The sequence below is a fragment of the Somniosus microcephalus genome, chromosome 24, assembly GCF_052327205.1.
Source record: "Somniosus microcephalus isolate GS21.2 chromosome 24, FLI_Smic_1.0, whole genome shotgun sequence".
Classification (NCBI taxonomy): Eukaryota; Metazoa; Chordata; class Chondrichthyes; order Squaliformes; family Somniosidae; genus Somniosus; species Somniosus microcephalus.
The window spans coordinates 36,156,326-36,208,235 of record NC_141010.1 but is presented as its reverse complement, the minus strand read 5'-3'; the positions used below and the strand labels follow the sequence as shown (position 1 = coordinate 36,208,235).

At 44.8% G+C, this 51,910-nt stretch overlaps 1 protein-coding gene across 1 annotated transcript; it reads left to right on the top strand.

Moving 5' to 3' along the window:
- The first annotated feature begins 7,899 nt into the window (after positions 1-7,899).
- Positions 7,900-36,989, top strand: psmd3 (proteasome 26S subunit, non-ATPase 3). The gene is made up of 12 exons (XM_085966506.1): positions 7,900-8,297; positions 17,044-17,234; positions 18,660-18,797; positions 20,514-20,650; positions 22,745-22,935; positions 23,378-23,481; positions 26,479-26,593; positions 28,559-28,678; positions 30,346-30,449; positions 33,062-33,217; positions 34,633-34,683; positions 36,613-36,989. Exons 1-12 carry the CDS (start codon positions 8,120-8,122, stop codon positions 36,688-36,690), a joined length of 1,563 nt encoding a protein of 520 aa, XP_085822632.1. The 5' UTR covers positions 7,900-8,119; the 3' UTR covers positions 36,691-36,989.
- Positions 36,990-51,910: the final 14,921 nt, after the last annotated feature.

Sequence of the window (51,910 nt, the reverse complement as noted above, 5' to 3'; positions counted from 1 at the left end):
AAGACGTGGCCACCAATGGTGGGGCAGAGAGAGAGGGGGGGATGCACAAGGCCAGATTCAGAGGAACAGACTTCTGAGGGTGAAGGGGGTTATAGAGATAGGGAGGGGCAAGGCCATGAAGTTATTTAAATACGAGGATGAGAATTTTAAATTGGAGGCATTAGGAGACTTAGAACCAATGTACGTCAGCAAGGACGGGTGATGGGTGTGTGGAATGTAGTGAGAGTTCAATTCAGTTCAAACTTAACAGCTACAGAACTTTTTCTTAGTCAATTATTAGTGTAAATAAAGTGGAATGCATTTGGAAAGAATTTTTTTTTTAAAGTTTGCAAAATCACAATCTTCTCTCACCAACTCAATTTATTCAGCAGTTTATTCTGTACAATCACCTTTCATCGGTCTGCTTGGCTACATTCCTAATGCTCCTGTAGGTGTTATAACCTAGCTGATCTCTTATGGTGCAGCTCACAGACTCCAAATTAATTGACACTAAATACAAAATAACAACTTTGTGGTTTGATGTAGGCCTGTGTTTAGGGAATAAAGCATAGGCTCTAAATCCACAAAGGAACAGGGGGGCCAGCTGCTGAGGCTGGGAGAAATGGGGAAGCCTGCAGCACTTGGACCCTGGTGGGAGATGGGAAGGGGATGGGGTAAGCAAGGCCGATTGCCTGGAAGGGAGGAGACTAGATCGTAAGTCTGCCTTGGAGCAGACGGGCTGGGACCAGAGTCGACCCAGGGCAGGAGCCGGCACAAATATGGCCGATTTCTTTGCCGTGGTTCTCATAACTAACAAAAACATGCAGCTCCCACGGACAGATTTGTCCATTTAGAAACTACACTAAGCAACATTCACCACTCTAAAAGTCACATTTTAAAAATAAAAATATTTTCTCTCAGCAATTTCATCCTCTTTGATTTTTGTACACTCAAAACAACATATATTTTCTAATTGTGCTTTCCATTTACTTCTTTATATCAAAACTGGTGAATCTCCTGTGACATTGCTCAGGGGTACTCTTAACACTTTGATGTTTAACTGCTAAGATGAATCTGTGTTTAACTTGGCCTGTACCTGTCAGGTCACTGATCAAGGACTCCATGTGAAGAAGTGATCTAAATAGCCAAGTACTGGTCATTTTAGCTGCTTGTTACCTCTTGATGTCAGTAACAGCTGCTTGTAAATTTCTGGCTCAAGGTCAGAAGAACCCAGCATTTTAGAGATGATTTTGCATCTATAACAAAGTGTGACTCTCCTCTCACAGCGTATTCATACGGTATTCAGGATACCATACACTTCATAAAGTATGATGCTGTGCTGGAATAATGGCACTGAACAGTAAGAGTTGTAACCAAATGATATCCAAAATAAAGTTTTTAAAGATATAGTAACAGTTTAAAATGAGGATTTCTCTAAACTGAAAAAATCTGAAAAAGTAATGATATTCTAATGGTTTAATTAGTTTTATATATCGCTTTGCAAAGTAGCACTTGTTGAAAACCATCATCAGAAGAATAAGTGAAACCAGTCCTGACTCACAATGACAGAATCTGTAGGGTCAGAGATGATACGTTGGTTTATAGGAGAATCTGGTGTTTGCTGTTCATGCCAGTGAGTTGGTAAGTAAAAGCTATAAAGGAATTAGGAAAGTTGACATTATTGGGTGTCTCAAAATGAGCCCACACTATTGGTGGGCAGAAAATATTGGCGCAGGACACCGAGGATAACTCCCCTGTTCTTCTTCGAAATAGTGCTGTGGGAATCTTTTAGATCCACCTGAAAGGGAGCAGGCGGGACCTCGGTTTATCTTTCCAGTGTACTCTTTTGTATGGACCATAAACAAATAAACTAACTTAAAAAACCCTTAAATGAAACTTAACAACTTGAATTAAAATGTGGTTGTCGGGGGTGATGAAGCACTCCAGTCCCTGCGGTGCCCACCTGTCGCGGAAGGCCTTGAGCGTGCCGGTGGACACCGCGTGCTCCGTCTCCAGGGCCACCCGGGCACGAAGGTGGCCGTGGGGAAGAGAGGCAGGCAGTCGGGCCGAATGAATGGCCTGCTGCCCGGGCCAGGTGACAGCCACTTTTGGGACCTCAGTTTAACGTCTCATCCGAAAGACGGCGTCTCTGACAGTGCAGCACTCCCTCAGCATGCTCTTCCTTAGGATTGGCTGGTCTTGTATCTGAGGAAGGATGTTCTTGCCATGGAGGGAGTGCAGCGAAGATTCACCAGACTGATACCTGGGATGGCAGGAATGACATATGAGGAGAGATTGGGCTTATACTCGCTGGAGTTTAGAAGAATAAGAGGGGATCTCATTGAAATTTATAAAATTCTAACAGTACTAGACAGACTAGATGCAGGAAGGCTGTCCCCAATGGCCGGGGAATCCAGAACCAGGGGTCACAGTCTAATGATAAGGAGTAAGCCATTTAGGACAGAGATGAGGAGGAATTTCTTCACCCAAAGAGTGGTGAGCCTGTGGAATTCTCTACCACAGAAGGCAGTGGAGGCCAATTCATTAAATATATTCAAGAAGGAGTTTGTAGTGTATGTGCCTTTAAGACAGAACTACTTTTACAGCTCCTGTATACTGTAGTACCAGCAGTGACCACACCTGTATATAAGCCTTGCGCATGCCTCTGTACCCCCAGTCTTGAGACTACCCTCCTCCAGTAAATACCTGTTTATCGTTAAGTTACAGCATACTCTCAGAATCACGGATCTAACAGTGGCGACGAGTGTCGATTCGAATCTACCTGCAACTCTGCATTTCCCTTCGAGGATTCGCTCCGGGAGGGTGGTGTAACAACAAAAAAAAAAAAGTCGAGGCCAGGAACACGGGCGTCGACCACGAGCAACCGCCCAGTCGTCCGGCAGAGAGTGAACATCGCAGGGGAGGCTGTGGAGAGCCGGGCTTGGTTCCCCAGCCACGACGATCAGCAAGAGACTGACGACAGGTCCAGCGCAGACCCTTCCCGGACAGCGGCGGCTGGAGCCGACCAACGGCGGAAAGCCGAGCAGCATCGACGGGGTAAGACGGGGTGAAGCGCTCAGGGCGCAGCCGGGGGTTGAAAACCGAGCGGCGTTGAGAAAAAACAAACAAACCGGAGAGAGAGAGGGTAAAGCAACAGCCGGGTTCAGGACCGAGCGGCATCGAGAAAAAAAAAGAACGCGCAGAGCACAGCCAGGGCTCAAGGGCTGAACAGTGTCCGCGGGGAGAAGAAGGGAGAGCGCGGGAGACGCCATTGAGCCACGGAGAAGGAAGAGCGCGGGAGACGCCATTTTTAGAAGCCACAGCGGAGAAGGGCGAGCGCGGGAAGGAAGGAAAGCGCGGGAGACGCCATTTTGTGCCAGCGGAGAAGAAGGGGAAGCGCGGGAGACGCCATTTTTGACAGTTAAATCACACCCAAGGATGCCGAAGAGTGGCAGTATCTCTACGTTCAACAATGAAGTCGAAGATTGGGCGACATATGTGGAATGTATTGAGGTGTACTGCAGGGCGAATGAAGTGCCAGATGCTAGGAAAGCACTGGTTTTGTTAAATTCCATGGGTGCAAAAACTTATGGGTTACTGCGAAATCTAATAACCCCAGAGAAGCCGGTGAACAAGAATTTCGAAAGCATAGTAGAAATCCTACAGGACCACTTAAACCCCACACCGCTGCTGATAGCAGAACGATTTAAGTTCCATAAAAGGAACCAACACAAAGACGAAAGCAATGCTGAGTACCTAACGGAACTGCGCAAGCTATCGAAACACTGCCAGTTTGGAGCAGGACTAGCAGATACGTTAAGGGACAAGTTTGTGTGTGGGCTACAAAGTGAAGGAACCCAGAAACGGCTTCTATCAGAAAAGGATCTTACGCTGGACAAGGCTTTCAGTATGGCAGTATCACACGAAGCAGCCGCAAGGGGAGCTGCAGAGATACAACGGAGACCGCAAGAATATGGCACCAATGAAATGTCCTATGGAACAGGGAAGTGCTATCGCTGCGGAAGAACAACACATGACCAGAAGGATTGTTGGTTCAAGGACCAAGTGTGCAGACAGTGTGGAAAAGCAGGACACACAGCAAGAGTCTGCAGGTCTGGGAAGAAAACCAACAGCAAGAAATCTCCACAGGAGAAGTACAAAAAGGTACACCAGGTGATGGACAGTGGTTCAGACGAACAGAAAAGTGACACAGACTCCGGAAGCAAGGAGCTGGGTTGTCTGAAACTACATAAGGTAACCAAAATGGAGGATCACCAGACTATCTGGGTTACACTCAAAATAGACGGAGTCCAAGTGAAAATGGAATTGGGCACAGGATCAGCCCTAACAGTCATAAACCAAAGGGACTACAAGCGGCTATTTTTACATATACCCTTGAAAGCTACAGAGATTGTCTTGAAGACGTATACGGGGCAAAAAGTCTACCCCAAAGGAAAAATAAGGGTGAAAGTGATATATAAAGGCCAGGAAATACCTAAAATGGATATATATGTATTGCCAGATGGAGGACCACCACTGCTAGGACGTGAATGGATCCGGAAGATACAATTAGATTGGCATTCCATACAGGCACTGAAGGTTGATGCCAAAAAGGATGACGACGTCACACCTGGACGACTGTCAAAAATGCTAACTGACGCAAAAGAAGTGTTCCAGGAGGGACTAGGAACACTAAAAGGCATAACAGCAACGATTAAAATAGAGGAAAATGCAAGCCCAAAGTTTCTTAAGGCCAGACCAGTGCCTTATGCGATCAGACCAGCTGTCGAAGCAGAGCTGGAAGGGTTGGAACGTTCAGGAGTACTGTCCAAAGTGGACTGGAGCGAGTGGGCTACACCCATCGTTCCTGTAATGAAGAGGTCGTTGAGTAATACGCCTGGGGAACCAAAGAAGGTCCGCATCTGTGGGGATTTTAAGGTGACAGTGAACCCAGTCCTTCACACGGTACAATATCCGCTTCCACGAATTGAGGATATTTTCGCCTCGCTATCTGGAGGTAAACGCTTCACCAAAATTGATCTAGCCCAGGCGTACTTGCAAATGGAGGTAGAAGAAGCTTCGAAACAATACCTTACGATCAACACTCATAAAGGTCTCTATCAATACAACCGGCTGGTGTTCGGGGTAGCCTCGGCTCCGGCTATCTGGCAAAGGGCAATGGATCAAGTCCTGCAAGGGATTCCAGGGACCCAGTGTTATTTGGACGACATCTTGGTCACGGGCGAAAATGACAGTGATCACCTCGCCAACTTGGAGAAGGTGCTCACCAGATTAAAGGAGTATGGGCTACGAGCTAATCGCCACAAGTGCGAGTTTTTCCAGAAACAGATCTCGTATTGTGGCCACGTCATCGATGAAGAGGGGTTACATAAGTCCCCTGAAAAGATTGAGGCAGTAGTCAAGGCTCCAGCACCGGAAAATGTGTCACAACTGAGGTCGTTCCTCGGGCTGGTAAACTACTGCCACAAGTTCTTACCAAATTTGTCCACGGTATTACACCCACTGAACACCCTACTGCAAACAGGGGTACCATGGAAATGGGATGACGAACGTAGACGAGCTTTCCAGAAGTGTAAAGAATTGATCACATCAAAAGAGGTGTTGGCCCATTTCAACCCAGCGCTACCAATTCATTTGGCATGTGATGCATCACCCTATGGTATTGGAGCGGTGCTGTCGCACAAATTCCCAGACAGGTTGGAGAGGCCAGTAGCCTTTGCGTCTCGGTCACTAACCTCAGCCGAGCGCAACTACGCCCAGATTGACAGGGAGGCCCTCAGCCTAGTATGGGGAGTAAAAAAATTCAACCACTATCTGCATGGGCAGAAGTTCACCTTGCTGACTGACCACCAACCACTTATCTCCATCTTTAATCCTAAGAAGGGCGTTCCAGTGATGACTGCACAACGGTTACAAAGATGGTCCCTGTTTCAAGGGGCGCATCAATATGAAATAGAATATAAAGGCACGAAACAGCATGGGAACGCTGATGGGCTATCGCGCCTGCCACTGCCTACTGTGGAGGAAGCACCAGCAGTGGACCCTATCGAGATATTTTATTCGTCAATAATTGAACGATTGCCAGTAACGAACGCGGATATAGAGAAGGAGACCCGCAATGATCCGACGCTGTCTCGGGTATATGATTTGACGGTGAGGGGATGGCCAACACATGGCAACTCACTGTTGCCAGCATTCTCATCCAGAAGAGAACAGCTGTCAGTATGCCAGGGGACAGTGATGTGTGGATCCAGAGTGGTGATTCCACCCAAGTTAAGGGAGAGAGTGCTAAATGAGCTACATGAAGGTCATCTGGGGGGAGTGAAAATGAAAAGCCTTGCTAGGGCTTATGTGTGGTGGCCGGGAATCGATCAACAAATCGAAGACCTAACTCAGAGCTGCTTAGGATGCCAGAAGGTCCAAAATGCACCACCACATGCCCCTCTACACCCATGGGAGTGTCCCTCCTCTCCATGGCAACAGGTGCATATTGATTTCGCTGGTCCATTCATGGACTCAATGTTCTTAATAGCAGTGGATGCTCATTCGAAGTGGCCTGAGGTGATAAAAAATGTCCTCAACCACTACAGAGAAAACGTTTGCAGTCCTACGGACCATATTTGCCAGAAACGGTTTGCCAGAGCAGATTTGCTCTGATAATGGACCACAGTTTGTGTCCGAAGAGTTTCGGAAATTTATGAGAAGGAATGGGGTAAGGCATTACCCGCCCCGTATCATCCAGCCACAAATGGATTGGCTGAGAGGTTCGTACAAACCTTTAAGAAGGCAATAAAGGCCATGTGCGACGATGAAATTCCACTACAGCATAAGATGGACAATTTCTTATTAGCCTACCGAAACGCGACACATGCAGTTACCAACCAGACCCCGGCCATGATGTTTTTTAACCGAAGGTTGAGATCTCGTCTGGACTTGCTCAGACCAAATGTGTGAAGAAATGTTGAGGACAAACAATTCCAGCACATCAATGAGAAGCCGACAAGGAGCTTCAATGTAGGACAACCAGTCTTGGCCCGTGACTATCGAACAGAGAAATGGCAACCCGGAACGATATGCACAAGGCAGGGCCCATTAATGTACACAGTGGATGTCGGGGAGAACATTGTGAGACGCCACGTCGATCAGATCTTAGCGTCATAGGAACGCGTCAACCCCATGTCTCGAGTACCTGGGGATGAACCCGACATGCCGGTAGCACCTACCTCAGAACCAGTAGCAGTGGAACCCGATGAACTACCCGATGAAAAGGGGTCAGAGTCGCCTGTGCACCAAGAACAAGAACCTCAGGAAAGGCGCTATCCCAAAAGGGTCAGGAAGCCGCCCCAAAGACTGAATCTATAAATGGACTATTGTTGTTTAATGTACAAGTTAAAGTGTTAATTGTTATTTGAATATTAGGGGGTACTACTAATCTAAAAGGGGAGGAATTGTAGTGTATGTGCCTTTAAGACAGAACTACTTTTACAGCTCCTGTATACTGTAGTACCGGCAGTGACCACACCTGTATATAAGCCTTGCGCATGCCTCTGTACCCCCAGTCTTGAGACTACCCTCCTCCAGTAAATACCTGTTTATCGTTAAGTTACAGCATCTGTGTGGTTATTGAAAAACAGCATACTCTCAGAATCACAGATCTAACAGAGTTGGATATATTTCTTAAGGCTAAAGGGATCAAGGGATATGGGGAGAAGGCAGGGACAGGGTACTGAGTTTGGATGATCAGCCATGATTGCACTGAATGGCGGAGCAGGCTGGAGGGGCCGAATGGCCTACTCCTGCTCCTATCTCCTGTGTCCCTCCCCCCTCCCTCCCTCCTGTGATGGAGTGGCGCTGTGCTCGATTGTGCGGGGCTGGCGGTGGATGATGCGCCGATGGATTGCCAGGGCCTGGCGTGTCCCGGCGGGCAGTGCGGTGCGGCGCGGCCTGCTGGCGGTTTGTGCTCAGTCATCGTGTCCGAGCGAGAGAGCGAGTGAGCGGGGGGGAGAGAGACACACACACCCCGGCCCAGAGAGAGACCGCCGCTAAACACAACCCCCTCGAACTCGCTCCGGGCCCCGCGGCCGCTTTGCGATCCCCCCCCCCGCCATCTCACTGCGGCATGAAGGACACGGCGGGGAAGCACAAGCCCAAGGAGCCGGCCTCGGAGAAGGCGAAAGCCCCAGGCGGGCCCCCGGCTCCCGATGTAGAGATGAAAGACGTGTCCGCGGAGCCCGAGAGCGAACCGGCGGAGAGCGGCGAGAAGAGCCAGAAGGAACTGGACCTGATCACCCTGGAGGGTAACATATGACAATCCGTGTAAAGTATCCGAGATACACAGTGGGGTTAGGGGCAGAGAGCTGGGCCTCGTCACCCTGGAAAGAGATCCTATAAAACATAAGCTGAATTAGATCCACACTGGTGTGCTAAAATGTCCAGTAAGAGGGGTTGGGGGCAGAAAGCTGTATGGATCTGATCACCCTGGAAGGTAAACTATTATAATCAATGGAATTTAAACCCACTCCTATAAAGCACAATATACGAGATAAACAGTGGGGTTAGGGGCAGAGATCTAGGTCTGACCGCCCTGGAAATAAAATATAAATCAATCATTATTGTAAAGCATAATCTGCATTATATACTAGTGTAATAAAATGCCTTCTAAGTGGGTTAGTGACAAAAAGCTGGATGGATCTGATCACCTTGGAGGGTAAAATATAATCAGGGTTGTAAAATAATATAAACTAATCTAATATAAAATATCCAATATAAATAATGGAGCCAGAGACAAAGAACTGGATGGATCTGATAAATCTGGTGGGTAAAGATTAATATGTCAAATCAAATCAACTTTTATTGTCATTGTTAGTGCACAAGTGCAGTACAACGAAATGTAGGCTTGCGGCTCCCGAGAGTGTACATTTAGATTAAGACATTTAAACATTCAACATTCATTTGGCTTGTAATACATTAACATAAACATAACCATAATAAAGTGCATTGGCAGATGTGCAGGCTTTAGAGTTTATTTGTGGAGTTCAGTAGGATGACAGCCCTGGGAAAGAAGCTGTTCCTAAATCTGGTCGTACGGGTGCGAATGCATCTGTAGCGTCTCCCAGATGGCAGGAGGGCGAACAGACTGTGGCTGGGGTGGGTAGGGTCTTTGATGATGGACCGTGACCTTTTGATCAATAGTATATAATCAAAATTATTAATTAACATATATAAACATACACTAATATAAAATATACAGTATAAATAGTGGACTTAACGCCAGAGAGCTGGGCCTGATCGCACAGAGTGTAAAGAAAGACTTACATTTATACAGCGTCTTTCACGGCCACCAGACTTCTCAAAGCGCTTTACAGCCAAAGAAGTACATAAGAAGTAGGAGCAGGAGTGGGCCATACGGCCCCTCGGGCCTGCTCCGCCATTCAATAGGATCATGGCTGATCCGAACTTAGACTCACATCCACTTCCCTGCCCTCTCCCCGTAACCCCTTATTCCCTTATCAGCTAGGAAACTGTCTATCTCCATTTTAAATTTATTTAATGTCGCAGCTTCCACAGCTCTGAGGTAGCAAATTCCATAGATTTACTACCCTCTGAGTGAAGAAGTTTCTCCTCATCTCAGTTTTGAAAGGGCAGCCCCTTATTCTAAGATTATGCCCCCTCATTCTAGTCTCACCCATCAGTGGAAACATCCTCACCACATCCACCCGATCAAGCCCCCTCACAATCTTATGTTTCGATAAGATCGCCTCTCATTCTTCTGAATTCCAATGAGTAGAGGCCCAACCTACTCAACCTTTCCTCATAAGTCAACCCCCTCATCTCCGGAATCAACCTATTGAACCTTCTCTGAACTGCCTCGAGAGCAAGTATATCTTTTCTCAAATATGGAAACCAAAACTGTGCGCAGTATTCCAGGTGTGGCCTCACCAGTACCCTGTATAACTGCAGCAAGACTTCCCTGTTTTTATACTCCATCCCCCTTGCAATAAAAGCCAAGATTCCATTGGCCTTCCTGATCACCTGCTGTACCTGCATACTAACCTTCTGTGTTTCATGCACCAGGACCCCCAGATTCCTTTGTACTTTAGAAGTGGAGTCACTGTTGTAATGTGGGAAACGCAACAGCCAATTTGCACACAGCAAGCTCCCACAAAGAGCAATGTAATAATGACCAGATAATCTGTTTTTGTTATGTTGGTTGAGGGATAAATATTGGCCAGGACACTGGGGATAACTCACCTGCTCTTCTTCGAAATAGTGCCATGGGATCTTTTATGTCCACCTGAGAGAGCAGACAGGGCCTCGGTTTAACATCTCATCTGAAAGACGGCACCTCCGACAGTGCAGCACTGGGAGTGTCAGCCTAGATTTATGTAAAATTGTAACTATTACATAATATAAATAAAAATCATACTGTAATCAACATATAAACTAATATAAATATAATAATCTGGGATGTTCTGGATGAAAGTAGTGGGAGTGTCGGCAGAGAGATGGTTCAGATCACCCTGAAGGGTGAAATATATAATAATCCTCTATAAATAGTGGTGTTAAGGGTAGGAAAGTGGAATTGAACACAGTGGAGGGTTAAAAGATATATAAATGGCACAGGATTGTATTGTGTATCTTGCACGTAATAGATCTATGGAGAGAGAGCACAGCTGGACTGCACAGGATTCTTAAATTGCCATAATCAGTGCAATTTTATAATATTTTTATCAGTGGGTAAACATTTAGTAATTACATCAAAATCACACATCAATTGCGTGGAGTACCCCAGATGTTGGTATTTTGCTGTCTGATGTTGGTGATGTCACTGGAACGCTGAGTATGTATAAAATATAATGTGAATAGATTCCACCGTAGTGTAAATAAAAGGGGTTAAGGACAGAAATAAGGACCCAATCACAACAAGAAAGAACAAACTTGCATTTCTGTAGTGCCTTTCATGACCACAGGACGTCCCAAAGCGCTTTACAGCCAATGAAGTACCTTTGACGTGTAGTCCATGTTGTAATGTAGCGAAACACAGCAGCCAATTAACACTCAGCGAGCTCCCACAAACAACACTGAGGTGAATGACCAGATAATTTACTTTTAGTTATGTTGATTGAGCAACACATGTTGGCCAGGGCGCTGGGAGAACTCCCCTGCATAGTGCCAAGAGATCTTTTACATCCACCTGAGAGGGTAGACGTGGCCTCGGATAAACATTTCATCTGAAAGACAACAGGTTAAAACATTTTTTAATGGGTGCTGATTTATTTCCTGACAACCAGTTGAAAATTATCATTTGGGAAACTTGCCCCAATCCTTCAATGTGGTTGTCATCATATTACTTACATGGAGCGACCTGGCTATCATTGCTTTACTGCCAATTCAACTGAATCCTGAGGTTAAGTTACAGCCTTGAAGTTGTTGCAACATGACTGTTGTTTTCTAATGCATATGTGTTAAATTTGATGGAATTTATTCAAATTTTCAGTCCAAGAATTATAGCTATGGTGGCTGTTAGAAGCTCACTGCTGATGTGCCCTGTATGGCTGTAAGGGCATGTTCACCCTGAAGGATTAGCATTTGTAACAATTTAATGCCAGTTTAAAATCTAAATACAAGAACGTGCAAGTGCCCCCCTTCCCCTTCTCTTCCCCCCCCCCCTTCCCCAGTCAATGTACACTGTTATGCATTGTGCACTGATGAGGAAAAGGGTGGGCATTTAGGAAAAAGGCATTGACACAGAGGGGAAATAGTCCTTAAAGGAGCTGTATGATTTATTTGTTAATGTAAATTTAACAATTCCTTATACTTTAAAAAATAAGTTTTTTCTGTTGTAGGATTTTTAATTTGGCAGATTATTGGTAGCTGAATCAAATGCTGGGACAGAAATACATGACACAAAGCTGGGTGGGCATGTGTGCTGTGAGGAGGATGCCGAGAAACTCCAGTATGATTTGGACAGATTGGGTGATTGGGCAGAAGCATGGCAGATGCAATATAACGTGGATAAATGCGAGGTTATCCACTTTGGTGGCAAAAACAGGAAGGCAGATTATTATCTGAATGGCAATAGATTGGGAGAAGGGGAAGTGCAACGAGACCTGGGCGTCCTTGTGCACCAGTCGCTGAAAGTAAGCATGCAGGTGCAGCAGGCGGTTAAGAAGGCAAATGGTATGTTGGCCTTCGTAGCGAGAGGGCTTGAGTACAGGAACAAGGATGTCTTGCTGCAGTTGTACAGGGCCTTGGTGAGGCCACATCTTGAGTATTGTGTGCAGTTTTGGTCGCCTTATCTGAGGAAGGATGTTCTTGCCATGGAGGGAGTGCAGCGAAGATTCACCAGGCTGATACCTGGGATGGCAGGAATGACGTATGAGGAGAGATTGGGTCGATTGGGCTTGTACTCGCTGGAGTTTAGAAGAATGAGAGGGGATCTCATCGAAACTTATAAAATTCTAACAGGACTGGACAGACTGGATGCAGGGAGGATGTTCCCGATGGTCGGGGAGTCCAGAACCAGGGGTCACAGTCTAAAGGATAAGGGGTAAGCCATTTAAGACAGAGATAAGGAGGAATTCCTTCCCCCAGAGAGTGGTGAACCTGTGGAATTCTCTACCACAGAAGGCAGTAGAGGCCAATTCATTAAATATATTCAAGAAGGAGTTGGATATATTTCTTAAGGCTAAAGGGATATGGAGAGAAGGCAGGAACAGGGTACTGAATTTGGATGATCAGCCATGATCTCATTGAATGGCGGAGCAGGCTCAAGGGGCCGAATGGCCTACTCCTGCTCCTATCTTCTATGTTTTCTATGATGAGAGGCGGATATTTTATTTGTTATGTGGGCGATGCTGACAAGGCCAGATTTATTGCCTTTTGCTAGTTGCCCCGAGAAGGTGATGGGTCACCGCCCTGAATCATGGCAATCCTTGCATTGATTGTGCTCCCCTGAGAGCTTTAGATAAGAGATCCTAGGATAGCGACCCAGCAATGTGCTAAAATCGCAGCAGCATCAACCTGCGGCGCTATTACTGCTTGGTATGTCTGCCAGCTACTATTTGTTTTTGAGTTGCTTCTTGCTGCCTTCCATTATGTTGGCTGTATAATTGTTCAGCGGCCAAGGAGTGAATGTTGAAAATGATGGAAGTGATAAATGTGCTGTGAAGCCTGCAGCCTTTTGTGACTGGTACCATCATCCTGTGATTTTTGTATGATAGCAGAATATAGCAATTTTAAAAATTTGTTCTCGGATGTGGGCAACACTGGCAAGACCACTGGTATTGCCAAGTGTCAGTGGGTAGGACACTTCAGATCTACCCACTCAGTCGGTCAAATTACAGGAAACTCTCGATTTACCGGCACCTAAATAACCGGAAATCTCTGTTAACCGGCAAAATTCAGGAGTAGGTTCAGGTAAGTTTTACTTCATATTAGTGGCCTTCCTGGATCTGTGGTTGTGTAATCGGGGTTCCTGCACTTGTTGCTAAGCAACAGGGATGCTTGGTCTGTGGCCGGAGTTCCTGCAGATGTTGCTAAGCAACAGGGAAGCCTGGATTTGTTGCTGTGTACGGAGCTCTCATACCTTTAACTATACCTCTCTGTAATCCGGACTTTTTGATAAACCAGCACCACGCCGGTCCCGTCGGTGCCGGATAATAAAGAGTTTCCTGTAGATGGATTTCTTTCTGAAAATAACATTTTGGGATACAGTATATGAGTAACTTGAGACATGACGTGGTAAGTGTAGCGTGCTTGGGAGGAACGGTTGACTTTGGACCTGTGATTCCCAAAGTTCTCCCCCACTGGGGTTTCCTTTACGTCATGTCTGGGCCTGTTGTAGACTAGTTGATAGAGATTGCTTGCTGTGATTCGTCAACAACTCCATTACCATTGTATCACGCGACTAGAAGGCGAATTGGATGGACCGTGGCCTTTTTTCATCTAGCAATTCCGATGTTCAGAGGCCATTTAGAATCAGTCACGATGGGACTGGTGTTGCTTGTAGGCCAGACCAGCTTCTCTTTGTGAGCCAGTTGGGGTTTTATGACAATCCAGCAACTTTTCTTGGCCACAGTCTCGTGTGATTGCAGTAAATGCCTCACCATCTTTGCAGGTTACAATAACCTACAAATGCCAAGATTTGGTGACTTCAATTTTACGCTTGCCATGGTGGGATTTGAACTTGCGACCTCTGGGTTGCCAGTCTAATGCCATAACCATTACACTATATCTGTCTAATTTATATTAGTACTTTATTACTTCTTTAATAATATCACCAGTGATGATGGCCTCTTCAGCAGCAGCAAAGTACAGGAGATATTTCTCCCCTCATTTTATGTTTGTGCAAGGCGTGTGGAGAAAGAGCCGTGGAAATAATCTGGTTCCCATCAATAACAGCTTGCATTTATATAGCGCCTTTAGTGTAGAAAAATGCCCCAAGGTGCTTCAGAGGTATAATCAAGAAAATGGACACCAAGCCCAAGAAGGAGATATTAGGAGGGTTGATCAAAAACTTGGCCACACAGATCGGTTTTAAAGGGTTTGTGGAGACAGAGAAGCTGAGGGGCTTTGGAAAGGAATTCCCGAGTTTGGAACTCGGGCAGCTGAATGCACAGACACCAATGGTGGGACAAAGGGGGTGTGAGTAAGAGGAAAGGGCAGTGTAGGGCCAGTTGTAGGACTGGAAGGCGTTATAGCGCTTGGTGGATGGGGGTGAGGCCACAAATGGATTTAAACTTGAGGATGAGAAATTTTAGTTCGGTATATGTTTTAATGGCAGTGAAATCACAAGGTAGTTTCTTTTAACTTCCTGTGATTTCTAGAAAACTAGTTCAATTCAAAAGTCTTGTTTGCAGTCATTACAAATGTTTCGGAATACAAATATTTGTGTATTAGTAATCACAAAGTGTTTACCGCCAATCTTCTGAAGAATGCCTTCATAGTGCTGTGCCTCTGTTACACATAGCATTCAGAAGCACGTCAGATGGTCAGCTATTGATGTGCCTCCAGAATGATCAAGTATCATTTTTCAGTCCTAGGATGGGCTTGTAATAAAAAGTGCAAGAACCTGCCCTAGAAATGGATCCTATCAGAGCGATTTCCTTATTGGGGATGTAATCGGTTGGAATTGATAGAATTGGCTGCTTTTTGGAGCGTACAGAGGGAAGAGATTATTGTGCATTCTAGAGAACAGTGACTACTAGGGCTGTTGCCTCTAAGTCCTCTGGACATGAGAAAAATGTGAATTTTGATCCATAGATGATCTCTGGAAATATATCCTAGCATGGAGCTGACGACTGCAGGAAAGGAGGAGGGAAGAACATTGGTTTTCTGTAGTGTTCCAAGTGTCTCGCAAACCACCGTAGGCAATCTGTGTAATGTGTTAGACCTCCAGTGGCATTATTCATGGTGCGTCGGATGATGCACTGTTTTACAACAATAGGGATGTTATCAACAAAGTGTGATGGGGAAAATGTTACAGGAAGTTGTAAGATTCTATCTCCCATTGAAATATATGGAGAATGGAACCTTGTAAGGTGCACCCAGGAGTGGGTGGGAAATTTTCAATGATGTCACTTCGTGCACTGGAACTGTGGTTGGCAAAATGTTGGAGTCCATTATTAAGGAAACAGTAACAGAGCATTTGGATAAACATAATTTAATACGTCAGAGTCAGCATGGTTTTATGAAGGGGAAGTCATGTTTGACAAATTTGCTCGAATTCTTTGAGGACGTAACATACAGGGTAGATAAAGGGGAACCAGTGGATGTAATGTATTTGGACTTCCAAAAGGCATTTGACAAGGTTCCACACAAAAGATTACTGATCAAGATAAAAAATCACGGGATTGGGGGTAATATACTGGCATGGGTGGAAGATTGGCTATCTAACAGAAAACAAAGAGTTGGGATAAATGGTTCGTTCTCGGGCTGGCAATCAGTAACTAGTGATGTTCCGCAGGGGTCAGTGCTGGGACCCCAACTCTTTACAATATATATATTAACGATTTGGAGGAAGGGACCGAGTGCAACATATCCAAGTTTGCCGACAATACAAAGATGGGAGGGAAAGCAGTGAGTGAGGAGGACATAAAAAACCTGCAAAAGGACATAGACAGGCTAAGTGAGTGGGCAGAGATTTGGCAGATGGAATATAATATGGAAAGTGTGAGGTTATGCACTTTGGCAGAAAAAAAATCAAAGAGCAAGTTATTATCTAAATGGAGAGAAACTGCAAAGTGCTACAGTACAAAGGGATCTGGGGGTCCTGGTGCATGAAACACAAAAGGTTAGTATGCAGGTGCAGCAGGTGATCAGGAAGGCCAATGGAACCTTGGCTTTTATTGCAAAGGGGATGGAGTATAAAAACAGGGAAGTCTTGCTGCAGTTATACAGGGTACTGGTGAGGCCACACCTGGAATACTGCGTGCAGTTTTGGTTTCCATATTTAAGAAAAGATATACTTGCTCTCGAGGCGGTTCAGAGAAGGTTCACTCGGTTGATTCCGGAGATGTGGGGGTTGACGTATGAGGAAAGGTTGAGTAGGTTGGAGTTCAGAAGAATGAGAGGCGATCTTATCGAAACATATAAGATTGTGAGGGGGCTTGATCGGGTGGATGCAGTGAGGATGTTTCCACTGATGGGTGAGACTAGAACTAGGGGGCATAATCTTAGAATAAGGGGCTGCCCTTTCAAAACTGAGATGAGGAGAAACTTCTTCACTCAGAGGGTAGTAAATCTATGGAATTTGCTACCCCAGAGAGCTGTGGAAGCTGCGACATTAAATAAATTTAAAACGGAGATAGACAGTTTCCTAGCAGATAAGGGAATTAGGGGTTATGGGGAGAGGGCAGGGAAGTGGGCGTGAGTCTAGATTCGGATCAGCCATGATCCTATTGAATGGCGGAGCAGGCCCGAGGGGCCGTATGGCCTACTCCTGCTCCTACTTCTTATGTTCTTCTGAATCAACAGAGAGACTGATGCAATTTAAGGTAGTCTAAAACAGATCATCTTCAAAACATTCATTATTTTTTTCAGATATCAAAGAACATGTGAAGCAGATTGAGAAAGCTGTATCCAGTAAAGAACCACGGTTTGTTCTGCGGGCTCTGCGAGCACTTCCTTCAACCTGCCGCAGATTGAACCCCACTGTCCTTTACAAGGCCATCAATGGCTTCTTTGTGTCAAACACTTCGACGCGGGATCTCCTGCTGGCTTTTCTCGAGGAGGTTAGTGTGGAGCACTAAATGTTACATGAATGCTTTTAACTGGGTATTAATGTGTGAATCAGAGGTGATTATTCAGTTTAATGAGAAATTCATCAAGGGCACCAGACGAATCATAAGAACATAAGAAATAGGAGCAGGAGTCGGCCATTCAGCCTCTCGAGCCTGCTCCGCCATTCAATAAGATCGTGGTTGATCTTCTACTTTCACTCCACTTTCCTGCCCTATCCCCATATCCTTGATTCCCTTAGTGCCCAAAAAGGGAATCCTTAACCTGTTCACCTTGGCTCCTTGTCAAGGAATCATCTGGGATTTGCCATCCAGTCTATGTCTAGGAGTTAATGATGCCAAATTTTGACTTGCCAAACTGTCTTGCATCAACCGGTTTGGATTATATTAACATTTACACCAGCAACCTCCTGTCAGGATCTGCACAAGCTGCTGGGTGAATGACTTAAACCTTTCTTGCCAATTATCAAAGCCAGACAACAAAGCCATGAGTTAACAATTGCTCATTAACTTTAAAGTCATAGACGTAAACATTGAAAGTACCGAAATAACTAGTACAGGAAACTTTGGTTTATCCGGAGGTTAAAAGTCCGGAAAGTTCTATCTACCGGCAAAATTCAGGAGCCGTTTCCTATAAGTTTTTTTTACTTCTCGTTGCTTTTTTTTTCCAGTCAGGCTCTGCAAGGTCTGTAGCTAAGCAACAGCTTTAGCTAGAGACACTTTTAAGCTGCAGCCGACTGTTTTGAAGCTGTTGCTAAGCAACAGGGTTTGTTGATTCACACGGAGCTGAAAATCCCCGTATGTTTCAACATTAGCGCTGGTTTGTCTGGCAGTTTTGATGGGACGGCAACAGCTCGGTCCCGTCGGTGCCGGATAGCACAAAGTTTCCTGTAGTTAGGGTTAGTTGACAAAATAAATAAAGGGTTACAAAGGGAATTCAGTTATGTCGCAGTAATTTAGCACTAACTGCTGAATTTACAGTTGAGATCAGTGTCTGAGATTGATATAAATGAATAAGATTCATTTAGGATTTAACGTCTTAGATAGTTAACATGCATTAGATAGCCAATCTATTGAATAAAATCTACATGCTTATAATTAGCAATGTTTTCAGAACTTATACGACCTCGTCCTTGTGAGCCAGTTGCCTCACCTTCCTCTGGAAGGTTGGTGTTAGTATTCTGACATGATAGAGTGTTGAGCTATGCATTGTTAGGTTTACCTGCATGTCTTTGTTGGTGTACGGTACAGAAAAGCAGTACCACACAGAGCCTTAAACCACCGAAAGAGATTTGGGAGGCTTGCATAGCCTGTATATTTTAACTGGTCAAATAAAAATGACTGCCCTGAAGAATGCATAGTGCACCCACCATGTGACAAAAGCAACAATTCTATTTTTAAATATCATTCTTTTTTTAGCCCATGGACACCGAGGGAGATGTGCAGTTTCGTCCTCGAACAGGGAAGGCAGCCTCTGTACCTCTTCTACCTGAGGCAGAGGCCTACCTGCAGCTTTTACTGGTCATTTACTTGACAAACAACAAACGATACACTGAGGTGAGTGAGTTTCAACTGCAGGGATAGTCATCCAGTAGAAACTTTTATGCTATAAAACCTTAGGTGAGCAGTAGTGCGAGTCCCACTTATTTGCAAATTGCTTAAAAATTAGTTAAATTGCATTTTTTTTGTACCAGTTAAAGAGAGCACTTGCATTTATATAGCACCTTTCATTTCCTCTGGATGACCAAAGTTGCTTCACAGCCAATGAATTGCAGCTGAAGTGTAGTTACTTGTTTTGTCGGGAAATGTGACAGCCACTTTGTACATAACAAGAGCCCACAAACAGCAGTGCAATAGCTGACCAGACAATGTGCTTTATTGGCGATGGTTGAGGGATACGTGTTGGTCAGGCCACTGGGAGAACTTCCCTGCTCCTCAAATAATGCAATGGGATCTTTTACGCCCACCTGAGCTGGTAGGGCCTCAAATAAACGTCTCATTCGAAAGACGGCACTTCCGACAGTGCAGTACTCCTTCAGTACTGCACTGAAGTGTCAACATAGATTACTTGCTCAAGTCTCTGGAGTGGGACTTGCCTTCTGACTCACAGTGACTCAGTCACTGAGCCAAAGCTGACACTTATTTGGCAGTTATTCTGTGGATGACTAATTTGACTAGGTAATTGGTTTATTGTTACACTCGGTTACATTGGCCCGTAATTTCCGATAGGAGACTTCCTGCGTGCGGATGCTTCCTATCAGGAAAAATCTACGCTCTTACCTGAGGGCTCCCGAGGTCCGGCCATTTCCAATCCTGGGCCTCTCCATGACGAAATGCGCAGGATCCATGTATCCCCGGGGCGCAGGCGGTTCGCAAGCGTCCCTGGGATCACGTGGGCCAGGCGAGCCAATGGGAGAAGGGAATCCCCCTTCATACTTTTGACAGATAGACCTGTCAAATATATGAATGGGGATCACCGAAAAAAGACATCAAAACATTTAAAAAAAAAAAATTTTTATACCATCACATTTTTTAAATGAGTTAAAATTACATTAAATTTAATATTTTAAACAAAAATTAAATTTTTTGAAAAAAATAATTGAAGTTTTTTATGGAGCTAAAAATAAACTTACCTTTTTTAAAAGTATTTTTAAATTATAAATGAGTGGGGGGAAAATGTACTTTTTTTCAACTCTTATGCTGGTAGAAGCAGGCCTTGTAAGATTTCTAAGGGTTTTCTGCGGGCGGAGGTTCTCCAGAAAGCGGAACTCAAATGAGAACAATGTGCATTTATATAGCAACATAAACGTAGTTAAAAACATCCCAAGATACTTCGCAGGAGCATTATCTGACAAAATTTGACACCGAGCCACATAAAAAGCTATTAGGGCAGGTGACCAAAAGCTTGGACAAAGAGGCAGGTTTTAAGGAGCGACTTAAAGGAGGAGAGAGAGGCGGAGAGGTTTAGGGAGGAAATTCCAGAGCTTGGAGTCTAGGCAACTGAAGGCACGGCCGGCAATGGTAGAGCAGTGAAAATCGGGGATGCACAAGAGGCCAGAATTGGAAGAGCGCAGAGATTTTGGGTCAGTTTCGTCTGTGATACGGGCAATGGTTGAAGATTGTCACGATTGACTTCACCCTGACATTTGACGAATACTGACTAATGAGTGATACTGGAAGGCTCTAGTAGGATTTAGCACCTTCAAAATGGAGTGAAAGTTGGCACAAAAAAAATCCAATGCTCATGGCATTTTCTTTTTTTTCCAAATACAGGCACAGAAATCTTCAGATGATTTGATGCAAAAAATTGCTGCTCAGAATCGCCGGGCTCTGGACTTGGTTGCAGCCAAATGCTATTATTACCATGCTCGTGTTTATGAATTCCTAAATAAGCTCGATGCAGTCAGAAGGTGAGAAAGTTGTTTCACTTTGGACCCTTGAGCACAAAAATAAAGATTTGTTAAAATTACATGTACAGGAAACTTGTTTTTATCCGGCACGGACGGGACCGACGTGGTGCTGGTTCATCAAAAATTCCGGATAACCGAAAGCTATAGTAAAAGATACGGAGCTGAGAGCTCCGTATAAAGCAACAAACCCTGTTGCTTAGCAACAGCTTCAGAACAATGGCCACAAGTTGCAAGCGTCTCTGTAGCTTAGCAACAGCTGCAGCCACACCCTTGCACAGCAACAAATGGAGGAAGGCAAGTAATAAAAGTTACCTGAACCTACTCCTGAATTTTGTCGGTTAACCGAGATTTCCAGTTATTTAGGTGCCGGTAAATCGAAAGTTTCCTGTACATCAACAAAAGTTACCACATCAGCTCCCAGATAATGGATACCAAACCATAGAGACCATGAACATGGCAGGTTTAATCCCTGTGCTGAGCTTGCTGATCTAGTAGTGGGAGTGCCACAGCTGGAGCTCGTGTCACCAGACAAGGAGAAGGAAAACTTTAGACATGGTTCCACTCCTGGTTGCTACCTGCTAAAAGTGCATGTACTGAAATTTCTACAGTTCTATGTACATACAAGGCCATTTGGGCTATTATGTGGGTGCTAGTTCCACATCAGCGCTAACTAATATAATTTAATTTCCTTGCCTCTAGAGATCAATGATTCTGAAGCCTGAGAATTATCTACCCTGCCACGATTTTCCCCTTGTTTTCCAAACAGTATCCCCCATTGTAAATGTATTGGCAGTGTTGCATCGGTGGAAGTAAACGGGCAAGCAGATGGATAGGCTGTGGGATTTAAAACTCAGCTCGGTGTCGAACTGAGCACCAAGAGTACGGACGGTGTGGTTCAGCCGATGAGGTGGGGGGGGGGGTAGAATTATTGGCAAAGGAGTGGGGTGTGTGGCGGGGGCTGAAGATGATGAATACACAGTATCCTAAAAATATTTATTATGACTAAAATGCCCCCCGAATGCTGGTAGACTTGCTACAGAATTTGGTGTTGTTGCTGCAGAAATTGGCTTTGATGTGTTGCAGAATTCTAGGAGTCCCTTTAATATTTTTCTTTAAGTACAGGAAACTTTCGTTTAACCAGAGGTTAAATGTCCGGAAAGCTCTATCTACCGGCAAAATTCGGGAGCCATTTCCTATAACTTTTTTTAATTCTCGTTGCTTTTTTTTTCCAGTCAGGCTCTGCAAGGTCTAGCTGAAGCTGTTGCTTAGCTACAGAGACGCTTTTAAGCTGCGGCCGACTGTTTTGAAGCTGACAGGGTTTGTTGATTCATACGGAGCTCAAAAGCAGTTTTGATGGTACGGCACCAGCTCGGTCCCGTCAGTGCCGGATACCAGAAAGTTTCCTGTATTTATAATTCCCTCTCAAATGATTGACTTGACTTCAGTAGCCACTGGACATAATGCATTTCATAGTCTAATAACTTTTTGTGTGAGTAAGATTCTTCTAACCTTCCACCCTTATGCTTCTAGTATTAATCCTAAACCCATAGCCACTTGTTATAAATTCGAAGACCAATGGAAATAATCTTTTACTATTTACTCTCTCAAACCCTTTCATAATCTTGAACACTTCTATCTCCTTCAACCTTCTTTGTTCCAGTGAATACAGCTCAGTTATTCAGGACTCCTAACTGTATCCTGTCACCCCTGGTATTGTCCTCGTGAATCTAGTTTGCATCCTTTCCCTGGCTGAGATGCCCTAGAGGGAGAACAGGCTCAGGCACCGCAGCTACTCTGGCTGACATGTGGAAACTGGCTGCACAGGCAAGGTATCAGAGGGCTATAACTCACCATATCTCCAAGATAGATTAGTCCTTCGATACTCACTATCTGAGGGAGCCTTGGCTGAGGCTCTGAAAGCCTGTTGGTGACTGTGGAAGCAAATCCTAGCATGAATTGGTGCCTTCAGTGGAAGGGAGAAAAGTAAAAGGAAATGCTATATACACTGTACTGTGGTAGACCCGTATCTTGACTGTGGCCTTCAGTGTAATTTTATAATCTTGTGAGTAACTGATCTGTGTTTTTTTTTCGAAGTTTCTTGCATGCGCGTTTGAGGACTGCTACCCTGCGCCACGACGCTGACGGACAGGCCACTCTGCTGAACCTGTTATTGAGAAACTACCTGCAGTATAACCTGTACGATCAGGCCGAGAAGCTGGTCTCCAAATCCATTTTCCCAGAACAGGCTAATAACAACGAGTGGGCAAGATACCTTTATTACACTGGTGAGGCTCAGTCCAATCTTGCAACATGAAGTAACTGCTAAACAGCTGTGTCCTGTTGGGAATGACGGCAATATAAAGACATTTGTGAGCTATTGTGTGTTCTGAAATGCCCATTCAATTATTTCCCAGTCACGACACAGCACAAAAGCCTTTTCCCTTTTTGTGAGTGAGTCATAGTTTGTGAAGTGTTACCAGCAATTACTGTTCATTTTGGCAGGTTTTCTGTCACTGTAGCTAGCTGGTGAATACTCCTGCAGTACTGTCGTGCATTATGCTGTACACGACTTCCAAATGGTTGGAACAAAGATGTTTTGCAGTTCCAGCAAAAAGTCCGTTTCCTGCGCTGAAATCTTTTCTAACTGCATACTTTATATGTGCTGATTTGGATATTGGTATATTGGGAGGTTTTTGTGATTTAAAAAAATCGCTTTATTGCTTTCAGGTCGTATTAAAGCAATTCAGTTAGAATACTCAGAAGCACGGAGAACACTGACCAATGCTCTACGAAAGGCACCACAGCACACTGCAGTTGGCTTCAAACAAACAGTGAGCTAAAAACTTATCTTTTTATAGCTTTGTTTAATAAAAAATTAAAGTTTAGTGCTGTAATTTCTACAAATTGTATGTTTCTCCCATAAGAACATATGAATTAGGAGCAGGAGTAGGCCATATACCCCTCGAGCCTGCTCCGCCATTCAATAAGATCATGACTGATCTTCTACCTCAACTCCACTTTCTTGCCTGATCCCCGTATCCCTTGATTCTCTTAGAGTCTAAAAATCTATCTCAGCCTTGAATATGCTCAATGATTCAGCATCCACAGCCCTTTGGGATGGAGAATTCCAAAGATTCACAACCCTCTGAGTGAAGAAATTACTCCTCATCTCAGTCTTAAATGGCCTACCCCTTATCCTGGGACTATGCCCCCTGGACTCTGCAGCCAGGGGTAACAACCTCTCGGCATCTACCCTGTCAATCCCCCTTAGAATCTTATATGTTTCAATGAGATCACCTCTCATTCTGCTAAACTCCAGAGAGTATAGGCCCAATCTACTCAATCTCTCCTCATAGGACAACCCTCTCATCCCAGGGATCAATCTAGTGAACTTTTGTTGCACCGCCTCTAAGGCAAGTACAGGAAACTCCTTTTTCTCCGGCACCGACGTGGTGCCAGTTTATCAAAAAGTCCGGATTACAGAGAGGTACAGTAAAAGGTACGAGAGCCCCGTACACAGCAACAAATCCAGGCTTCCCTGTTGCATAGCAACAGGTGCAGGAACCCCGGCCACAGACCAAGCGTCCCTGTTGCATAGCAACAGGTGCAGGAACCCCGGTTACACGGCCGCAGATCCAGGAACGGCCACTAATATGAAGTAAAACTTACCTGAACCTACTCCTGAATTTTGCCGGTTAACAGAGATTTCCGGATATTTAGGTGCCGGTAAATCGAGAGTTTCCTGTATATCATTCCTTAGTTAAGGAGACCAAAACTGTGCCCAGTACTCCAGGTGTGGTCCCACCAAAGCCCTGTACAATAGTAGCAAGACTTCCTTACTCTTGTACTCTAATCCCCTTGCAATAAAGGCGAACGTGCCATTTGCCTTCCTAATTGCTTGCTGTACCTGCATGCTAACTCTCTGTTTCCTGTATGAGGACATCTAAATCTCTCTGAACACCAACATTTAAGTTTCTCACCATTTAAAAAATATTCTGTTTTTCTATTCTAGCAAAGTGAATAACCTCACTTTTCCCCACATTATACTCCATCCACCACCTTATTGCTCACTCACTTAACCTGTCTATATCCCTTTACAGGCTCTTTGTGTCCTCCTCACAGCTTACTTTCCCACCTAGCTTTGTATCGTCAGCAAACTTGAATACATTACACTCATCTAAGTAATTCATATAGTTTGTAAATAGCTGAGGCCCAAGCACTGATCTTTGCAGCACCCCACTATTTACAGCCTGCCAGCCTGAAAATGACCCGTTCATTCCTACTCTCTGTTTTCTGTCCGTTAACCAATCCTCTATCCGTGCTAATATATTACCCCCAACCCCATGAGCCCTTATCTTGTGTAACAACCTTTTATGTGACACCTTATCAAATGCCTTTTGGAAATCCAAAAATACTACATCCACTGGTTTCCCCTTTATCTACCCTGCTAGTTACATCCTCAAAAAATTCTAATAAATTTGTTAAACACGATTTCCCTTTCATAAAACCATCTTGACTCTGCCTAATCATATTTTGATTTTCTAAGTGCCCTGTTACCACTTCTTCGATAATGGATTCCAGCTTTTGCCTGACGACTGATGTCAGGTTAACTGGCCCGTCGTTCCTGTTTTCTCTCTTCCCTCCTTTTCTTGAATAACGGTGTTACATTTGCTACCTTCCAATCTACTGGGACTGTTCTAGAATCTAAGGAATTTTGGAAGATCACAACCAATGCATCCACTATCTCTGCAGCCACCTCTTTTAGAACCCTAGGATGTAGACCAGGTCCAGGGATTTGTCAGCTTTGAGTCCCATTAGTTTCTCTAGTACTTTTTCTCTCCTGATATTAATTACTTTAAGTTCCTCACTCAATAGCGCCCTTGGTTCCCCACTATTTTTGGTATGCTTTTTGTGCCTTCTACTGTGAAGACAGTTACAAAATATTTGTTTAAAGTCTGCCATTTCCTTATTCCCCATTATAATTTCACCTGTCTCAGCCTCTAGGGGACCAACGCTTACTTTTGCTACTCTCTTTTTACATACGTGTAGGAGCTGTTGCAATCTGTTTATATATTTCTTGCTATTTTTCTCTCATTCTATTTTCTCCCTTTTAATCAATTTTTTGGTCATCCTTTGCTGGTTCCTAAAGCTGTCCCAATTCTCAGGCTACTACAGGAAACTTTTTGGTATCCGACACCGACGGGACCGGCGTGTTGCCGGTTGATCAAAAATTCCGGATGACGGAGAGGGTTATCTACCGAGGCTATTTTTAACAAAGAAAAATTAAAAAATCATGAAATGTGCAGTATACAGTAATTGGGTACTCACCTACAGAATGTTGTGTTAAATGGATGGTGGAAAAAGCTTGATTATGTACAGTATTGCCAGTTGAGGGGAATGCAATGCAATGACGACCAGCAGCGTGGGAGACACACAGTACCCCTGTAAAATGGTGGATCCGAAGAGACTACCGGCAGCGCGGGAGAGTCAGACTCCTGTTACAGGGGTATTGAGGTGTTCCGACTTCCGACAGTGCCAAGAAGCCGAGTCGTGGCAGTTTGGAGAACTACCCCCGTGAACTAATTCGGCCACCGCGGGAGACTCGGACTCGGCAACATTGCCGGTTATTGAGGTGTTGTTTCCGGAGTGAGAATTTTGCCGGTCAATAGAGAATTCTGGATATTTAGGTGCCGTTTAAAAAAGAGTTTCCTGTACTATTCTTCGCAACATTATAAGCCTCTTAAATATTATTCCTCTTAACTATAGTGGTGGCTCCATAAATGTGTTAATAGAAATAATTTTGTGCGGAATTTGTATTTCATTACCAGGTTCATAAGTTGCTGATTGTGGTGGAGTTACTATTGGGTGAGATCCCGGACAGGCTACAGTTCCGGCAACCATCACTCAAGAGGTCCCTGATGCCATACTTCCTGCTCACTCAGGGTCAGTACAAGGCAGCTGGACACAAGCATTTTAGATTTAAAACAGATTTCAGAATTTCTTCCCTTGGAAACCGGTTACCCTGAAACTTCCTTGTGAATTAGGCAGGTGAAGGTTGCCTTGTGTGCAGCCATTAGATGTCACCAAAACACTTATTTACAAAGCAACCGATAGCATCATCTAGTTGAAGTAAATATGTTGCACCCTTTGTGTGGACACAACCCTTCAGCCATCTCAAACCAGTTTTTTAACCATTTTTTTTTTGCAATTCCTCACATTGCTACACTACACGATACTGTAAAGAGGGATGTAGTCATTCGGCACAGAAGTAGTTTAGCCACAATACAAGGAGGTGATGTGCATTAAGGCAAGTTATGTTAGCAATGTTTTTTGTTTAGATAGTTTTATCTTTTGAGATGATCACTGCATTGTACCAAATGCAGTTTCTGTTTAAAATGCTACCCTGTTTAACTCGGTATGATTATTTTGATCTGATCCTGTGAGTTGAAGTTGAGTGCGCCCTTGATTTCATTAAACTTCAAAAGTTTACTTTTAGCCCCGGTGCACTATTAGTAACAGAGAACTCAGTCATCTGGTTTGTTGAAACTACAACAGCTTTTCCATTGCTTAAACATGGAACTGAAGGCACAGTGGATTAGAACCTCTGCCTTCTGTGGTTTTGAAACCAGCCCAGATTGATGAGATGAAAGTCTCAGATTTTTGCCCAGACATAATGAATGTGAAGCTACAGGATGAACTGTCCCTAATTTGGTAGCATCACTCAAGAGGCACCATCAGGATGTCTCTTGTGGAAACTGGAGACTGATTTCAGGGTAAGGCTGCACTGCTGGGGCAGAATAGAGCAGGATGTCCAACCTATGACTACATGCAGCCCTGGAAATCCAGCCTTAAAGCAAAGGCAATTCAGTCCTATTTGTACTTCCATTTCTTATTACAGGAAACTTTGTGCTATCCGGCACCGACGGGACCGAGCTGTTGCCGTTCCCTCAAAACTGCCGGACAAACCAGCGCTAATGTTGAAGCATACAGAGCAGCTCCGTATCTGGCAACAAACACTGTTGCTTAGCAACAGCTTCTAAACAGTCGGCCGTACCTTGGAAGCGTCTCTGTCGCTTAGCAACAGCTTCAGAGAGACTTTGCAGAGCCTGACTGTTGAAAAAAAAAACCAACAAAACAGCTCCTGATTTTTGCCGGTGGCTCGAGCTTGCTGGACATTTAGCCTCCGGATAACACAAAGTTTCCTGTAATTGATTTGTCCCATTTGAATTTTGTTGATCTGGAGGTTTGGAAAAGGCAGTTTTAGTGCTGTCACCTCACTGGTGGATTAATCCTACATCGGAACACCAATATCTGTTACTAGCAGCAACTTGAGATGTTTGCAAATTTATGAGACCATGGGTTTTAAACTTTATTTCTGACCCCTGAGGCTCCATGGTACATACACAACTATGGGCCCACAAAGGCAAAAAGCTTGAACACGGTGAGAAAGTTTTAAGCTGCCTCGTACGAGAAGCAAGTGATGATGCCACTGGGTGCAAAACACACACACCTTCATCGCATTTCAGTAATGCTAAAATTAATATGGTTTAAAGTTTTGATCTTGGGAACTCGGACATGATCGCAATCATATTATCGTAATGACTGGCAATCATTTTAATTTGTTTTAATCGGGACTTAATCAAGATTATTCTTTGGTGCTCTTCACTGCATTTGCTTTGGTGTTTTGTAAAAAAAGGTTTGCTTTCTTCGCTTTATGGATGCTCCAGTTGCCATAGTTTAATTAGATATTTTCCTTGAGCTGCTTATATTTTAATTAAATAAATACTCTGTTTAAAAGCTACTGCATTTAAAATGAAATCCTTTATCATTTGTCCTGAACAAGCTGTACTCGTACTGTTCTCGATAAGCACAAATGGCTTCACATTTCTGTCTTTTCCGACCCCCTAGCTGTGCGCACTGGGAACTTGGCCAAGTTTAACCAGGTTTTAGAGCAGTTTGGAGAGAAGTTTCAGACTGACGGCACCTACACACTGATCATCCGCCTGCGACACAACGTCATCAAAACAGGTCAGAATTCTGTGTTGAAGTATTAATTGTTACAGCTTTCCATCTGCGGCCCCCTGTTTAGTTACTTCAGCAGCTGCTCCTGGGGCAGCAAGCCTTGATTGACCTAATTTGGGAAATCCATATCTTAGTTCATGTTTTGTGCGCATATTTTTCTAGCAGTCTTGCTTGAGCCACTGGGAATCAGGGTTGGCACTGAAGACTGGTCAGCTGATGGGTTCCCTAATGACTCAGTGGGTAGATGTGTATAGTGGTACTGAGCGACACAGACCACCAAGTTTGATCAGGTTTGGTTCTCAGTCCACGCTGATGTCGGCTAGGGTTGGAGTAGGGAAGCTACAGTTGACTTCAATGTCCCTGAGGAGGGAGAGGGAAAATTAGCCAGTGTTCCTGTTTCTTGTCACTATCCAGTGACCCCAATGCTGGAAAGTGCACACGTGTGAACAACCCAAATTATGTTAGTCTCAGTCATTACTGCACACTCGTTCCATCTGATTGATGTATGGTTGCAATAAGTAATTTCAATGCTATTGCTAGTTATATAAATCCAGATCCTGGTGGATGTGAGACTACAGCACAACTACCCTAATTTTGCATTACACTGGCAACCTCACTCGGAGAGAACACAAGTACCGATGGTGTGGGAAGTGGAAAATTCACATTAGTGGACTAGTGTATCTGAGGCTTAAGGTGCACTGTTAGAGCATGGAAGAGGGTGTTGATTATTATATACTCACATTTAAGGTGACCCAATATAAGACAATCCCTCTCTACTTTACAGTCCAAAAAATAAATGACTGGTGTATAAGACAGTCAACATTTCAACTGTATCGAAACCCGACCTTCAAGCAGCAGCAGATGACAGAACGTCTAATAGTTAACTAGCTTTATAATGAGGTGTCATAAAGAAAGAAAGAACTTGTATTCATGTAACGCTTGAGGCTGGTAATTGACGCCCAGGCTTCTGCTATATTATTGTTTCTCTCTCTCTCTCTCTCATATTAAAATGTTGTCTGTCTTTGCATTTCTATCCTTACAAGTTGATTTAACATTTGATTTCTGGTCGCCTATTTCCTGCCTGTATTGTTGAGCAGCAGCAGGTGTGACAGTCAGCAAATTCATTTTCTGCTTTCTCAGGAGTCGCGGTGACTTCTGGGACAATTGCCCAGAACGTAGACCATTTAATTTTAACGTGTGCTGGGTGTTTTATTCACTGTCGCTGCAGCGTAAGGATAGAAACTGGGACCCCCTTTGCTTCCAGCAATGTGGCTTTGAAGGAAGGATAGCTTTGCAAAGTTGGGACAGCATTTTAAAATATCCAAATATTAGAGCAAGGGCAGGAGCAGACTGGGAACTGGAGAGGCCAGTGGCAGATTGAGAGCCTGAGAGAGGGATGTAGTAAACTGGGAGGACAAGAGTCTAGAACTGGTGGGAGCGCAGGAGCAGGCCTGAAACGGGAGCGTGCACTCCCAATGTGAGCTACAGGACTATCTGCTGCAATGACTCGCGTATAAGTCTGCCTTCCTCTCTTAAATCCATTTCCCCCTCAAAAAAAAATAGCCCTGATATCTTTAGTATATTTTGCTAGTGCTTGCTATGAAAGTGTAATGCCTAAAAATTTAAATATTTGAATTGTAAGCAATTTTTAAAATCTCTCTCTTCCCCTGCAGGTGTAAGGATGATTAGTTTATCTTACTCCCGCATTTCTCTTACTGACATAGCGCAGAAACTGCAGCTGGACAGCCCTGAAGATGCAGAGTTTATAGTTGCCAAGGTAACTTGAATAGGAGGGGTATAAAGAAAAACTTGGTTACCAGAATTCTGAAATGAAGTACTGCGAGTGCACAGCAGATCAACCAGCATCTGAAAGATAAAGATTAATTTTTCAAGGCTAGCGGACTTGCTATACTTTTTCTATTTTCCTCAAACCAATATGGTCTTTACGATTGATTATAATGGCCTGGAATTTGCAGTCAGCGGCAAAGCAAAGGTGTTTGCCGTTGAAGAAAGCTGCCCAGTTCTCGCAATCTCTGTGGTGAGAAGTTTGCCTTTTTCGACGCGTAGGGAATCCCAAACGCGATCTGTTGCGACGTCACTAAGCTGTCTAAGCAGCCAATCACATTGCAGAATTCTCACAGACAGGGAAGCAGGAAATGAGAACCTGCTTTTATCCCGACTTTTTAAAAATGTTACTGAGAACAAAACAAAGATTGGGGCCCACACGTGGGGGTAAAGTAGAACCTGAAATAAATATCAACAAACTTAAAAATACATTAAAAAAATATTTTTATCATAATGGAGAAATTTGACACTCCACAAAATTAAAATTAGTTTTTCAGGGCCATAACGTTTGTTTAGCAGTCAATATGCTGTTAAAACCCCAGTTACACCTAATCCAACAAGGCCTAACATTTAATGGGGTATTTAACAGCGATATTACTGCGGAAAAGTCCAAGTTTTTGTCAGTTTCACTGATTACACTAATTGCCGGTTATGGGGACTGGGCCACAGCGCAGCCAGTGTTGGAGCAGTGAATGACTGACTGCAACTTCAGGATTTCAGCATTTAGATGCGCACGCGCTATATCCTGGAGTTGCGGTCAATTTCAAAGGGGTAATAATGGCGAATGCTGTTAGTTCGCCGTTATTACCCACTGCAAATTCCGGCCCTACAGTGTGGGCTGGTGGGTTGGAAGGCCAGTGGGCTGGTGGGTTGGAAGGTCAGTACTGTGGGCTGGTGGGTTGGAAGGTCAGTGTGCTGTGAGTTGGTGGGTTGGAAGGTCAGTGTGCTGTGAGTTGGTGGGTTGGAAGGTCAGTGTGCTGTGGGCTGGTGGGTTGGAAGGTCAGTGGGCTGTGAGTTGGTGGGTTGGAAGGTCAGTGTGCTGTGAGTTGGTGGGTTGGAAGGTCAGTGTGCTGTGAGTTGGTGGGTTGGAAGGTCAGTGTGCTGTGGGCTGGTGGGTTGGAAGGTCAGTGTGCTGTGGGTTGGTGGGTTGGAAGGTCAGTGTGCTGTGAGTTGGTGGATTGGAAGGTCAGTGTGTGGTGGGTTGGAAGGTCAGTGTGCTGTGGGCTGGTGGGTTGGAAGGGCTGTGGGCTGGTGGGTTGGAAGGTCAGTGTGCTGTGAGTTGGTGGGTTGGAAGGTCAGCGTGCTGTGAGTTGGTGGGTTGGAAGGTCAGTGTGCTGTGAGTTGGTGGGTTGGAAGGTCAGTGTGCTGTGGGTTGGAAGGTCAGTGTGCTGTGGGCTGGTGGGTTGGAAGGTCAGTGTGCTGTGAGTTGGTGGGTTGGAAGGTCAGTGTGCTGTGAGTTGGTGGGTTGGAAGGTCAGTGTGCTGTGAGTTGGTGGGTTGGAAGGCCAGTGTGCTGTGAGTTGGTGGGTTGGAAGGCCAGTGTGCTGTGAGTTGGTGGGTTGGAAGGTCAGTGTGCTGTGAGTTGGTGGGTTGGAAGGTCAGTGTGCTGTGAGTTGGTGGTTTGGAAGGTCAGTGTGCTGTGGACTGGTGGGTTGGAAGGTCAGTGGGCTGGTGGGTTGGAAGGTCAGTGTGCTGTGAGTTGGTGGATTGTCCGTATGAGGCCCAGATTTTAAGAGGGGGTGGCACTTCCTTATGGGTTGGGAAATGTCTTCCTTAGGTCAGTCTTAACATCACCCCAGCAGCCAGTTACAAATGGGTATTGACCTCCTGGCTGGAGAATGGAATGTGATACTGAAACCCAGGGAGGAGTGAAGAGAAAATTAAAATAATCTATGAAAAATGTGCTTGGCACAGTGGTGGTTTTCAGCTGGTGATTTGTGAGTTCTTGAACATCAGATGGAGTGGAATTTAATCACTGAAGGAGTCAGCATAAGCAGAGGCTTGGCTGCACTTTGCCTGCCTTCCCTCTCCATTGGCTAAGGCAACTGAGTTGTTGTGACACAGCACTTTGCTGCCTAAGTAGTGAACTCTTGCTTTAAAAGTCTTGGAGGCAGGTAGTGATAAGAGTGAGCACAGCGTCGGGGGGGCTCAGCGGGTAGACTGAGCTGCCACAGGAGAGAAAGGCTGGCGTGGGGAGCATTTGGAGGAGTTCTCCGCCAGAGTGCCAGGAACGGTGTTACGAGTGGCCTCCAATTTAGCAGGGAGAAAATCATCCCAGGGTTCTTGCTCCTGATCAGTATCCAGTGACTCCTGCTGTAAAGTAGATGTCGGGCCCGGACAGGATTGGGCTCAGTGATGGCTTTGCACAGTTGAGCACTCTGGTAACACTCACTTTCAAGGCTCTCGCATGAAGAGTGGCCACTTAACTGAGATACTGGAGGGGCTGCTGGCACTCGTGAAACAGTACCCCAGCAAGAGACACAACTTTCATAAGACGTAGCGAGAAAATGGGAAAAATATTCTAATCTATTTTTTTTTTAACCAGGCCATTCGTGATGGAGTGATTGAGGCCAGTATTAACCATGAGAGAGGATACGTCCAGTCTAAGGAGACCATTGACATTTATGGCACAAGGGAACCTCAGCTGGCTTTCCACCAGAGAATCTCCTTCTGTCTGGATATCCACAACATGTCCGTCAAAGTAAGGCAGAAACCCAACAGACATTTTTCCATCTTTGATTTAATTGAATTTTTGGGATAAGAAAAAAACAAGACTGGCATAAATTTAGAATTATCTCTGGTCCACAATGTTCAGATTGGAGTGATACATAATTCAGTCTTTTTTTTAAACTTAAGGTTGGATTAACTTGCCCTTCAGCTCATTCAGTTGACTATTTGGGTCTATGTTCACATAGACCAAATGCTATTCTCAGCAGCAATTGCTGTAAGGGGAATGATTGAAATTTTGTCTGGGATTAGAGTTGAAAGAAAGTAATTGTATGGAGCCCCTGTAAGCTGATGTGACATTGGAAATACAAAAGGGAGTTTCTTTTTATAAATTAGTTCCGATATATCAAAGTCAAGTGAATAATGTGACTCATTGATGTCCATTTTTACTGGACCACTGCAGAAATAATGATGAGCCAGATCTTGCATCTCCTTGGAGCAGAGAATGCTCAAAGGAGATTTGATAGATGTGCTTAAAATCATGAAGGGTTTAGATAGAGTAAATAAAGAGAAACTGTTTCCAATGGCTGAAGGGTCGATAACCAGAGGGCACAGATTTAAGGTGATTGGCAAAAGAACCAGAGGCAACATGAGGAAAAACATTTTTATGCAAAGAGTGGTTAGGATTTGGAATCCACTGCCTGATAGGCTGGTGGACACAGATTCAACAGTAGTCTTCAATGGGGAATTGGAGAAATACTTGAAGGAGAAAAACTTGCAGCAATATGGGGAGAGAGCGGGGGAGTGGGACAGACTGGCTTGCTCTTCGGATCCTTCTGTGCTGTACTAATTTATGATTCTATGACTCTACTACCCTGTCTGGTTGTAGATCTGAAGCCTGTGCCGTGTGTGTGTGAGAGTGAAAGCATGAGCGAGGAGCCCATCCAAGTGAAAAATGAAAAATCATCCTCCAAGTGGTGCAGTTTATATGGATTTGGCAGCACCTGATTCTCTAGCAACTGTCTTTATTCTTTGGCTTCTAATGTCTACTTCACAAAAATATTCCTATTCAACAAAAGGATTAGGTGGCAAGATTATTTCAAAATACTAATTTTCCTACATTGATGCCGTTTTCTATAAAAATGATTCTATTTGGAGACTAGTATTGTCTGGCCCAGTGCCACATATGTGCGACTGTACTGGGATTATTGGCTTTCCTTTCTCTTTGAAGTGAGTGAGAACTCTGTAGCTCGATCTACTAACCCATTGTAGAGCTAGTAGAGCTTTGTGGTGGAAGGCAATCAGGTCTGACTGGAGACCAAAGTCCAATGCTCTGGCTCTAGAGCTAACAGGATGTCCCTCAAGGCAATTCCATTGTATCATAATATAAAAACAGACTTTATCATTTCTAATCCTTAGAAATCTCAGCTGTCCACTTTTACTTTACAGGCAATGCGATTCCCACCCAAGTCATACAACAAAGACCTGGAGTCAGCTGAGGTGAGGTTTCCATTGATGAACGTAACAAATGTGCTTATGGGGAAGGTGTTTGATGGGGGGTAGCATAATAGATCATCTGGAAGGAACCAGATTCAGAAGGTAATGTTTGACCAATTCAGTGGATTTCTTTGAGGAGGTTACAGATCTATTTGTTAAAGATGAGGCAGTGGATGTTATCTACCTGGATTTCAGGAAGGCATGTATCCAACATAACAGACTTGATTCACAAAGTGTGTTCTGATGGGATAAATGTCAGAGTAATAGGCTGGGTTGATGCATAACTAAAATGCAGACTGCAAAGTTGGTAGAGCACGGGGAGGTGTCACATTGGAATTGGTTGCTGGTGTCGTTGGTCAGGGATCAGTATTGGGACTACTGCTTTGTCAGAGTATTATCCAAGGTGCCTAAGTTTATGGATGCCACCAAATTGGGTGCAGTGACCAGTAATGGTAATGTGTGATAATTAAAGGGATTTGGGCAAGCTAGGTCACTGGGCAGAGAGGTAACAGATGGAGTTCAAAATAATACAGTCAAAGTGATGGAATTGGATAGAAATGCAGATGTGGAGTGCATATTCGTGATCACCTGCTTAAGATAACAGAGCAGGAATGAGATCTGGGGAGTTTGGTGGCTAGATTGTTAAAATCAGTTTCACAAGCAGTAAAGAAAGCAAATAGAATATTGGGATGTACAGCTAAAGATGTGACTTGTAAGACAGGCTGATGTTGAAGAAGTAGCTGACCTTGGTAAGGCCACATCTGGATTAATGTATTTAGTTTGGGATTTCTGTATTGTAAGAAGTGTGTAGAATTATTGGTGGAAGCATAAAAGGTGGCTATGACGTTAACTCCTGAATTTAAGAGGGCTGAATTATGAGGAAAGTCTGTGTTCCCTGAGATTTCACTCTGGATACGAGGGAGACTTAGTTGAGGTTGTTAAAGATTTTCACGGGCATGGAGAGTTTGGATTCAGGAAAGATCTTCTGGTGGCATGGGGTTCAAGGACTGGGGACACAGTTTAAAGTTAAGGGTGTCAAATGAAAATAGGAAATTTAAGCAACTTTAAAAAAAAATAGGATACTAGGATTGTGGATTAGATTATTAGTGGGAATGATGGAACAGAAAACCGTGGCAAGCTTTTAAACATGGACCGGATGAATTTCTGTTGGGAAAGGGGATGGAGGGCCATTAATTCCGGACTCTCAGTAAGGAAACACTTTTGCATCAGAAGGTTCAGGGTTCAAGTCCCGCTCCAAGACTTGAGCACATAACAGTGGCTGACAGCCCAGTGCAATACCGAGGGAGTACTGCTTATTGGAGGTGCCGACCTTCAGGTGAGACATTGAGACAACGTCCCGTTTTCCTGTTCCGGTGATTCAGATAAATTTTAAAGCTCCCATAGCACTCTTTGAAGGAGAGCAGGGAATTCTCTCTGTGCTGGCCAACATTCCTCCCTGTTCCAACACCACTAAAAGGAAAGCAGATTAACTGGTCGTCCATCTCATTGCTGCTTTTGGGATCTTCCTGCACGCAAACCACCTGCAGCCTGTGCCTACGTAACAATAGTCACTGCACTTCAGAGTAATTAGTTGTATGGGAAGTGTTTTGAAGCATTTCTGCAAAATGTGATACAGAGCTATAGTGTTATAAATACAAGCCTTTTTTCTTTCAAATGAATTTACATGAATGTATTGTGACGTAAGAAAACTTCTAGGCACTTGGTCTAAGCGTTAAACAAAGCTTTAATTAGCTGTTTTACAACATGGAGGTCTAGTTGTGTCCTTCACTAGTTCCTGTTAAGAATGTCCTGTGCAAGCTGGGCCCGTGCCCGAGTATTTATACTCTCCCTGGACAGCGCCACCCGTAGGCCGCTCAGTATTATTTCATAAGTCTTTCTTTCATGACCTTCAAATGTCCCTCTGCCTTACAGGAGCGGCGAGAGCGGGAACAGCAGGATCTGGAATTTGCGAAAGAAATGGCAGAGGATGATGATGATGGGTTCCCGTGAACCTGTATGGGATATTGATTCTGAGACGTTTGGAGTACTGTAACTGCAAACAGTAAAGATAAATAAAACCAGAATCGTGGCTTTAAAGGATGGTGCAAGCCCTTTATTAGACTCATGTCTGTCAGCATGTTTGAGAATGGGAGTGTTACACTCTGTCCAGGTTTGACACATGTTTACCTGCTTTTATTTCTCTTCATTCACTGTTGTTTTCCTAGGAATAGTTGCCTTTGTCCCTTTAAACCTTGTAAACAATAACTTACTGATGATAAATATATGGTCAATAAAACCAATAACACCAATTTGTGATTTATTTTTTTATTTCCCATTATGTGGGCTACTAAAACTACAAAAAAAACCAGCTGAGCCCAGTCAAACCAGATTTTAGCATCTTCAGTTGTTCATTGTGTTCTGGATAGTTTGAACAGTAGAGAAGAATAATCAGTTCTCAGCCCTCAACATTGAGAGGTTTTTCAGAATTACTGATAAACACTAAGACAGCCAATAGCAAAGCCATACAGACCAGGAGAGCTCTAGGTTCAATCTCCAGTCTGTGCTGATTTAGCTAATGTAAGCTGGGGCAATGGTAGGGCCTCTAATTGGTCTGAGCATCTCTGGACTAGGAATGAAGCTCACACCAAATCATTAGCGAGTGACTCGTGATGAAAAATACATGTGTGTGTTTGCATCAAGTTAGGACAGGATTGGTCTTTGCTGTCCATACTCACTGTTTAGATTACCACATGAAAAATAGCCAGTGATCAGATGAACATGCTAAATCCACTTGACAGCTTCGCCTTGGATCTGTATTTGAAGACTGGGTATCAATCCTGTCCTCGGCTGTTGTCCACATAAATACACTTCCAGCATTGGTCAGTGAATAGTGATTAGAAATGAGATTCCCTCTCTGATTTCTTTCTTTCCTCCTTCCTAACTCTCTGATATTGAGGCCAGTTATAATGCCCCTAATGGTGCCCAGCTAAGATTTGCAATCAGCACAGACTAGGAATAAGAACTATCCTGGTTTGACTACTCATTAGATAAACCCGTTGAGTTATGGAGGGAGCCTTTGCGGGGTGACTTTAACATTTGAAACACAGCCTGCATGTTTACTGCACATGCCTAACTAGGGGTCATAAAAATTTAAATCATGGCAGTCCTCTTCTACCCTCTGCAGGCACATTGGCCGCGAATTTAATGGAGGAAGCGGGACAGCTGGTTTCCTGGTTCCGGTCCCCCTCCCAGCTGCAGACGTGATATTCCCTTGATTGGCCTTGTTAACCCCGCCCTGCGGGCTTACCGGCCAATTAACAGGAAGCGGGTCTGATGATGTCATTTGATGACGCGTCATCAGCCAGTTTCCTTAAAGGGAGCACGACCACATTGAGTTTGACAGTTCTGTCAGTGTTTGACAGCATTGAGATGCTGCAAACACTGACAATCACTGCACAAAGATGAACGCTTGTACTCAGGCTCTCCAGTGACACCCTCCATATGCTTATTGAGGGAGTCACAGCAAACAGGGAGGTTTTCTTCCCTTCCAAAGGCGGAAGAGACCTCCACAGGACACCAACTTACCTTGCACCTCCATCCAACTTCTATCTACTTTATCACTTCCCCATCTCAGTAGCCACCCCTCACAATCTACTGCAAGCATACCAACTAACAACACACAAGGGTAGGCACTTGAGAGGTTTAGCCAATGTCCATGTGAAGTTTTTAAAATTTGTTTATGGGATGTGGGCATCGCTAGCAAGGTCAGCATTTATTGCCCATCCCTAATTGCCCCTTGAGAAAGTGGTGGTGAACCGCCTTCTTGAACCGCTGCAGTCTGTATCGTGAAGGTACTCCCACAGTGCTGTTAGGTAGGGAGTTCCAGGATTTTGACCCAGCGACTATGAAGGATAGGCAATATACTTCTAAGTCAGGATGGTGTGTGACTTGGAGGGGAACTTGGAGGTGATGGTGTTCCCATGCGCCTGCTGCCCTTGTCCTTCTAGATGGAAGAGGTCGCGGGTTTCGGAGGTGCTGCTGAAGAAGCCTTGGCGAGTTGCTGCACTGAATCTTGTAGATGGTACACACTGCAGCCACGGTACGCCGGTGGTGGAGGGAGTGAATGTTTAAGGTGGTGGATGGGGTGCCAATCAAGCGGGCTGCTTTGTCCTGGATGGTGTTGAGCTTCTTGAGTGTTGTTGGAGCTGCACTCATCCAGGCAAGTGGAGAGTATTCCATCACACTCCTTACGTGTGCCTTGTAGATGGTGGAAAGGCTTTGGGGAGTCAGGAGGTGAGACACTCGGTGCAGAATACCCAACCTCTGACCTGCTCTTGTTGCCACAGTATTTATGTGGCTGGTCCAGTTAAGTTTCTAGTCAATGGGGACCCCCAGGATGTTGATGGTGCGGGATTCGGTGATGGTAATGCTGTTGAATGTCAAGGGGCAGTGGTTAGACTCTCGCTTGTTGGAGATAGTCATTGCCTGGCACTTGTGTGGCACGAATGTTACCTGCCACTTATCAGCCCAAGCCTGAACGTCATCCAGGTCTTGTTGCATGCGGGCAAGGACTGCTTCATTATCTGAGGAGTTGTGAATGGCACTGAACACTGTGCAGTCATCAGCGAACATCCCCATTTCTGACCTTATGTTGGAGGGAAGGTCATTGATGAAGTAGCTGAAGATGGTTGGGCCTAGGACACTGTCCTGAGGAACTCTTACAACGATGTCCTTGGGCTGTGATGATTGACCTTCAACCACCACAACCATCTTCCTTTGTGCTAGGTATGACTCTAGCCAGTGGAGAGTGTTCCCCCCGATTCCCATTGACTTCAGTTTTACTAGGGCTCCTTAATGCCACACTCGGTCAAATGCTGCCTTGATGTCAAGGGCAGTCACTCTCACCTTACCTCTGGAATTCAGCTCCATTGTCCAGGTTTGGACCAAGTCTGTAATGAGGTCGGGAGCTGAGTGGTCTTGGCAGAACCCAAACTGGGCATCAGTGAGCAGGTTATTGGTTTGTAAGTGCCGCTTGATAGCACTGTTGCTGGCACCTTCAATCACTTTGCTGATGATTGAGAGATGGGGCAGTAATTGGCTGGATTGGATTTGTCCTTTTTGTGGACAGGACATACCTGGGCAGTTTTCCACATTGTCGAATAGATGCCAGTGTTGTAGCTGTACTGGAGCAGCTTGGCTAGATGCGCGGCTAGTTCTGAAGCACAAGTCTTCAGCACGATAGCCGGGATGTTGTCATAGAAACATAGAAGATAGGAGCAGGAGTAGGCCATTCGGCCCCTCGAGCCTGCTCCGCCATTTAATGAGATCATGGCTGATCATCCAAATTAAGTACCCTGTCCCTGCTTTCTCCCCATATCCCTTGATCCCTTTAGCCTTAAGAAATATATCTAACTCCTTCTTGAATATATTTAATGAATTGGCCTCAACTGCCTTTTGTGGTAGACAATTTCACAGGTTCACCACTCTCTGGGTGAAGAAATTCCTCCTCATCTCAGTCCTAAATGGCTTACCCCTTATCTTTAGACTGTGACCCCTGGTTCTGGTCTCCCCCGCCATCGGGAACATCCTTCCTGCATCTAGTCTGTCTAGTCCTGTTAGAATTTTATAAGTTTCAATGAGATCCCCTCTCATTCTTCTAAACTCCAGCGAATATAAGCCTAATCGACCCAATCTCTCTTCATACATCATTCCTGCCATCCCAGGTATCAGTCTGGTGAATCTTCGCTGCACTCCCTCCATGGCAAGAACATCCTTCCTCAGATAAGACGACCAAAACTGCACACAATACTCAAGATGTGGTCTCACCAAGGCCCTGTACAACTGCAGCAAGGCATCCTTGCTCCTGTACTCGAATCCTCTCGCTATGAAGGCCAACATACCATTTGCCTTCTTAACCGCCTGCTGCACCTGCATGCTTACCTTCAGCGACTGGTGCATAAGGACACCCAGATCTTGTTGCACTTCCCCTTCTTCCAATCTATTGCCATTCAGATAATAATCTGCCTTCCTGTTTTTGCCACCAAAGTGGATAACCTCGCATTTATCCACATTATGCTGCATCTGCCATGCATTTGCCCAATCACCTAAGGATAAGGGGTAAGCCATTTAGGACAGAGATGAGGAGGAATTTCTTCACCCAGAGAGTGGTGAACCTGTGGAATTCTCTACCAAAGAAGGCAGTAGAGGCCAATTCATTAAATATATTCAAGAAGGAGTTGGATATATTTCTTACGGCTAAAGGGTTCAAGGGATATGGAGAGAAGGCAGGAACAGGGTACTGAGTTCGGATGATCAGCCATGATCTCATTGAATGGCAGAGCAGGCTCGAGGGGCCGAATGGCCTACTCCTGCTCCTATCTTCTATGTTTCACCCAACCTGTCCAAATCATACTGGAGTTTCTCGGCATCCTCCTCACAGCACACACGCCCACCCAGCTTTGTGTCGTCTGCAAACTTGGAGATATTAGATCTAGTTCCCTCGTCTAGATCATTAATATATATTGTGAATAGCTGGGGTCCAAGGACCGATCCCTGCGGTACCCCACTAGTCACTACCTGCCACTTGGAAAAAGACCCGTTTATTCCAACTCTTTGCTTCCTGTCTGCCAACCAGTTCTCTATCCAAGTCAGTACCTTACCCCCAATCCCATGTGCTTTAACTTTACACGCTAATCTCTTATGCGGGACCTTATCGAAAGCATTCTGAAAGTCCAAATACACCACAACCACTGGTTCTCCCTTATCTATTCTACCATTACATCCTCAAAAAATTCCAGTAGATTAGTCAAGCACGATTTACCTTTTGTAAATCCATGTTGACTTTGTCCGATCCTGTCACTGTTTTCTAAGTGCTCTGCTATTACATCTTTTATAATGAACTCTAGCATTTTCCCCACTACCGATGTCAGGCTTACCGGTCTATAATTCCCCGTTTTCTCTCTACTACATTTTTGAATAGTGGGGTTACATTAGCTACCCTCCAATCCAATGGGAACTGTTCCAGAGTCTATCGAATTTTGGAAGATGACCAGCAATGCATCTACTATTTCTAGGGCCACTTCCTTAAGTACCCTAGGATGTAGATTATCAGGCCCTGGGGATTTATCGGCCTTGAATCCCGTCAATTTCCCTACAAATACTGATTACATTCAGTTCCTCCCTCTCATTAGACCCTATGTTCCCCGACATCTCTGGGAGGTTATTTGTGTCCTCCTTTGTGAAGACACAACCAAAGTATGTATTTAATTGGTCTGCCATTTCTTTGTTCCCCATTATAAATTCCCCTGATTCTGACTGCAAGGGACCTACGCTTGACTTCACCAATCTTTTTCTCTTCACATATCTATAGAAGCTTTTGCAGTCAGTTTTTATGTTCCCTGCAAGCTTACTCTCATACTCTATTTTTCCCCTCTTAATTAATCCCTTTGTCCTCCTTTGCTGAATCCTAAACTGCTCCCAATCCTCAGGTTTGCTGCTTTTTCTGGCCAATTTATATGTCCTCTCCTTGGATCTTATGCTATCCCTAATTTCCCTTGTTAGCCACGGTTGAGTCACCTTCTTTGTTTTATTTTTATGCCAAACAGGGATGAACAAATTCTGTAGTTCATCCATGCAATCTTTAAATGTTTGCCATTGCCTATGCACCGTCAACCTTTAAGTAACGTTCCCCAATCCATCCTAGCCAACTCACGCCTCATACCATCGTAGTTTCCTTTATTTAAATTCGGGACCCTAGTCTCTGAGTCAAATACTTCACTCTCCATCTTAATGAAGAATTCTATCATATTATGATCGCTCCGCCCCAAGGGGCCTTGCACAACAAGATTGCTAATTAATCCTTTCTCATTACATAATACCCAGTCTAAGATGGCCTGATCTCTAGTTGGTTCCTCGACATATTGGTCCAGGAAACCATCCCGTATACACCAGGAATTCCTCCTCCACAGTATTGTTACTAATTTGGTTAGCCCAATCTATATGTAGATTATGTCACCCATGATAATTGCTGTGCCCTTATTGCATGCATCTCTAATTTCCGGTTTAATGCCATCCCCAACCTCAGCATTACTGTTTGGGGGTCTGTATACAACTCCCACTAATGTTTTCTGCCCCTTGGTATTTCTCAGCTCTACCCATACAGATTCCACATCATCAGAGCTAATATCCTTTCTTACTATTGTGTTAATCTCTTTAACCAGCAATGCTACCCCACCTCCTTTTCCTTTTTGCCTGTCTTTCCTGAATATTGAATATCCCTGGATGTTGAATTCCCAGCTTTGGTCACCCTGGAGCCATGTCTCCGTAATCCCAATTATATCATATCCATTTACACCTATTTGCGCAGCTAATTCATCCACCTTATTACGAATGCTCATCGCATTAAGACACAAAGCCTTCAGGCTTGTTTTTTTAACATTCTTAGATCTTTTAGAATTATTTACTGTGGCCATGTTTGATTTAAACCCTTGATTTCTCTGACTGCCACTTTTGCTTTTCTCCTTCCTGTCTTTTCCTTCTATTCTTGCTTCCCTTTCCTCTGTCTCCCTGCACAGGTTCCCAACCCCCTGCCATTTTAGTTTAAACCCTCCCCAACAGCACTAGCAAACACTCCCCCTAGGACATCGGTCCCGGTCCTGCCCAGGTACAAACCGTCCAGTTTGTACTGGTCCCACCTCCCCCAAAACCGGTTCCAATCTCCCAGGAATTTGAATCCCTCCGCCTTGCACCATTCCTCTAGCCACGTATTGATCTGAAATATCCTTCTATTTCTACTCTGACTAGCACGTGGCACTGGTAGCAATCCTGTGATTACTACCTTTGAGGTCCTATTTTTTAATTTACCTCCTAACTCCCTATATTCAGCTTTTAGGACCTCATCCCGCTTTTCACCTATATCGTTGGTACCTATATGCACCACGACAACTGGCTGTTCACCCTCCCCCTCCAGAATGCCCTGCAGCTGCTCCAAGACATCCTTGACCCTTGCACCAGGGAGGCAACATACCATTCTGGAGTCTCGTATATGGCCACAGAAATGCCTATCCCCCTTACAATAGAATCCCCTATCACTATAGCTCTCCCGCTCTTTTTCCTCCCATCCTGTGCAGCAGAACCACCCATGGTGCCAGGAAGTTGGCTGCTGCTGCCTTCCCCCGATAAGCCATCTCCCTCAACAATATCCAAATTGGTTTATCTGTTTGAGAGGGGGATGGCCACAGGGGACCTCTGCACTACCTGCCTGCGCCTACTACTCTGCCTGGTGGTCACCCATTCCCTTCCTGCCTGTGCAGCCTTTACCTGCGGTGTGACCAACTCCCTAAATATGCTATCCACGATGTCCTCAGCATCGCGAATGCTCCAGTATGTATCCATTCGCAGCTCCAGCGCCACAATGCGGTCTGTCAGTAGCTGCAGCTGGATGCACTTCCCGCACACATGGTCGTCAGGGACACAGGAAGTGTCCCTGATTTCCTACATAGCGCAGGAGGAACATGCCACGGGGCCGAGCAGTCCTGCCATGACTTACCCTTTAATTAATCTAAATTAATTTAAATCAAATCAATACGATATGTGTCGGTGCAGGCTCGATGGGCCGAAATGGCCTCTATCTGCACTGTGGGGTTTCTGTGATTCTGTGAATACCACTAATTACACTACAATTAAATGATATACTCAAGGGCCCTTGGTTACTAACACTCCCCGACACACAACAGAGACCTTAGAAACTATAACCACAAAAATTAAGACCTTCTAAATTTTATAAACTATTAATCTTAACTGTCAAACTATAGAGTAGTATAAATACTCACCTGGCTGTACTCACCCAATCAGCTGCTTCCTCTTGCCCTCATCACTTTTTGAATCATGACGTGGCTCCGGAACACCGCCGCCGGCCTGTGAGATTGGTAAGCCTTGTACCGCCGCGCTCTCCGCTCCCGACACTGGCCTCAATCAGCTCCCTCCCCTTGTGCTGACGTCACTTTTGACTTCTGACATCACTCTTTGAAAATTCTGCCGGTGCTGAGTTGGTGCCTCCGCCTCGCCGCTCCTCCCAGGTCCGCACTGCTGCTGCTGTGGGGCCTACCTGCACCTCGGGATCTCTTTATATCACCACCGCCGCCGCCTCGCCACTCCTCCCAGTACCGCACTGCTGCCGCCGCTGCTGCTGCAGGGCCCATCGCCTTTGCTGTATCCAATGCGCTCAGCTGTTTCTTGATATCATGTGGAGCGAATCAGATTGGCTGAAGACTGGCTTCTGTGATGGTGGGTACCTCAGGAGTTGGCCTGGTTTCTGGTAATGTGTTGTCATACAGTGAAGTCTCTTTTTCAAAAAGGGCCATTTATTGGACAGATCTGAGCGCACCTTGAGAAGTGTCTTACTGAGTTCCAGTGATTGTTCAGTCATAAGTTCTGCACCGAGTGTCTCACCTCCTGACTCCCCAAAGCCTTTCCACCATCTACAAAACACAAGTAAGGAGTGTGATGGAATACTCTCCACTTGCCTGGATGAGTGTAGCTCCAACAACACTCAAGAAGCTCAACGCCACCCAGGACAAAGCAGCCTGCTTGATTGGCACCCCATCCACCACCTTAAACATTCACTCCCTCCACCACCGGCGTACCGTGGCTGCAGTGTGTACCATCTACAAGATGCACTGCAGCAACTCGCCATGGCTTCTTCGGCAGCACCTCCCAAACCCTCGACCTCTTCCACCTAGAAGGACAAGGGCAGCAGGCGCATGGGAACACCACCACCTCCATGTTCCCCTCCAAGTCACACACTATCCTGACTTAGAAGTATATCGCCGATCCTTCATCGTCGCTGAATCAAAATCCTGGAACTCCCTCCCTAACAGCACTGTGGGAGTTCCTTCACCACACAGACTGCAGCGGTTCACGAAGGCGGCTCACCACCACCTTCTCAAGGGCAATTAGGGATGGGCAATAAATGCTGGCCTTGCCAGCGACGCCCACATCCCATAAAAATGAATATTAAAAAAAAGTTCCCCCTTCCATAGTGATGAGTGTGCATGGAATGGCTTGGGCATTAAAGAGATGCTTTACGGTGCTGGTGTGGGATGGTGTCAACCTGGCGCATCAAGCAGCAGCCAGGGTTTACAGCGTCAAGTGAAGAAAATCTGGCCATGCTGTTGCCATCGCTGGCCTCCTGGGCAGCAATGTTGTCAAGGGCTGATGCCCTGTGTCCAGTGTAGCATCAGGTGATGGTGGAGAAGGTTGGTGATGTTGGTGTTGGGAATGATCGTGGAGGGATTTGGAGGACCAAGGTCTGATTGTTTCATTGGCTCTGATGTGGCTGGAATAGATGGCAGCTGCAGGTGAGATGACAGAAGCGATCTGTCAATGGTGAGCGAGGTTCTCCCAATGAGATGGCACTGAGAGGAACAGCACCTCATCTTCCGATTAGGCAGTCTGCAGCCTTCCGGACTCAATATCGAGTTCAACAATTTCAGATCATAAGCTCGGCCCCCATTTCATTTTCTCTTGTAATTGTTCCACTCCTTTTCCCCCCCCCCTCTTTCCTTTTGTTTCTCTCTCACACCTGGCAGCTATCTTTTGCCCTGCCAGTACACTTTACACCTAATCCCAGCCTATTACCATCTCGTCTAGCTTCTAATCTCTTTTACTTCTTTTGTTTCTTTTATTCTTTTGTCCGATCGCAGCCCTGCCTCCGATGTAGTTTCTTTTCTTTCCAGTTTTGAAGAAGGGTCCAACCCGAAACGTCAACTCAAATTTCTCTCCACGGATGTTGCCTGACCTGCTGAGTTTTTCCAGCATTTTCTGTTGTTATACTGGACATACAGTTGGATCTATAAACTTGTAAGCTAAAGAAATCTCAATGGCCCAGAAATTCGGGTCTCCACGGGTGAGTACGCACGGGGTACTCACCCATAGGCCCAACGAAAGTGCCGGTTTTGTGCATACACTGCGCATGCGTGGGAAACCAGAACTTCCGTTCCCTTAAAGGAAGGGGTTCAGCGGTCGAACGTGTACGCCAGAGAGGCAGCGCGTGCGCATGGAACTTACGTTTTTTTTGCAGGTTTCTCCGGGAGGGTAAGTCTGCAGGAGTTACATATGTAAAAAGCAGGCGCAAGGCCTGCTTTTAACAAGGTAAGTGGTGAATTAATTAAAATTAAAACATTTTTTCCACAGGTTTATTATTTTTTTTAAATTTATTTGAAGTTTTAGTGATGTTTTGGGGCTTATAGTATTTATAGTTTTGACAGCTCTTCCTGTCAATTTTATGAATGGGCATTCCCTGCTACCATTGGCTCTCCATGGCCCACGTGATCCCAGGGGACGCTTCGAACTAACTGCGCCCCTGGGATACGCAAGCACTGCGCGTCAGCAGTTGGAGCAGGCCCAGGATCGGAATTCCACGTGGGCCCACAGCACAACGGCTGGCGCGCTAGGTAAGTGCAGGTCGGGGGCTTGCACCCGCGGGAAGCCCCCGACCCGAATTTCTGGGCCATATATGTATTAAAAATGGAGTAACCAACATTTCCTGTGCTCTGAAACTGCAACATGGTATTCTTGACACCACTTCTGCAGCTGTCAGCTTTTCATAAACATCAGAGCAGACTCACAACAGGTAAAATTAGAAGTAAGCCTCAAAATACTCTGAAATTGGCTCTTAACAAGCCATTTAAGTAGCTGAATTGTATCCCCTGCCACTTGGTGTCGGGTCAGTTCTGTGCTGACAGACCCGACACCTGGGAGACTCACGTGGAGGCGGGTTTTCTACCCGCTGTCAATCTTTGCTATTTTGACAATGGACCCGCCTCCAAACTCGCCCCCTCAGCGCTATTAAATTCGCGGCCATTGTGTCTAGAGGTAGCAACCGATTGCATGACACCGAGAGATTCCTGGGGTCATGTTCTTTGTTCTCATTTGCATTCTGACTCTGGAAAAAAACACAGCAATCTTTAGAGCTCAGAATGAACCCTGATCTGTAAAACAAAGGCCTGTAAATGGAGCAGGAGACCAATGAATGCATCCCATTGCTGACACAGGCAAACTATATTGTGCACTCGCACACAAAAGAATAGTGCTTGTATTTACATAATGCCTTCTCTTGTCAACATCTCAAATGCTTCATGCAGTGAATTACTTTTTAAGTGCAACGACTGTTATGGTGGCAAAGAAACCTTGTGCTGGCTTTCTACAAATTGCCTTTGACAGCTGTCTATAAAATACCTACCTTTTGTTTCTAACAGTTTTTGCAGGCCAAAGACTGCGATGTTTTTCAGCTACTGGTTCCATAGCCTTTTTTTTGGTTATTTTTCAAAGTCCCAAGTGTGTTTCCCTAAAATGAAGAACCCTTTTATCTTGGAGTTTCGATGGCACTATGGGTGAGAATGTTGTCCTTTTGACACTGGGACACAGAAGGAATGAAAGTCCTTATTGGCTTGAAGGGTCCTATGTACAATAACTTGTCAGTGGACATCAGGATAAAACTTATTGTACAAAAACAAAATACTGCGGATGCTGGAAATCTGAAATAAAAACAGAAGATGCTGGAAATACTCAGCAGGTCAGGTAGCATCTGTGGAGAGAGAAGCAGAGTTAATGTTTCAGGTCGCTGACCTTTTGAAAGGTCACTGATCTGAAACGTTAACTCTGTTTCTCTCTCCACAGATGCTGCCTGATCTGCTGAGTATTTCCAGCATTTTCTGTTTTTAAAACTCATTGTAACTTAGCATTAAATTATTAGTACCACAGAGGGAGAGGGTTAGTTTGGGAAGTGGAAATGTCACATTTTGTGCAGTAGAGAGTGCTGTTCTGGAGTTTGGTTAAAGCATATTCAGGGAGTTTTACGCTGCATCTAACCTATATTTTACTGAGTCCTGAGAGTATTTGATGCAGATGAAAAAACATTATGGGACAGAATTTGCGGTCGGTACGCGAGTACGCCGTCATACCGCCTGTGAAATGGACAGCAAGTTCTAAATTCCTAACTTGCAATCTGTCAAGTTCCGACTTGATAGATGATCTGCACCGACATTGAAATCCTAATTGCTGGTGCAGAGTTGGGCTAATTGCCCAGCAATTACATATGAAAATTTTACAGCTGGTGCAAACAGGTGCAGGGCCTGTTTGCCCAGCATAAAGGGATACCTCCTGACAAAGCCAAGTCATTTTAAAAGAGATTTGAGGCCAGAAATGGGTGCATTTACAAATGGCCTATAGGATTTTGTCCTTGAAAATAAAGAACTGTCTTCCAATAGATTTTTGAAGAAAGCAAACACGGGAAACTCTTTGGTATCCGGCACCGACGGGACCGCCGTGTTGCCGGTTGATCAAAAATTCCGGATGATGGAGAGGGTTATCTACCGAGGCTATTTTTAACCAAGAAAAATTTAAAAATCAAGAAAAGTGCAGTATACAGTAATTGGGTACTCGCGTACAGAATGTTGTGTTAAATGGATGGTGGAAGATGCTTGATTAAGTACAGTACTGCCAGTTGAGGGTAATGCAATGCAATGACTACCAGCAGCGTGGGAGACACACAGTACCCCTGTAAAATGGTGGATCAGAAGAGACTACCGGCAGCGTGGGAGAGTCAGACTCCTGTTACAGGGGTATTGAGGTGTTCCAACTTCCGACAGCGCCAAGAAGCCGAGTAGTGGCAGTTTGGAGAACTACCCCCGCTGACTAACTCGGCCACCGCAGGAGACTCGGACTCGGCAACATTGCCGGTTATTGAGGCGTTGTTTTCGGAGTATGAATTTTGCCGGTTAATAGAGAATTCCGGATATTTAGGTGCCGTTTAAACGAGAGTTTCCTGTACTAGGTTCTTAAAATTTTTTACTTTTGCATCTTTGTGGAGTTCATAAGCTTAAAAAAAATCCGTACTGAAAGTGGAAGAAAAGAAACCCTTATTACTAGAGCCTTCTGGGATTTAATGTGCGTAAACATCTATGTTATAAATAATGAGAGACCTTCTGTTTGCTGATTGGAGGACGGGCTCACGTGATCCCAGGTATGCTTCCGCACACGGTGCGCCCCTGGGATCTGTGGGCCACTACACTGCGCTCAACTCTGCAGCGTCTGACAGCCACTTTTCGTTTGGAGCCTCGCAACAAGTAAGTGCGCATTCGGTTCAGATGCCGCCGATCGCAAAATCTAGACCATAGTCTCCCCTTTGATGAGCAAAAAATTCACACAAAACTTTGGATGCATTTAGCAAGTTTCAGGTCAAAGATCGACTTCAACGATGAAACTGTCAAACTACAGAATCTGGGTAGCACACGGGCCTTTGAAGTTGAGCTTCAGCCAATGGAAAAACCTTTTGTCTTCCCTCTTTTATCTTCTACCTGGTGATTTATTAGGGGGTTCCGCAGGGGCCGGGTACTCCCTCTGGCATCTCAAGCTGTTGACTCCTAGCTGGAGTATGCTTCCACAGGCCTCCAGTTATGTTACCCAAAGGACCCTGCCTTCACATGATGCCCACATAGACATACAAATAAATCTCAGCGTGCTGAAGCCAACTATAGCGTGTCCGCTGCCACCTTGGATGAAATGGGGTCACTCATCGCAAACTGGGATCGTACCTGCTGCGACCTTCCTGTTCTGCATAGCTCGGCTACGCAATCATTTAAACCAGCTGAGTGTTCGGGAGAGCCACTGACATTTAAAAAAAATGACTCCCACCTCTGAAATAGACTGTGGGAATAGTGAGAGAAGTAAATGATTTTCATTTTTATAATCTTAAGAACAAAAGGTCAAAAAGAGATGGAGTAAAATAACATTGAAACCAATAGCACAGGGAGAAGAAACAAGGATGAGTACAGGTAAAGTTTTTAATTTTAACCTAAGTTTGTGTTTTAGAGGTGTTTGGGGTTAGTACGCAGTAATAAAGCCATTTCTGATTAAGCTTTTATAGCTGCTGTTATAGTATTTCTGTATTTTCAGTTTGCTGATGATTTACAGAACCACCTGCAGACAGAATCTACTGGCAAGTCTTAAAAGAGTTGGGAAAAGGCAGAGGGAATATACTGCAATATAAATGAGGGGGTTGGGGGCAAAATGAATGTTATGGGAGAAAAAAAAGTGAGATAAAGTTATAGAAACATAGAAGATAGGAGCAGGAGTAGGCCATTCGGCCCCTCGAGCCTGCTCCGCCATTCAATGAGATCATGGCTGATCATCCAAATTCAGTACCCTGTCCCTGCCTTCTCCCCATATCCCTTGATCCCTTTAGCCTTAAGAAATATATCTAACTCCTTCTTGAATAGATTTAATGAATTGGCCTCCACTGCCTTCTGCGGTAGAGAATTCCACAGGTTCACCACTCTCTGGGTGAAGAAATTCCTCCTCATCTCAGTCCTAAATGGTTTACCCCTTATCCTTAGACTGTGACCCCTGGTTCTGGACTCCCCGGCCATCGGGAACATCCTTCCTGCATCTAGTCTGTCTAGTCCTGTTAGAATTTTATAAGTTTCAATGAGATCCCCTCTCATTCTTCTAAACTCCAGCGAGTATAAGCCCAATCGACCCAAATAAAAGTATGGTCACTGCATCAATTAATCAGTATTGTACAGTTAATCCTCAGTGTTGGCTTCAGGTTCAGCTGTTGCAGCCTCTCCGAGGTCAATTAGTCCATTCACTGTCTTGGCTCACACACACGGAATGGCTCCTTAATTGTTTAACCACTTTTTGAAGTTCAGTAAAGAAAGAAAGACTTGCATTTATATAGCGCCTTTCACGACCACCGGACGTCTCAAAGCGCTTTACAGCCAATGAAGTACTTTTGAAGTGGAGTCACTGTTGTAATGAGGGAAACGCGGCAGCCAATTTGCGCACAGCAAGCTCCCACAAACAGCAATGTGAAAATGACCAGACAATCTGTTTTTGTTACGTTGGTTGAGGGAGAAATACGACACCAGTAGATTAATATATGTCACGGGAGACAAACTGAACTTTAATTTCTGAAACTAATAAATGGTAAAGGAATGACTGTACAGTACAACAGAATAATAACAATGTTGTTAATGTCTTTAATGATCTGTAGCTAAAAACTGGTAAAGGAAGGATTGTAAGATACAAAGGAACGATCACGATGTTGTAGCTGTTTAATGTTGAATAAATCCAATTTTAAAAAAAAGCAAGGTGCCTGTGGAACCACAGCAGTGAGTCATTGTGTGACTGACGAACTCTTTCCACTAGAGGTCACTGGGCACTGCAGTGG

Coding starts and splice junctions, on each gene's coding strand:
- psmd3 (XM_085966506.1), top strand. CDS start 8,120: ATGAAGGACACGGCGGGGAAGCACAAGCCCAAGGAGCCGGCCTCGGAG. Junction 20,651..22,744: donor AAGCTCGATGCAGTCAGAAG/GTGAGAAAGTTG, acceptor TTTTTTTCGAAG/TTTCTTGCATGCGCGTTTGA. Junction 26,594..28,558: donor ATACTTCCTGCTCACTCAGG/GTCAGTACAAGG, acceptor CCGACCCCCTAG/CTGTGCGCACTGGGAACTTG.